This window comes from Pogona vitticeps, chromosome 2 (genome assembly GCF_051106095.1).
Source record: "Pogona vitticeps strain Pit_001003342236 chromosome 2, PviZW2.1, whole genome shotgun sequence".
NCBI lineage: Eukaryota > Metazoa > Chordata > Lepidosauria > Squamata > Agamidae > Pogona > Pogona vitticeps.
Window position 1 is genome coordinate 297422518 of NC_135784.1, and position 72089 is coordinate 297494606.

A 72089-nucleotide genomic window follows, 5' to 3' on the forward strand; every position below is an offset into this window, starting at 1 on the left:
TTTACTTTGCTAATCAAAGGCCATGACTGTTTGAAAAGAAACATCCCTGATCACTACAGAAGTTGGAAAATGGTTTTAACACAGAATCAGAATTTGCAAATGTTTTCGATTTTGGGATTCAACTTCCGGAAAACTAGGTGACTCTGCTTCCTTGGAGATTCTGGGAACTTTAGTTCTAGTAGATGGTCTTTGGTTATTAAAGTCCCACCTCCTCTATCCCAAGGCTCCCAAAGGCTTCCCCTAGGCAAAAAGGTCTTCAACCCCAAAAATCGGGGGGACAGTAGCTTTTGATTCATTTAAATTAAATATTAATCATACTGGATGATAACATTGTTTGGCTCCATGGCGTAATTTTATGCCAAGAGGATTTTAGCCATTGAATCGACTAGAATTTGTTAAATCAGAACTTGTGTAATTATCATTGATTCATTTGGTCTACTCTAGTTGGGATTAAAAGTTGGGTTTGGGATGAGGGAATCAGTGCAGGAAGTGGAAGTTTGGAAAAAGTTACTCATCTGGACAATAGCTCTCAGACTTTGCTAACCCACATAGCCCGCAAACTATTTTTTCTAAGTTATGCACAAATTCATTGTGCACCTACCTGTATCATTGCACATATGTTATTGCCCAAGAAAAACTTCTGGTGTTTTTTCAGAGGCACTCCTTCCAGAACCCATGTGGAGAGGTTTGGGATAATCCAAAAAGCATATGACTAATGTATGTGAATAAACATTTAAATGGATAAGCATGTGAACCATGTATGTTATTGTTTCTTTAAGAAGATAAACAAGCAGGGGGGAAAGGCCTAAATTCACATTGGTTTTGCAGCTAGGTTTGAATGTTATTATGAGATAACAAAGGGGGAGGGCAGCAATGATTCCTGTACAGGAAGGAGTGCAGGCCCTACCGTCGGGCATAGTAAAGCAGCAGGTTCCGGTGTCATGAAAAGACAGCAGATACATTGGTGTGTTTTTTCCTCAATATTTTTACTTTCAGAGAATTAGCTGTGGTGATTTTTGCCTCATCTACTAAAAATCCTAGCTGACTTTAGGTACTACTCATGCATGCTGTCTTATGTGGAAAAAGATTGCTGTTTCTTCTTGCACCGCAGAACAGAAACTGAGTTGTAAGCTGGCTGGATAGATGGGTCCGTTATCTCCATCTTTTATGGCATTAGAGTTTTGCAGAGTTGGTTTTTTAGAAACAAGAGATCAGAATCCTATTGGGGGGGGTTATGCTTCCTGGCGTAAGTATAATTATGTGAATCATTTGCTATAATTGTGTAAATCAGTGGTTCTTAACCTTTGTTACTCGGATGTTTTTGAACTGCAACTCCCAGAAACCCCAGCCAGCACAGTTGGTGGTGAAGGCTTCTGGGAGTTGTAGTCCAAAACTCCTGAGTAACCCAAGGTTAAGAACCAGTGGTGTAAATCATTATGCTCTCATGTAAAACTGATTTACATGGTAGAATAACTCCTGCTAATTAACCATTTGTCCTTCATGGCTAGTCTTACAATTTGGTATGTGATGAGGAATGTGTGCAGCAGCTCATTAATTGGCGATCAATTTATGCAGTTGTATATATCCTGGTATAAATCTCCAAATGGATTCTGGCCAGAGTTTCAAACACTGCAACATTTTTGGCTCACCTCCTGCAATGCAGAAAGGAAAATGAAGGCTCTAGCTTTTCACAGGTCTTGATCCCTTCAAAAAGTGAGGTGGAACATTGTGACCATGGAGTCTTGCAGAGTTCTGGGAATTGTAGTCTCCAAAAGAAATTTTACCAGGAGCAGGCATGATGTCATTTTACAGATGGCCAACACTGGGGGAAGTGCTCAAAGAAACCAGTTCTGCTATTGCTGAAGAGAAATGTTTTTCATCTAAAGCTAGCCTGTATATGAGGCAGACAATCCAAAATGCATTCTCTGTGCCCAGAGAGAGAGAGAGAGAGAGAGAGAGAGAGTGCACCTAGTAAAATGATATCTATCGACAAGAACTGGCAGCTTGTTGTTGAGATACTAAATAAGATTGTACAAGAGAGACCTGGATGGTTGGCTTAAATTCCAGGATCTGCAAATGAAGGAACATTCTTTGCTAGAAATTACCCAGAGCTCTGCTCTTTGGAGAGAACCTTTCACCATGCAATAGAGAATCTGTGCTACAATCAATAGGTTTGCCATGATCGCTGCATGTCCACTGGCTCTCCTTTTGCTAGTCTTATTTTGCTTAACAGTTTTGGCAACACCAACACTTTCAAACTGCTTCTGGGCCTAACTGTAGTAACGGTAATTGCTCTTCCCCCTCTCTCAATCACTCTTTTTTCTTCCTGAGAGGTCTGCTACTTTTGTAGGCAAGGTTTCAGCATCCTATGTCATAGCAAGAGGGGTTTGCTGTCATGAACCACTTCAGTCTGATAGCATATTACTCTTTTCAGCGCAACACCCATGCGTGCAAACCTGCTCACACCCCCTGCTCCTGAACATAAAGACAGAGGTGTGCACATGGGGGAGGACTTGATCGGCTTATATTATTACCGTGGGATTCAGAGGGTGCATTTAGTCACAGTTAAGCATAAGGCACAAAGCGAGAGAAAGAAAAGAAATGCCAATAATTTGTACCCACTCACTTTTGGGCAGTTCCAAACTATTCTGTTTTAAAGGGCATGGGAAGCAGACATATACCGAGCACTGTAGGGTGGCATGAGGTGAAAAGAGAGACCCCAGGTGGGAGATTCTACCCACGGATGCAGAGATTTGTCAGCAACTCCCCACACACGGAAAGCTAGCATATATGGAAGAACCCTTTCATACTTACCTTTTGCTCTTTCTTTCTGGCTACAGAAAATTTGTAACATCTGGAGCTACTGTGTAGATCCTAGGATTGGGGTTGTTATTTTGGTAGCCCTTGGCAGCAGTTGTGTGATTTCTGAATAGATTTCAGCCTTTCTTTCTTTCTTTCTTTTTTCTTCTCTCAGCGAGATTGCTTTAGGCAAGTTTTTTTTTCTCCTGAGGAACTTCATGGGAAAGCTTGTAGGATTTTTTGGGGGAAGAAATGCCAAGTGGTGCAAATGTTACAAATCCTACACAGGAATTGTAAAAGCCTTTGCATCTGTCCTGCACAGGATTCATCTGGGATGGTCAGGAGAGATGGGAAACTGCTCTGGTTTGTTACACTTTTGCACAGAGTGGCATCTTTATTGTGCAGCATTCCCCAAAAATGGTGTTAAACTACACAGAACAAGTTTGGTCAAATTCATGTTGGTCACTTCAATGACACTGTCCAACCGTCTCATCCTCTGTTGTCCCCTTCTCCTCTTTACTTTCATACTTTCCCAACATCAGGGTCTTTTCCAGGGAGTCTTCTCTTCTCATGAGATGGCCAAAGTACTGGAGCCTCAGCTTCAGGATCTGTCCTTCCAGTGAGCACTCAGGGTTGATTTCCTTCAGAATGGATACGTTTGATCTCCTTGCAGTCCAGGGGACTCTCAAGAGTCTCCTCCAGCACCACAATTCAAAAGCATCAATTCTTCGGGGGTCAGCCTTCTTTGTGGTCCAGCTCTCACTTCCATACATTGCTACTGGAAAAACCATAGCTTTCACTATGCAGACCTTTCTCGGCAAGGTGCTGTCTCTGGTTTGTAATATGCTGTCTAGGTTTGTCATCACTTTCCTCCCAAGAAGCAGGCATCTTTTAATTTCCTGACTGGTATCACCATCTGCAGTGATCATGGAGCCCAAGAAAATAAAATCTGTCACTGCCTCCATATCTTCCCCTTCTGTTTCCCAGGAGGTGATGGGACCAGTGGCCATGATCTTGGTTTGTTTTTTTTATGTTGAGTTTCAGACCGTTTTTTGCACTCTCCTCTTTCACTCTCATTACAAGGTTCTTTAATTCCTCCTCACTTTCTGCCATCAGAGTGGCATCATGTGCATATCAGAGGTTGTTGATATTTCTTCCGGCAATCTTAATTCCGGCTTGGGATTCCTCCAGTCCAGCCTTCCGCATGATGTATTCTGTATATAAGTTAAATAAGCCAGGGGACAATATACAGCCTTGTCGTACTCGTTTTCCAATTTTGAACCAATCAGTTGTTCCATATCGAGTTCTAACTGTTGCTTCTTGTCCCACGTATAGATTTCTCAGGAGATAGATAAGGTGGTCAGGCACTCCCATTTCTTTAAGAACTTGCCATAGTTTGCTGTGGTCCACACCGTCAAAGGCTTTTGTGTAGTCAATGAAGCAGAAGTAGATGTTTTTCCAGTGAAAAAGAGAAGAAGGTGCTGTACTCTGCAGAGCCCCTGCAAGAGAAAACAAAACTCAAGCCTCTTTTGACATCTTTAACACAGAATGAGGTTGGAGAATCCTGAAAAATATTAGCATGGATTGTATACCAGTTCAGAGTACTATTATGGAATATTTAAGAATGATTCCCCTTTATTTTTTTTCTTTAAAGCAAAAACAAAACAAAACTCTCTAAAAGTAGGAAGTTAGTAAATAGAATGGGATAAGGTGGCACAATGGGTTATATTGTATATTCCTGTTTTACAAAAGGATGCAAACATATAAACACCATTGCTTTTTTATTGAGATTTAACCCAGGGAGGCCTAGGGTCAAATCTACATCCCTGATGTTATGGTGGACTATGTGATTCTGGGAGCTGTAGTCCAACACCCCCATCTGTGGTGGGGGCAGCACTGAAAAATGTGACACTTTTGCTGAAGTAGTTCAGTCCATTATACCCACAGAGCTTCAGACTATAACTCCCAGAATGCCCCAGCCAGTATGTTTATGGCCCATGATGCCTAAGGAATTCTGGGAGTTGTAGTCTAAAACCATACATCCGCACTCCTCTGCCCAAAATGTATGCCCTGTTGTTCTGTTGGCAAAAGTAAGGGGTGAAGGGGTGGGGAGGCAAAGTATTGTGGAACTTTAAAACCTATTTCACTGTGAGTTTGGAGACGTTAAAAGCTACTTCTTCAAATGCAAGAAGTGCAAAAGAATTAGTAGTGTAGCACACGCTGAAGTAAATCACAATATTTTGCCTCTTTCTCTTTTCCTCCTTCAGTTTTGCTACACACTGAGACAGACTAAGATGGCTACTTCTTTGGAAACAGTCCCATTGTTCAGCTGCTCTGTTGAGGGAAGGGCTCACAGCTGGATTTGCATGCTAAAATGTTCTAGACCTGACGAGAGTTGAGAAAATGGCTGAAGTGCAACAGCACAACCCCACAGATTAGCCTGCTCTACTGAAAAGGCAGCCACTGTTTAGAAAGAACACTCCCATGGCACTGCAGAAACATGCAGCTGAAGGACTCTCTGTTCTTGGAAGCTAAGTGTAGAGCTTGAAAGGCTAGGTATGTGGAGGAAGGAAAGAGGGAGGGAGAGAAAGGCAGGGAGGACAAGCACCATGTGTTCAAAGCTGACTGAAACGGCTTGGAAAGAAAAGGCAAGTGAGGATAAAAGCATTACTTGGGCAGAGATATTAGGTAGCAAGGAGAGACACAAGGCTGTAAGGCTTAGAAAAGACAGGGCGGTAGCAGTAAGGGCATGAGACAATGAGTGGATTGGGGAAGTCTTAGGGAAATACAGTACAAGAGATTGTGTTGACGAGGGTTGCAAGGGAATCAGCATTCAATCACCTGAGATGCTTGGCCCCAAATCCGAAGGGCGTAGCCCCTTGTAATGTCACGAGGGTGGGTCCTTGTGATGCCAGACAGGCAAGGTGGGTGAGTATGGTATATATAGAGATGCGGAAAAAAGAAGGAAAGAGTTAATGGGTTTGGTTAATTGTTAGTGAGCCCCCAAATCTAATTCTGTGCAGTTGAAGTTGGAGGGGTTATATTTTTAACTGTTGTTGCTAAATTGTCCTTTGAGTTTAAATTGGGTGCCCACAATAAAGCCTTCTTGGAAAAAAGGAAAAGCCCGTTTATTCTTTTACTCCTCTGCCTTGTCATCCTTGTTTTGACCTTTCAAGAGCAGAAACCAGTGTCATGAATTCATGAAAAAACCAATCGCCACCCTCCAAACCTTTCTTTTGTTTTCCTTCTCCTCTTTGCCTTCCCTGCTCGATACTAAATGCTTCTGGATAACAGCAATAGCCCCAGAACATCAGTATTCAGTTTTATGGGACCGAAGAGGTGCATCTATATGATGTCTAGCAGAGAACACAAAAGGGCAGCTCTTTGATTTAAAGAATACCACTACCTTTGCATAAGGTTCAGACAGGTGCAGATTGACTCAGAAATAAATCCTGCTGTGTTCTTACTCCTAGGTATAGATTTGTTTAATAAGTACCATATTTGCTGCACCCCCACATGCAAATCATTAATAAAAATGTTAGGGTTAACACACACACACACACACACACACACACACACACACACACACACACACACACACACACACACACACACACACACACACCGATGAGGGGGGCAAAAACAGAGAGGGTGCGATGTGACTTCCTCCTCCACTTCTCCCTCTTCCAAGGGACAAAATGTTTTGGAAAGAGAGGGAAGGGAGAGTCTGCCTGTAACCTTTCCCACCCTGACCAGAGAGCTGCTTCAGTGCTGTTTCTTGTATCTTTCTTCAATACAATAAAGTTATATGATGAAGTTCCAACTTCTTTCTAACAGTTAACACATAGTTTCAGTTTAAATAATATTTACAATGAGTTACCCTTTCGTTAACCAAAAACTCTGAACTTGCCCCAGTTTGTTGGCACCCTTCTTCAAGTTCTCTGTCCAGAACTGATAGAGTTCTGGACAGGGACAACTGATAGAGGGGGGGTCACAGAGTGTCTGTGTGCCCTCAGAAGCCATATGGTTCTCCTGGTCATTTGGAGCCTGGTGCTGGGGCTCAATGCTAAAGCCTTCTTTCTGGGTGTAGAAGGTCTTTCTGGGAGGCAGAACAATAAGGCTATTCAGCAGGAAAGGGCAAAGGGAAATTCTGGCCCAAGAAACATAAGCTGGTCTCCAGAATAGAACAGAGAGTCACGTAAAGAAAATGCCATATGGAAAAACAGTAGAAGAAAATCAGAGCACAGTTGACTCTCAGAGCTGAGACACATTAGCATGGAAGGCAGTTAAAATAAAGATCAATATAAAGGAAGCAAAAGTGTAGTTCTAGCTCTTGGAAAGACAGTAGAAAGATAGTTTGCTAGCTACTCTGAGTAATGCAGCACAATAAAAAAAACAAATGGTATTGTCAGAGGATACCTAGGTGAGCTGGGCTAGCATTTGATGTCACTGATTTGGCTCGTGATGGCCAAAACACTTCACCTCCTAAAGACTTATGAATGACTAATTCAAAAGTACATTTACTGATGGCTGGTTGGGTAGTAGCATATTAAGTAAGCAGTAATTTCTATTTTCTGTCAATCACAGGAAAACTTCCTTTAATTTAATCAAGGTAAAAAGGCGGGCAAAGTATATGGCAGGTACACTTTTACAGCTTTCTACAGCATTTTCTGGTGGCTAGGCCATCTTGAAACAAAATAGATCCTTGATCCTGGGTGTCAAGGCAACCAGCACAATACACAGGGCTAGATAAACAGCACATCTAAACTCTGCTTTAGCGGAATCTCAACACAATCACTACCACTATTTTGTGTGCAGCATTTCAGCCAAAATAGACATTACAGATAGCTTGTCATTAGAAGAGAAATTTCTTCAACCACAGAAAACATCTGATTGCCACCGCTGGAATTTATCTTAGCTGTAAGTTTCAGGTTAACTTGCTTCGTGTTCTGATTGGTTGTCTCGACATAAAGACAGGCTTCATTTGCAAGTCTTATTTCTCAGTCAAGAAGGTCTTCCTGAAATGGGTCTTTAGACCATTAATAGAGTTCATCCCTCTGGACTGTATATTTTGGCCCCTTAACAGAATGGAAAAATCCAGCTCGCTTTTGCCTCTGAAAATATCAGAGCTGAAAGACCTTGAATTACTGGGTATGTGTGTGGCTTTTTTATTGCTAATTAGTGACAAGCAGGGAAAGAAAATCAGGTCAACAGCACTTGAAGAGAGAAGCTAATCTTCCCACCTCCTGGTGGGGGGCAAAATAAAAGAGTCTGTTTGTTTTTGTGACAGAGACTTGGGTTAATTCTTGTATAGACAGAATACTCCTGATATTCTTTGGCTCTCGCTGTGAAGTAAATGACTCGCTGCTTAAGTGGGGAGAGGTGTGTCTGTCTGTCTGTGTGTTGCACTAGTTAAAACCTCCTCCCTTGGTTTGCACTGAGAGTAACCCAAGTCTCAGCTGAAGTTAATGGGGTTCATGTTGGATATATATCAGCCAAAAAAAAAAAAAAACAATCATCCCCCCCCCCAGCAAGAACAGAAAGAGCTTTGACTTGATGCACCAGCTCAGGGTGAAAGCTGTTGTTGGTCCCAATTAGTGCAGCCAGCTTGCATCCCTTTAATAAGGGTATCCTGGCAAATAATAAATGTTTAATACAGTCTTTCTTATCTTCCCTCCCTGTTGCAATGTCCACTCTTCTGCTCTGTTTTAAAGAGGATGAACCAGAGGCAGAATCTACAAACCTGAACCGAAGCACTTTTGCATGGATGTACATTGCATTACTTCTCCTTTCCAGAGACAAAGAATCATCTCCCACCTCCCAGAAGTGAGTTAAAGAGTTGTGGAGCACTTTTCCTGCAGGGTTTGTCTCCCCCCCCCCCCACTCCTCAAGATCTTTCTCTAACTATCAGATGGCTAGCAGTGAAAATCAATGCGCCTCCAGGAAATTTTATTTATTCTCTCCTTGTTCTCCCTCCCCTCCCTTCCACCCCAAATACAAAGGGACACTGTAGCCAATATCTCTTGCAATAAATTTAATTCAGCCCTGTTTTGCAGGGGTTGACAGCAAGCCGGGGAAAGAGGCGCTCCCTGCATGAGACCCAGAGGCCTTTTCTTTCCACTTGATCTGTGTTACACCGGATTACGTCGAGGTGTGTTATTTTACATCACAGCATGCTGGAAATCGGCGTGAAGCGAGGCAGGGGGACCAAAGAGAGCACGGGGGCACGCAAAACCCTCAAATAAAGGAAAGATTTGCCAGAACTGCCATCTGCTCGACACTTTCTGGTGCTCCTTTTTCTCTGTTTCTTACTCCTCCATATGTGTAAAGAGTAACCACCTGGCTATGGGGTTTTCCCCTCCCTTTCTTTTTCTGTTAAGTGACAACAGAAGAAAGTTCAGTCAAGTGGGTAACAAAATTCTTTTAATCAAAACTATCAACTCCTGATGTGTTTCCAGCTGGGCACTCTTCCTCAGAGTATATAATTTAAAAAGGAGTTTGGAGTGAGGGGGAGAGGGAAGGGGTGGGGAAGAAAGAGGAAGTTTTTCCTCTTCAATACACTTGCTTCTGTCCTAAGTTTTTTTTTTTTTTAAAGCCTGATCAGGGTTTTTTGTAAGCTCAGCTGTTGCTTGCTTTGGGCCCAAATGAGACAATACACTTTACATGTCAAGGAACTGACAGAGTTTACCTCACAGATGTAGGCTGCCTCAATTCAATGACACTTTGACTGGAAAATGTCCTGTCTCTATAAGATTTCTCATCTCTGAGCAAGAATGAGACTAGGAGAACTCCTTTTTCTTGTGAAGGTTTCCCTAAATTGTTCAAAGTGCCTCTGATCCCGCCTGTAGCAGGCCACTCTCAAGCCTCTACCCATCCAGGCCTATAAGAGTGCCCACTACTTCTCCTCAAAAACTTGCTGCCACCAACCTATCCTTAGAATCAAAAGGACAAGGGTTTCTTTTAGACAAAATAAAGTGTTTATTGATTACACAAAATAAAAAGGGTGAATCACTGTTATAAAATTAAGTTGACAATCACTGTTTCTCAGACACTAGCTCACACAGACTTTTCCCTCACTGACAAGCTCTTTCTCACTCTCTCACTCAAATCGCTCATCTCTCCAAAACTGATCCCTCCAAACTCCTCACACACCCCTTATATAACCCAGCTCCTCCCACTTCTGCACTACCGTCCGTCCTCTCATTGGCTGAGGTTCCCCTGCCCAGCTGTGATGGACAGGTGAGAGCAGAGCTGAACGCCACACCGCCCGTGCCTCAGGACACCCTCTGGACCTGGTTTTGTTTTTGTTTTACTGGGTGGGATGATGGTGACCTATGTACGTGAGGAGCTCTCTGCAATTCTGTTGTCAAGAACTCATCACTGCTTTTAAAGACAGGGGGGATTTAGACTCCATGGAACTCAGAGTCTCTGAAGGGCTGAGAGGCTGATTAAGATTGATTGCCCTTGGAGGCTGGTGGATCCAAATGGATTCTTGAGGGCTCTTGGGGAGTTTTTTTTTTTTTGTCCCTTTTGAAGGTTGACCTCTCAGAGTGAGAAGCTGACCAGGGAAGTCCTTATGATTGGTCCTAAGCATCCCTTCCCATGGACTGAAGTCAGCCTAGCTCCTCATGGTGATGAAACAAGAGGAGGGGCATAGACTGGAGGGACGATGGCAGAAAACTCAGAGTGATTCTGATGAAACGCAATGGAAGGGGCCACTGGAAGGCCTATTCCATTGCAGTGGTGGAGGCAAAAAAAGTCATTCTTCTCTGCCACCGTTGCATCTGCACAGTCACCTGGCAGAGCTCTTTTCAGTATTCAAGGTCCTATTACATCATGGCTCAAAGGAAAATAATGCAAACCCCACAGTAGCTTGCTGTGAAGAATTTCTACAACAATTTGGAGACAAAATTACTCGGGTCCACTTTGATTTGGATGCTGTCATTGATTCAGATTCTGTGAATGTAACTATGACTCCTTTTGCCCTGTGTTAATGGAGGAGTTTTCAGTTTCTGCAGCCTGACGATGTGGACAAGACTCTTGGAGAAGTGAAGGCTACCACATGTCTGTTGAACCCTTGCTCTTCCTGGCTTATAAAAGCTGCCAGAAAGGGGCTGTTCGATTGTCTTCTTTCAACAGGGCAGGATGCCAGCATGTTTAAAGGAGGCAATAGTAGAACCATTGCTGAAAAAGCCTTCCTTAGATTCCACAATACTGAATCATCACCAACCTGTCTCTAATATTCCATTCTTGGGCAAGGTGTTGGAGTTGGTTGTGGCTTCTCAGCTCCAGGGGTTCCTGGATGAGACAGATTATCTAGATCCATTTCAATCAGGCTTCAGGACTGGTTATGAAATGGAGACCACACTGGTCACCTTGGTGGATGACCTACACCGGAAACTCAACTGGACAAGAGAAGTGTCCCTGTTGGTTCTGCTGGATCTCTCAGTGGCTGTCAGTACCATTGACCACGGTATCCTCCTGGCCCATCTTTCTGGAATGGGAGTAGGAGGCACTGTTTTACAGTGGCTCCGGTTCTTTCTGGAGGAGACAACTTAGAAGGTGGTGCTGGGGGACTCCTTTTTGACACCCTGGCTTCTGGCCTGCAGGTCCCTCAGGGTTCAGTTTTGTCTCCTATGTTATTTAACATCTATGTGAAACTGCTGGGAAAGATTGTCCAGAGTTTTGAGGTTTGGTGTCACCACTATGCAGATGACACCCAACTCTATCTCTCCTTGCCATCTAAATCCGAGGACGCTATTACGGCTGTAGATCAGCGTCTAATGTCAGTAATGGACATCAGTAATGGGTGAATACACTGAAACTTAATCCAGACAAGATAGAGGTGCTCCTGGTCAGTCGAAAGGCAGATCAAGGAATGGGAATACAGCCTGTGCTGGATGGAATTACACTCCCTCTGAAAACACAAGTGCTTCTCTAGGGGTTGCTCCCAGATCTATCTCTGAACCTGGATGCCTAGTTTTCAGAAGTGGCCACAAGTGATTTTGCACAGTTAAAACTGGTGCAGCAGCATTAACAAAGCATGTATTAATATATTAAGGTAGCAATTTATTATCTTTGAACTGTCCAAATAGTTTGCTTTTTAATTATTTTTCAATATTTTCAAAGCCATCTTGTGCCCTTTTATTGGGAGAAAGGAAGGTTATAAATAAATAAAACAAATGAACAAAGAAACAAATGAATGAAAGGAAGAAAAAGTAAGGAACTGTCTGTCCATTTACCTGTTCTGATCCTACCTCTTCTTCCTTTTCATGATGATGAGTCTGGCCTCATTTTTCTTCTCTTCTTTTAGATTTAAGGTTTCCTTCCAAATTCCTTCCTGAGTTGCGAACATTACCTAGATTAATGTCAACTTTCATATTAACTGTGAGCCATTTTAATTACACCAGGCGCTGAATTATTTCTCTAAATTAAATACCCCTCCATACAGTTTGACTTTATGCCTGTAAGAAATGATAGTACTCAAGTTGTTTTATATGGTTTTGCCCCAAAGGGTAATTAGGATGTTCACGTGGATCCTGAAGCATCCGGCAGAGGGGAGCTGCAATTTGACCTGATTTTGCTAACATCCTTGCAGCTGCCTTCATCCTCCTATACATTCTGTGTTCTTCTCAGAACCTCAGGTGTCTCTGGTGTTAAGATGCGATTTTCCTGCTTTCCAATCACTGTTCTTGGGGTCTTCTAGCATTAGCTGACATTCCTTCTTCGGCCTCCTTGGGCGTAGATTTATTATTCTACAGTGATTGCGTCGAATTGCACTTGAAATCAATTAGCACAGGTGCTCAAAGATGAATGTTCAGGCCGGGAAAAAAGGTGATGAAAACATACTATTTAAATAGAAATCAATTTTCCTTTCATGCTTTTCTTCCTAGCTGCTGCCCCCAAATTAATAGTTTTTAGATATTTGTGTGTAAAGAGGAGACTTCTCACAAAGCGCCGCTCTGGCCTCCTCCTGCCTCATTCATCTCTACATCTTTGTGGGAACCGTCACAGAAACTGGGCATGGCTTTAAAATTCACTCCACCATCTTAGCTCCAACCCCAAAACGCCTCTAGCAACCATGAGGTTAGGAGATGCAAAAGGCCAGCTACGTGACTTCCTTTTCTTAAAAGCCCGGTAAATTTAAACCCTTGTGGATAAAAGTGTCTGAAGATGCTCTCCTAAACCCACTTATGCTTCGGCAATGACATGCTAAGCTCTCCATAGGTGTGTTTTTCTGTTTAGGGTGAGCAGCTGGGGTGGGTGGGAGAGATTCCCAGTCTGAATATGGACCATAATGCACGGGGGTGTGTGTGTGCTCACACATCACTCCCCTATTGTTTGTTTGTTCCTTTTAATATTTCCATGCTTAATGTTTTTAGCTTTAAATATTGCCTTTTAATGTTGTATGCCCCCCTTTGTATATTCATTGTTTTGTTCTTAAATGTCGTCTTTAAAAGCTGTAATCCACCTTGGGTCCTTTTCTAAGGAGAAAGGTGGTGAAAATATTTTAAATTTTTGTTTATTATTGTCTTATTGAATATCTCCCCACTCCACTGACCACAAAGTGCCATTCAGAGCTTGGAAATGTTCCTTCTTTCAGCTACAGTTCCCAGAATCTCCCAGTCAGCCTGTCTACCTGTCATGCTGGGTGGGTGATTCTGGGTTTATAAATCCAGAAAAGTAACTTTTCCAAGGACTGGTAGTGCCCTGAGAAGCCATGTTGGCCCCTTTCCTCTTGTCCCCACTATCATCAGGCAAAAACCTTTCTCTTCAGGCAGACTTTTAAGCAGTAAGTTACCTCAGGAATCCCTTCGTGAATACATTACCTCAGGAATGCTGGTTTTTAATTCACAGATTTCTAAATATTTTTGAATTGCTTTTAATCTTAATATAGGATTACCATAATTGCTTTTAAATATGATAGTTATATAGTATTTTAAATTACATTTATCTTATAGCGTTTTCTGTTGTAAGCCACCTTGGGTCTCCTATGGGGAGAAAGGTGGCATGTAAATGATATAAATAAATAAAATAAAAAAAAATTTCATTCCCAACCATGTTAGGAAAATGGCATGGGGAGCCCCCATTTATGCTCAGTTTGGATCACTGCCTCCTGAAGATTTTTTTTCCTAAACAAAAAAACCCAACCCTTTCCACAAATAACAACAACAGGCTCTGGGAGTCAATCACATATTAGACAAAAACAAAAGAAAAATACAAAATAAAGAAGATCAAAACATTGTGGCACTTTAAAGACTGACTGCTATATGTTAATGTGAGCTTTCGTGGACAAATCCACTCCCTCAGAATCCATATTAGATGTAGCCCTATCATTACACACAGTGAGGCGGCTGCATCGACCAGCCAGTACTGGGTGTCCTGAAAGGAGAGCAATTGTTAGTAACTCAATTGAAGGCTGACATGGTTTATAATAATGATCTTAGAACTGCAGAAATGGAAAGGGACCCAGTCTGGATCATCAAGTCCTGTCCTTGTCAAGGAGGCACAGTGGGGAATCGAACTCCCAACCTCTGGCTCCACAGCCAGAGACCTAAACCGTTTAGCTATCCAGGAGCCATTTCTGGAATAATCTACTTGTGGGAGTTTTTTCTTTGTCTTCCCTCCCAAATGTGTCCAGTTTCAGCACTATGTATTTTGATTTTGGGCTGGGGGCCATGTTCTGCTGTACCAGAATCTACTAAATGGCTCATGTCAGCTGTTGTATCAGTACTTTCAGGGCCCTACTCAAGTCACAGTCCTGGCCCACAGGATTCTTTCAGGTAAATGTTTGTTGTTCAGCCTCTTTTGACATACAGCAACCATTTGAATATCTGACCTCCAAAAGGTCCTGTTATTAACAGCCCTTCACAGGTCTTGCAAATTAAGCCCACGGTTTCCTTTATTTAGTCAGTCTATTTCATGTTAAGTTTTCCTCTTTTGTGTTCTTGAAGGCTTTCATGGCTGGGATCCAATGGTTGTTTGGCCATGTTCTGGAGTTTTTTCTTCCTAATGTTTCACCAGTCTCTGTGGCCAGCATCTTCAGAGGACAGGAGCTAGAACTCTGTCTGTGTTCTGGTGTAGTGTGTGGGGGAAATCGGCAGTAGCTGAACATGCCCTGAAACAAGCTGGACATGAAATCCTATTTCAAAATACAGAAGTACTGGACAACACCAGCAATCATGTTAGAATACACAGGGAAGCCATTGAAATCCACAAACACCAGCAGAGCTTCAACAAAAAAAGAAGAAAGTCTAAAAATCAACAAAGTCTAGTTCCCAGCATGGAAAAATACAGCCTGCAAAAAGGTCAATGAACTCTACCCAGCCACAAGGACTGGTGATCACTGCACACAAAAGATTAGCTAACAACTCATATCAATCACAGTGATAGATCATCTCCCCCCTTATCACAACAAAATACTCATAACAAAAAACACTGTGATCACAGGAAACACCCAACCTCCTGAAAAGAACAAGAATCTGATCCTACAGTTACAAATACTAAACTATCCCACACACTACACCGGAACACAGAGTTCTAATTCCTGTCGGTCACGGAGACTGGCAAAACATTAGGAAGAAAAAACCCCGGAACATGGCCAAACAGCCCGAAAAACCTATAACAACCATCTTCCCCTTTTCCTACAGCCCTCAACTTTCCCTAGCATTATTGTCCTTGCCAAGGAGTGAGCATTACTTCTGAATAATGATGGCATATTACAGGTCGAGTTGAATTCAGGACCCCACCATATCTTCTGCTAGTGGTAATTTACATCACATTTTTGTTATGCAAATGGTAGTGAGGGAGAAAACACATTTTTTAAATATTCTGTATTATGTGCTAAAACATGCAAAATTGGATAATACAAAATTAGTGTGTGTGTTTTTTTAAAAAAAATTAAACAGGATTACACTACATCATCACAGGTATGGGGTAAGAATGTCAGCTGATCCAGAAACCATTCTGTTCCCACTTCTAGTCCTTGCCTCTGCTCCACTGCAAGGATCAAAAGTAATGAAATGACAAAGGCCCATGTCTTGTGGCCATGGGATGCTGCTGACCTGGCAACACTGAGGAGAGTGTGTGTTGGGGATTGTTTGTTTTGCCCTGGTAGCAAAGCACTTTTGTCATGGACTCTATGCTGGCTTTCCTCACAGAATCCTGAGAACTGAAATTTGCAGAGGCTGCTGGAACCTCACCACTATAGATTTCCTATAGGCTCCTGGCATCCTCAGAACTATGCTGGCTGGAGTCCCCTGCATCTACCTTCTAGGGAGAGATGACGACTACCAAACTGTGTAGAGATGCATCCTCTGGGCTGCTCAGCAAAGCGCACACCTACAGCTTTTTCTGGGCAATGCCCCATGTTTCCAATGGTAATCTGTTCCCCTTGTTGTTGCTGCTGCTGGTCTGTCACAGCGATGAGCATTTCAATAATCGTTTGGAATATTTGTGATTGTTCTTCTGAGCTGAGATTCCTAATCCTTCGATTGAAGCCTGTGTTTGCCTCCAAAGTAAAATAATTATCCTGACCCATTCAGGGTTTTACCACTCCCTCCTTATGATGATGATGATGATTAATCTTTTCCAATCATTTCCCCTCTTCATGATCAGGGAGCCCGAATTACAGCCATTAGCTTTGCAAACCACTAAGAATAATCATAGAGCCCTAGATTCTAATCCCAGCCATGTCCAGGGAGTGACTCAAAGCTAACAGCTGACAACCTTGTAACTGCTCAAACCCAGATAAAGCCAGCCTAAAAGTAGGACATCCTTGAAAACAGGATATGGCATTTTCCCCTAAGCTCTCTTGGAATGAGAAATGGCAAAGCAATACTCTGAGCTGATTTCAGGAGAATGTGGGTCTCTCTGTGCAGGTATGTGCATACCCTTGTGCAAAGAGTCACCCACTGAGCTTCCAGGGCTTACAGATAAAATTCCTCGAGTTAGTTTATCTGCAAGCTCTCTTGAAGATTTTTAATGATTACTATTGTTTATTTCTATAGTGCTGTACAGGTGGTGTGCAATGATGTCTCAGGAGCAGCAGGCCCCTGCCCCGATGAGCTTGCATTTTGTACTTTGGTAGCATGGGAGCCAACAAAGGCAGGGAAAGAGAGGGGAAAGGGTCAGGGTTAGAGATGGGCAAAAAATGAACCAGAAAGTTTGCAGAAAAAAAAATATGTTGGTTCGTTGCTTCAGTCTGTTCAGGTTTGTCAAAACTGACGAACCAAAATGAACTGAACCAACAAACTTTTAAAAATGATTTAACAAAATTTCTGGTTCATTTGTGCCCCCCCTGCCACCTTCACAGCCTGCCCCCTCCTTTCCACTGCTCCTGTCGCCTCCCTACCTTGTGATGCATCCGCCTCCTCTTCCTCCTTCTCCTCCTCCACTACCATCTTCAGAGAAAGCAGCCTAGCTTCCTTTCTGGAAGCTAGGCCTGCTGTCTCTGCACAGCTGTCAGCTGGCAGGCATGGGCAGGAGCAGAGACAGCAACCTGGTTTCCGTGAAGTGGCGCAGTCTGGAACCTTGACTCTCCATGGTTTCTAACTCATGCGGACAGGCCCCATACACAGAGAAAAGGCTCTCCTCTTCCCATCTCTTCATAAGAAGAGAATAAAAATATAGGATCTGTTTATTGTTCTTCTGGGAAGGATGAAACCTTAGTTCATTGTTGACCAGCACTTTCAAAATTATTCGCAGATTGATTCATTAACAGGATGGAAAGAATTGAGATTTGAGGGCAGGGAGGAGAATACAAGAGAAAGCTGAACTGTCAGATTCGCCTAACAAGGCTTTGCACTTTGGTTCCTTAACACTTAGACGTTTATAGCTAGAATCCTCTTGGAATATTTGTATGTCCAATATTAATTGCTCATCAAGATATTTGCATTCTTTATGGCAGTGTCGGTCTTGGGGCTGGTCATATACTGGTGGCAAAACTGGTCATCTGATGGGCAATGTAGCAAAAAAGACTTCCTTGATTCCTGTTCTAAAAACAACAAAAACATAGAGAGCTGTGTGGTCCTTTACACCAGCAGTCCCCAACTTTTTTGGAACTGCGGACCAGTTGGGGGCTCATGGGCGGGCGTGTTGTGCTCACGGTGGGCATGTCGCAGTCATGGGTGGATGTGTTGTGTGACATGACCCCCATGAGTGCAACACACACCCCATGAGCGCGGGAGTGCCCCCATCCCCTGCACATGGAGCCCACCGCCCCCAACCGGGCACACGGAGCCTGCCACCCCCAACAAGTACGACACGCCCACTGTGCGTCCGGGGGGGGCAGAGATCCATCTCTGCGGCTCGGTCCCAGGAAGCCCACGGTCCGGCACCAGGCCATGGACCAGGGATGGGGACCCCTGCTTTACACAATAGAAATGTAGAAGAAATTATGCCTTTATTTAGACCACTAAAAACAAAACATTAAAAACAAGCTTTCATGAACAAATTCCCTTCCTCCAACATAATGTAGAAAACTTATAAATAAGTGTCACAAAAATTGTCATGGCCAAAGTCTGCCAGCCATATTTCTTAGTTAAGGTCAGAGCTGGTTTCAGTCTCTCTCTTTCTCCTCTCTCTATCTCTCTCTCTGTATGTGTGCGTGTGTGCGTGTGTGTGTGCATGTGCGCATGTGTGTTTAAATGTTTCAACCCTGGCACCATATTGTTAGAATTTTCCACTCAGCTTCCATGATAGGCAGTAGCCCCTGGATGCACTCCCCCATTCATATCACCTGTAATTATATTGACTACTGTTGTGCATATGGATATTTCCGCAGGATTCTAGCCAAGGTGTTAAAGGATATGTGTAGTCCTGAGCAAGGACACTTCTTTTATGTGAAGGGTGTGTTGTCTTTAACAACTACATGGCAGGCAGCTCTTCATCTTTTCTGGTAATAGCCATACCACCTCAATTTGACCTTGGCTGAAAATGTCAGGAAGTTCATTTTGGATGAGAACTTACCAAAAGTATGAACTTCATTAATAATTGGATGAAGGGATTGTGAGACTTTAAAAAGTGAAAGTGGCAGAAAGCAAATGTAACAGCTCCATCCATCCTTCCTCGCTGTACAACCACCATTTTGTAAAACGGTAACCTTAATTGATCTTTACACTGGCAATAGACTAGAAATTAGGATTCCTGTTTTTTCTTCTTCTTCTGTTTTCTAGTTCTTCAGTCTCCAAGGTGACTTTAGAGTACATGTGGAAAGTTAAAGTTTTGTTTGGGGTGGAAGTTTTCTTTTGCTGAGGGTTCCATATATTTGTTTCATCAGCACAGAGCAAAAAAAATCATGATGATACTAGTAAAGATGTTCAGAAAGCCCCAGATGGACAAAAAATAAGACAGAGGCAAGCTGTTCTCAGCTGTAGTGGCTGGTGCATTAAAAGGAATGTGAATGGGGAAGAGTGACTTGTTTGCTTCTTTTTGCATGCTGACTTTACAAAAGGAAGCAGAAGTGTAGACCCATCATCAAAACAGGATACAGAAAGTTTGGGAGATTTTATATCTTGGATCAGAGCTTGTGTTTAAGGGGAAAAAACCTTGATGGCAATTGTGTAAATTCACCACTGCCTTACTCAACATAGACTGTGACCACGCCAACAAATACTTTGGAATTTACTAAAATGGGTGAATTTGAATTATTTTTTCCTGCCCGCATGACACAGAGGCTATATCTAATCCGTCCAGCCCTTTTGCTTTGCAAACTGCATTTTTTGTTTTTTCCCCCTCCTGGGAAGAGGTTAGCGCTTTTTTCCTGCCAGAAAGATTTGAAAGGTTTTTTATTTTCCTGTGTGGATTTGGGGATAGTCACTGACACATTTTTGTTGGTTTACTGTGTGCAAAGGGGCAGGTGCTTCTAAGACAATTTGGAGTTATGGCTGCCTGGATGATGTCTACAGGATGCAGACTCTGGGAGCAGGCTTTGGTCATAGATTTATTGGACTACCATGGAAATATCATGGAAATATGATCTTTTAAGCCTGTCAGAGCACTTTATGAGGCTGCCCATTGCAAAGCTTTCCCCGAAGGGGAACAGAGAAGTCCAAAAGTCATTCTCGTTGTATGTTGATTCAGTTCTTCAAAACACCTTCAGTTTTTGAATGTGGGATGTTGTGCTTCTGTACCCACGATTCAAAATGCCAGGAAATGGCCTCATATTGCTGTTCAACATGGTGCCCACATTGCCAGCAGGAAAAAGGATATCAAGCTTTACATAGCAAAGGGCAGCCTGAATGTTGACAACACCAATTGACAACATGATGATCTACAGGATACCATGTTCTGGTCGCTACCATTCACAAAGTAACACCACACAAGGGAAAATCTGAGAAACTGACTCCTTTTTCATCAGTTCATCACTTCTCACTCAGAACCAAAAAACATGGCAATCCCCTCATTAGAAAAGCTGTAGATCTTTTTTTTTTTTCATTTTTAGAAGGGGTAGCCATGTTAGTCTGTGTGAGCACTATTGATGAAAACAAAATAAAAATATATAGAGAAAAAAGACAAAACTGTGGTGGGAAATCAAACACTAACTTTTATAGTCTTTAATGTGAGGTTTCATGGACAAGTCCACTTCGTCAGACAAGAGAGAGAAGGTTATATGATTTATGTCATGAATTCAAAACCAGTTTCTTATGTCTGATGAAGTGGATTTGCCCATGAAAGCTCACATTAAATAATGTAAGAGTTAGTTGTCAACGTGTCAACACATTTTTCTCTTTTTAAAGTGTTGTTAAAGATTTTTTATTTTGTTTTCACCTTTAATTTTTTTCAGTGACACAGTAGGCAAAAACCAGTCAACTGAAGCCATGTGCAGTGTATTACCCTGGGATCAGAGGCAGATGGAATGCTTAAGTACCACAGTTCCTCTTGAGTTGTGGTAGATGTGGCATTAGATCTTTCCCTGGGAGGTTATTCTTAGCATTGGCATGGTAAAGTAAACGAGAAAGAAAGTTGTATGAATTATGTGAAGAATCCAAAACCAGGGATTCTCTGGGCACTACAGATCTCAATCAATCAATCAATCAATCAATCAATCAATCAATCAATCAAATCCTGGCTCAGTATTTCAGGATCTTTTTTTAACTTCTAGGATGTCGAATGTACTTAATCCAGCTGAAAATCTGGGCTGATACCAACAAAATTCTCAGCCACAATTTGCCAAAAGATGAGAAGTCAGCATAGGGATTTTGTGTCATGTGACAGGTCCAGCAAATTGTGTGTGGCAGCAAATACCTCCACTGACTTCTTCACTTACTCCACTTTGCTGGCAAGATTTATACTAGTGGACTTTCTTTGGTGAGCCTAAGTAATGGGATTAAAAATTCACCACTAGTGCTTTTAGATACCTCTTGCTTGCTTACTTTTTATAAATCATACAGACAATAATGTCATTGCTTCCCATATTCTACTTTCTTTTTTTATGAAGAACCAGAAAATTACACTATGAAAAATAATAAACACATAAATAAATATGGGCAATCTATAACTGAAAGCTCAGTGATGAGGGGAGTTTGAGTGAGTCACAATACCCCAGTTATGTGACCTGTCCATTCAAAGCCCATAAACAATCATCTTTCTACAACCACACACACAAGTCAATCCTAATACTGTTGTAACATTTCAGCAAAGCTCACTAAATTAAGCCAAGTGAGCGAACAAAGACAAAGAATAATATGCTGAGATGCAAAAAAAGAGGAGAAAAAGGCTATCTATGGTAAATGGCCAAAGTCTCTCTTTTCACCCTATAGCTCTGAGAAATGGCTGACAGAACAGCTTGAAAGGGGTATTTTATATAAATACCAGGTAGTCACCTCCATCTGAGCCCTCCCTAGTACCTCAATAGTAGGACTGCCCTGGGGAGATCTTTGGCTATATCGGGGGGTGGGAGAGGTTCAGCGGTCACTTCTTTGGTATCAGCAGCTCAGTCTACAGTATTACTTTGGAATTCTTTATAGACCATTTGTATTTTGTTTTGCTTGGACCACAAAGCTACCCTTGACTTCTTTTGAATTCTTGTTTCTGCAATTCAGATCACCGACCATCTTTTTAGCCCCATGAATGTTGGATGAGATATGAAGGGTTGCTCCACTTTGGGGGGGGGTGCACTGAGGTTCCTTGCTCAGTCCCATAGCCGGCCCAGAACCATGCAAATATTGCACATTTGTCTATAGACACCGTTGAAGACCAACCAGGATCATACTGGTGCATTTCCATAAATTCTTTTGGTTATCCGTGGAATGCTGATATCCAAGGTCCAAACAGAACATAGAATATTGCAAGAAAAGCAGTCTTTTCTTCTGCTACCACTACATTTCTGCCACATAAAATCTTTTTGCTCTTCATTCGTCCTGTAGCAAAAACTGCAAGGCACCTTAAAAATGAAGTGTTCTGCTCTCTTTCTTCAGGTTATCGATCACCTTCAACCATTCCCATTACCACCACCACTACCCCAGCAATAGTCCCCTGTTTTTCTCCTTTATTCCCATTTATTTTTGGCATATGTTACTTGGAAGCAGCTTGTCCTGAAGCTTTTTTTTTTTTTTTGCAGTTTTGTGTCGCGCCCCCCCCTCCAGCACAGTATGGTATATAATAACTCTCTTACAGCAGTTCTTTGTTTGCTTGTATACTGTACAACCTCCCTGTTTTGACCTATTCCCCCCAAACTATGCCAATTACCCTCGAACAATACAATTGCATGCTGACCAACAATTCTCTTGACAATTCTCCGAGAGTCAATTCTCCCTGTCTCAGCAAAGCAGAAAACCCTTTCTGTGCCTCCCCCTGCACAGAGATGTAATATTTTGAGATTTCTCTCTCTCTCTCTCTCTCTGAGTGTTTGTAAATCTCAGTTTCTTTCTATAAGACAGTCTACTCTGCTTTGTCCCTTTATTTTGTAAATGGTACTTTGTAGTACATCTTAACTCTACCTGTCTGTTTTGAGAACAGAAGTTGGATACACCAGCAAGAAGCAGCACTCAAAAATAAGTTGTCTGTGGAGTTTAAAGGCAAAGGTTCCCCTTGACAATTTGTCCAGTCGTGTCCGACTCTAGGCGGCAGTGCTCGTCTCTGTCTCCAACCCAGAGAGCTAGCGTTTTGTCCACAGACAATCCTCTGTGGTCATGTGGCCAGCGTGGCTAGACACAGAACGCCATTTACCTTCCCACCGAGGTGGTACCTATTTATCTACTCGCATTTTTGCATTTTGCATGCTTTCGAACCGCTAGGTTGGCGGGAGCTGGGACAAGCGATGGGGGCTCACTCCATCGCGTGGATTCGATCTTATGACTGCAGGTCTTCTGACCTTGAAGCACAGATGCTTCAGCAGTTTAACCCACAGCACCACCACGTCCCTTTGTGGAGTTTAAGCTATGATTCTTTCAGGGTGAGAGACATGTTCAGTGTTTTAAGATGAGAACTCTGGGAGTGTGCCATCTTTTGGACACCTTAGCAGCATCCTTCTGATGTTCCTACAGTATAGGGTTACTACCATGGATAGTCAGAGGGTGGATGACTGCTTTCAGCCCACTGGAGATCACATAACTGGAAGAGCCAATAGAATCAGGCTGGCCTGACTACATACAGAATGGCATCTACAGTACATTATGCCTGCCTCCATAGAGAGGTGATCAGTGATTGTGGCCTAGCTTTTCAGCCTGACCAACTCATTGCCCAACCAAAGGCTGATCTAATTCTATTGAATAAGTGGTCTGCCATTCCAGAGAAGGATGACCAACGGTAGAGTGTTTAGGAAGATTGCTGAGCAAGCCGTAGTCCTTCCCTCCTCTGCCAAGATGGGAAATGTTGCCCCAACTCCTAGAAACCCCCAGCTAGCATGGCCATGGATTCTAGCAGTTATTGCCCCAAAAGGCAACACAGCCTCCAACACCTCCAATACCAATGGCCAATGTGACTGAGACAGAAGACAGAGAATGGACACCAAAGCCAATGTGATTTAACACTTAGAGGGGTAGATGAGAACTGTTGGAAGACATATGATCTAATTTCTTCATTCATCTGTGAAACTCACTAAGTGAGTTTGCTCAACAGGAGAACTAGTGTGGAATCAAACCTATAATGGGGTGTAAATCAAGAAACCCATCTGACAGAGTCTTGAATCACAGTGCGGAAACATTATTTTTTAAAGAATCCAGTTCCAAGCATCCCATCAGCTACACTGGCTGAGGGATTCTGGGGAGTGTAGTCGGAAAAAGTAACATACTGCTATTAAGCAGTAAGTTGCCTCAGGAAAGCTGGTTTTAAAATGTTTTTAATGTTTTTTTTTATTTTTTAAAATCTTAATATGTGTTTAACTATTTTAAAAATATGGTATTTATATAATGTTTTTAAAATGTGTTGTTTTCTCTGTTGTGAGCCACCTTGAGTCCCCTATGGGGAGAAAAGTGGCAAATAAATAAATAAATACTGTATTCTAAAAGCTCTGACTGGAACCTGCGGTCAAATAAACAGGGCAAGGAGCCAGGTGGCCGGAAGGGAAAGCTGGCAGGGAGGAAAAGCAAAGAACAGCCTAGCAAACAATGATGCTATTGGAGGAGGAGGAACCATATGTTCAAGGTCAGAGATTTAGCTGTTGCAAAGCTGGGAAGAGTCGCCCTTGGCCATGCTGGCCAGGGGATTCTGGAAACTGTAGTCCAAGAAAGTAACTTTTCTAAAGCTCTGGGCCAGCCAGCTGCAAGGTTCCAGGTGTGAGATTATTTCTTGCGGGCCTTCATCCAACTTCTTAGGTGAGGTCTAGAAAGCCACCCAATATTCAAATTTCTCACAGTGCTCCAAAATGACAATATGTCATCACATACTACTCCGGGGCTTTGTATGCAGGGCCAAATCTACTATAAAACTGATGAAGCTTAAACTTCAGGGCCCCTAATTCTGGAGGGGCCCCAAAGGTGACTTTAGTCCACATTTTAAAAAAAAATAATTCTGGTGATTTGTCACGCAAAACCCCACTGAAGAAGATAACAGTTAGATAACAGAAGATAAATTGAATAAATCAATAAATAAAACAGTTGCTGTTATCCTTCATTGGTAGTCAGGAGGGCCCCCCTCCATTATAGTTGAAGCTTCAGGATCCCCAAATGTGGGTCTGCCACTGCTTAAATGCCATTGTAAAGAGGATATATCTTTCGGTTATCTTGGTTCTGCTGCCTGTGGCTGTCCTGACTGGGGAGATCTTAAGAACTGGAGTCAAGAAATTAAAAATTCCAATTCTTGGGGCTATGACTGGTGTCAGCAGCATCAATCGGCCCTACCAAAGAAAATATTTCCACTTGACTCTGGAATTCCCAGTAGTTTTTTTTTTTTAAAAAAAAAACCTCTCCACGAGCACTGCAAAGTATGTTGTATATCCTTTTGTGCAAGTATAAGGACTCATTCACACAGGCATTTCTATCTTTCCCAGAGCGGAACATCAAGCATTAAATTGAAGGTGTATATAATGCCACCTGAAGCCCCACAGGCAGAACTTTTTCATCACCTCAACCACATAAGGAACTGGTGGGTACATGCTAAATTGTGAGCTATATGTGTTCTAGACCTCTTTGAACATACCAAAAATGAGAGAAAATGTTCACTGAAAAAAGAGAGGGAGGCCTCAGGGGTTTTGATTTCACATTATTGCAGAGTTTTGAAGTTCTGGTAAAAATTCCTTTTGCTCTGTAGGCATATAGAGACCCACAGAGAAGAACAGCTTCAAAGTCCACCACTTTCTCCTTAACTGGCACTTAAGGTCTCAAAAACTAACTCTGTAGGAAAAAGAATATAAACATTTCTTTACTTGCTGTTGCTTGAAATTACAGACTTTTGCATGGTACTTTCTTTGCTAGTGCGCATATATTCAGCAGCCAACTGAACAAATCAACAGCAAACAAACAGCTGACATCAACAGACCAAAGAGAGGGGGGAAAGCATTCAGCAGAGAAGCAGGGCTCTCTTTGAAATCAAAGGCTGGAAGGAATGATCAGTTAGTGCTGGATAAACAGACAATCAATCCCAGTCCAAAAAAAAATCCCTCCCAGTCACAGAAACTACAGATAGCAATGCAGATTGCAAATAAAACTCCAACACACACTTGAAGGTTATCAAGAGGATTCCCCTGCTCAGGAGAACTTGGAACTTGAGAACCAGGCTGGGGGGGGGGGCGTTGAAATAGCATTTAAATTGTCCCTCAAGGCTCAGAGACCATAATTCACAATTCATAAATTTTCTTTCAGGGTTCAGTGGCTCAGGATTTTACCAATGGGATGCAGTCAAGCAACATCTGGCACAGGGCAAAGATTTGTCCAATGGAGTTTTTCAGGGGTGTGAATTTACACACCCCAGTTGCCAGTCAAGCATTGCATCATCAGTAAATTAATATCAAATGTTGAGCCTGCGTTTGCGAACAAATAATGAATGAAACTGCCTGTTTCATTTTCTCATACACTTACTTTTTCAAGTTCCTTCCCCAAGCCCCGACTCTATGAAGAAATTTGCAAATTTTTGTCAGCTATTATGCATGGAAACACACATTTTTACTGGTGTTGTTTGTGAGATGAACAAAAAAAAATCCTCATTTGTGAGAAGGCAAGGTATTTCCTAATGCTCTTGATGAGAGTTCTTGTGTTCCTGAGAAGAGTTTTTGTGCAAACTTCACAGGTAGTGCAAAATGCACAAAATTAAAACAGATGTTACTGCCTCGTTGTACAGACTTTTCAAAAGAGTGGTTAGGTTTAATCCATCAGCCAACTTTTCTGCATTTGCAATTTCTGGACAACGTGTTGAGAATGAGTGGCTTCCTGAGTATACTTCACACTCCTTCTTATTAACAAATCCGGCCCGCCCCAATTCTTATCTATCCGCCTGGTATAAATTCACCAAGTAAAATCATTCCCTGCAGGGAGATGACCGTGATCTATTTTTCTGTCATTTTAATACAGTATTAAAAAACCAGACTTCTAAGAGCTAAGCATTCTGTCAGATGGACAGATCTTCCAGTATTTCTTTCACCCACATTAAGCCAAAATCCTTTTGCTTCCCTTCTAGCTGGGATGGTGGTGGTCATGAGCCCAGTCATGCAACTGGTCAAAAAAATCAATTTCTGTGAGTGTTTCCAAATCTTCCATTGTCAGGGGAACATCAACGAGCCCCTGAGGATTGACATAGGAAAATGCTCACCCATGGACAACCATCTTTGCCACTGACAGGTACAATCATGGTGTTACTTTTGTGGATCCCAGCCTTATGACCCACCCACCCACTCCGGTCCTCAGTTGACAAGCTTCTTTGCATCCAGTCTGAGAGCGGTTAACTTCATGCTTTCACAACCGTGTCCTCAGCTCATCTTCACTTAGCACAAGGTTTGGGACCTGGCTCCTCAGGGTTTTCCTTGCGGGACCCAGGAGTCAAAGATATTGCCTCCTGGTTGACAGAGCTGCTGAGATGGTCCCTTCCTCCTCCACTGCCTCTTCTGGGTCAGTAAAAGTCTGGGCAGAAGTCCTTCAGGTTGGGAGCTGCCAGGGGTCAAGAGTGGTTTGGCTAGAGCATACTGGAGTCAGCCTTGAATGGCTTCTGCTCCTGGCGGGGGCACCCTGAGTCCTCTTCTTTCTTTTCCTCCTTGTCCACTTTGTTGCCTGGGTACAACATAGCTATTGTCGATTGATTTTTATGCAACTTTTCATGATACGTGCCACTGCTATCATAAAACATTACATAAAATCAACTACAACCTTAGGTTCTTTTCTTTTTAACCTCTGGACCCCATCCTCCCTGCCATACTAAGGTGCCTCTCATAAATGCTGCCTGTGCAGCTGGCCCTCCCTACTGCCATGAATCTTGCTCAGTTGACCCTTGTCACTTGTGGTGAACAGCCTCTCTTCCAGAGAACCTGAGGCTAGGGAGTACGTGTGCTAAGGATGGAGAAGGGCATGGTCACAAGAGAATCAGGCCCTTCTTCCCCAGTCAGCAATCCTGGATGCCAATCATTGGGTGATATAGATAAGAATGGTTTACAGGTGTACATCACCTGCTTCTGTCAGATAATAGGATAGATATGTAGAAAGCCAATGGGGTATGGTGGTTTGGATGGTGAACTGGGATCTGGGAGATCATGCCTCAAGTCCCCACTGAGCCATGGGTGGGGTGAGCCATGGGCCCAGTATCACAGAATAAAACTTGGAGGAATAGGGTGAGAGGAGAGACAGGAAATACCTGCAACTAATAATTAGTCCTAATAAATAAACTGAAATTTTCAGAGCAGTGCACAACCATCATAAAACACAAAACGCTGCATAAAATTGATCTACAGTATCTATGTAATCCACAAAATATGTGGTAGACTCCCTAGATCACACTGGGATATTATGTTAAGTTGCATCATGTTGCATCTGACTCGTGGTGACCCTGGTAAGTTTTTTGTTTGTTTGTTTGTTTTAAGATATGGGAGATATTTAAGGAGTGGTTTTACTAGCACCACCTGCCAATGAATTTCCATGCCTGGTGGTGATTTTAATCCAGGTCTTCTGAATTGTAGTCTAGCACTCTATCCACTACACCATCTGTAAAAATAGGCAAGCTTTCAGCTTCTGCTGAAGAGAAATTATCAGAGGATGCCTAATCATAAATGGAAAGGATTCTAGATGATGGGTGCTACCAGGTTCTACACCAGTGGTTCCCAACCTAGGGTGACCCAGGTGCTTCTGGACTGCAACTCCCAGAAACCCAAGCCAGCCAGCACAGCTGGGGGTGAAGGCTTCTGGGAACTGCAGTCCAAAAACACTCTGGGTCACCCAAGGTTGCAAACTATTGGTCTACCCAATCCAGATCAGTGTTTGGAAAATAAATATATTTTTTTTGGACCATGGCTCTCAAAACTGCCCCCATGCCCAGTGCCCAGGGTACTTGAATGTATGGGGTTGTGGATAGGGTCACGGGTGTGTGACCCTAATTCTCCTCCAAGCACTTGTTCCTACCTTTTCCACCTGCCTAGGTAGGGCTGATGTATTGACAAACAAGGCAAATGACGGCATGTAAGCTCCCGCATTAAACACACTGAGCTCAGAAGAAAGCAATGTGTAGCTTCCACATTCCTTAAATAAATGTGCCTGGAGGGGTGCATGAGAGGTATGCTTTATGTCAATTATGCAGTGTACACCCCCGGCCATGTTCATTTTTGCCATATTAATGACTCCCTTTATGTATTTCCAACTGCCCCAGTAATGTTGGCCACTCTTTGCCTTGTGGCTCTTTTAGTTATTGGCTGCTATTTTTCAGCTATTGATGTGCTCAGTCCAGAATGCAGCATTCCAGTTATAGTCTCCCAAGAGCAGGCTAGGCTGGAACTGCCACTTCCCCAACACGGCGTATGACAGCATATAAATCACCCTGCCCATGTTTTTCCTCCTCCTCCCTCCCCCCGACCAACATACCGTATTTCAAGCTCATACCCCAGCTAGAGCACCCTCATCTCTGGGTTTCCTATCACATCTCTGCTATCTCCTTTACAACTACCTGTGATTTATATCCCCAGGAACTGACACCCATTGTGCTTTTTCTAATCCTCTCTTGTATAATTTCTCTTTGGTGCATTTCCTTAATTACCCTTGTTCTGACCTTCTCTTTTTGCCTCTCTGTCCTTCCCATCACCTTGCTTTTGGGTTTTCTGTCCACCACAGCCCCATTTTCTTTATTTATGGCGAAGTACATATATATATTTTTTCTTCCCTTACCTTCCAGGCTTCGATTCAACAAGACAATTAAGCATAAGTGCTAAGCTGAATTCGGCTCCAAATAGCTCCATTCCCCATCTCCCAAATAATGAATGGGCAATTGGGAAATATCCTGTATCTCCTACATAGGAATGAATAGCAAATTCATTCCTTGGCACGGATTCTTATATAGCTAAATAGAACACATGGATCCCATATGCAAGAGGAAGCAGCAGTCAACTTGGGGTACCCTTAGGGCTTTCAGAGGTCTAAAAGAAAAATGGTAGAAGCAAACAACAATAACAAGAGATCGACCTAAAGAAGACTGAGAATGATCAAGGTGGGCAATATGCTGATTCAAAGCAGTTGTATTTTCTCCTATGATCTCAGTGCAAAGAGGAAACTCCTACATTTTCCTATACAGCTGTCCTTCTAATGGGATCTCAAGATTCTTTTGTGTGGTGGAAATGTGAAAGTTATATTCAGACAAAATAAGGTGCAGGGGGAAGCTCAACATGTAGAGGAGCAACAAGAAAGAGGATACAAGTTAACTGATAATATTAATTTGATTCCCTCCCCCTCCCCCCCGTGCCTCCTGTGAATAGAGTCAGCCTATGTGACCTTGGGGAAGCTGTGCAGTCCCAGGGCACCTCCAGAAAAATGGAATAGTAAACCACTTCTGAATACCTGGGAAACTCTGTAAAGGGTCGCCATAAGTCAGAAGTGACTTGACAGCACATGAGGATGAGAATTTATGTTCAAAGCTACTCCTTGCAGGCTTAAATATGAATCAGTTACTAATGATGATGATTGTGTGCCACCAAGTTAATTCTGACTTATGGCAACTATTTACTGTTTTTTTTTAAATTGGATCAAGTAGTCAGAAGCTGTTTACCATTTCCTTCTTCCTGGGGTTCTCTGAGGTTGTGTAGCTCAAGGTTACATAGGCTGCTTTTTTCTAAGGAGGAGGAATGGTGGGGAACCAAGCTCCTAGCCTCTGACAGCTAGATAACTAAGCCATTGGTGTATCTGGACAGCTGTCAATCTGTATGGGTACCTAAAGTAGCACAGATGGTAAGTACTGTAAGACTAATGGCAGAGATGAAAGATCAGCTGATAGAACAGAGAGGATAGAACAGCCAATTTTCCATTGCCTTAGGGAAATGGAAGCAATGTAAAAGGCACAGTGCATGCTCCATACAAAGCTGCATTGTCTCAGTTCATCTACAATACACTGAGCAGACTTATAGTCCAAAGGTTACTTTATATTTTTACCAAAATCTCATGGCCCATGAGTCAGAGCTTAATGCAAAATAGAAGCATCTAGAACTGAAAAATTCTGAGTGCAGGAGTTTGTTCTAATTATCAGAAGAAGTAAACTGACTCTTGATTGACCTAGAACTTTAATCATTTCATCACCATGAACTTTTGATGGCATTATTTTTTAACAACTGGGTGTCCAAAACATTGCACATCACTCAGAGACCTAGCAGTACTGAAAATACAACCTCTATTTTTTTCTTCTAAAATAAAAGTCATGCTCTCTCTCTCTGTCTCTCTATCTCTCTGTATATGTATGTATACATACATGTAATGTCAAAACATGAATGCTGCAGACTTTTCACCTTGTGATTGTTTTCATGGATCAAAGACAAAGATGTTGGCTGTCAAACATTGTTGAATACTAAGTCCCATTGCATGCCAGCTAGAGATATGAGGAATTCACACAAATTATTTGCTGTCAACATGACAGGCTGTCTTAAGGTGCCGAGACAGTCTGTCAAGAAACTGCTGACCTCAGTGTGATTTTTCACCTCTAACATTAGAACAAGACAAGGAGCACTCTTTGCAACCCATTGAGATTTCCCCAGCTTGCAAAATTTGTGCGAAATGTCTCTATGCAAATAAAAACTGTTTTCCATTTGGGAAGCAAAGCATACCCTAGGCTGGTTGCTAAAATGATGCAAAGAACCCATCCCATCCTCTGCATTTCAGAAGTCTGCGCAATTGGGTAAGAGCTATCATACTTCTGCACAACTTGTACAAAACTGTTACACACATGTGAGAGCTCTCACGGATGCTGACAGAAAATATTTCACCAGCTGAGGAGGGACAATGCAGGCATCTCATTGTTGCACATGAGAATGAGATGAGCAAGGCTTCCTGTCCCTAATTCCTCCTGTTGGATGCTGACAGATATTAAATAATATTGCACGCCAGCTCCCAAACATGGTCAACAATATATACTTTCCAACATCAGCTATCAGATGCAATCAGATATTAAATACTACACATTTCCTTCTTGAAAGCTGGAATTTCAGCACCATGATCAGCTCCACCACAGAGCAGCAGAGTGGCTTTTGTTAGCTGCCAGCCAGGCCCCTCCGGGAATGATGCTGGCTATTTTTTATAAGGTTTTTCATCTCCTCTTAACAAAGAGAAAAAGAAAGAGGCCAAAATGAGGTGGGTACTTCTCCCACTCTGGGGAGTCCATTTAACAGGAACAGTTTCTTCAGCTATAGTGTAGGTTGGGGAAGTCTACTTCATTCATCATCCACAGCTGGGTACCTTCTTCTCAGCAACATGAAGCCCAAAGTTTATCCCAATTTACTGCCTCTCTCACCTTAAGTGAAGCTCACAGATTCTATTTGCAACAGGGAAGAGAAGTACAACACCTTACCAAAGCCAGAGACCTAGGAACCACCTTGGTGTCCTGTCTTTAGAAATGAAAGGTCAGCCAATGTGTCCTTCTTCCAGAATTGTTGATCTTGTAAAAGTTATATTTGGGGTTTCATCTCCCAGAGTTCTCCAGCTAGCATGGCTCTTTGTATGATGGGAGGTTCTGAATCCCCCCCAAAAGTAACATTTCCAATTTTTGCCCTAGCAGAATCTAGCAGGAGTGAATTAATTCAGTCTGCAATCTTCATCTTAACAATGGGCCTAAAGTCATACATGGCATCTAGATTTTTAGTTCTGTGCTTTTATTTACTTTCATTTCTTTCTCACCACCTGATTTGTATAGTGTCTAGCATCATGAAGAGTTCTGGAGAACTGAACAGTTTGTTCACTCTTGTGACATTGTCAGTGAAATAGTGACGCACTGAGGAAAATATCATAACATGGCTAATCCATGGTACTTTGTTTTAAAAAATGCACACACACTATAAGGGCATGTTGTATAGGATAGGGGGAAAGGCAGGACACTTAGATTATCTCCTCCCTTGATCTTATCCTTCCACTTCACTATCAGCAAGCCATGCTCTCTAGTAGGGTCAACTCAAGACATTTTGTTGCCTGAGGCAAAGAATGAGAATATTCCATGTAGAGAAGCTAAGGGGGTTGATAGCTAAATGTTACTTCAATCCTGGCTATGATGTGTGATCTTTTGACATACTTAAAGGTTGTGGGCAACTTCAGGGGTTGAGGGCAGTCCCTGTGACACACACACAGCTTTGTCTTTTAATAAACTAAGAACTATTAGGTGCTTAGGAGGAACAACTGGGTGTTTATCATTTTTGCTCCCAACATCTACTGCCTGAGGTAGCTGCTTCACTGTTGCTAATAGTAGGACTAACCCTAAACTCTGTACCTCTCGTTACTTATTCTCCTCTCCTCCTTATGAGCCTATGCAAGCCTAAGCAGCTTGCATAGGCTCATAGCACCAAAAGCTTATGCATGTGGGGGCTGAGTCGGCGGTGTCAGTGGCCCTGATGGCTGAGGATACTGGGAACCACAATGCATACAGAAGACATTACATTAGGGAATGCATACCCAGATCCTCTCCCACGTCCTCTATTGCCCCCAATGTACTGCTTGCAGAAAAGAAGCACCATATGATGGACGTCAGGCACTCCTGAGAACTAGGTTTCCCAGGCTCCATGGGAAATGAGATGCTACTATGCCAGGAAGAGACGGAGATACACCTTTATAACCAGAGGTGATTTAGAGAGGAATTGCCATCATCTCATGACACAGTTGAGCATGATGAACTGAACTAATTCATACTATATGAGTCTCAGCAAGATCATGAAGAAATGCTGAAATCACGGCTAGTATATTCTGTAGGTCAATTCATTCCAAATCTTTCGTGCATGCGTTTGTGTGCACACATGCGTGCATGCGCCTTCATAAAGTTTGTGCTCCCTGGCATCTTTCAATAAATGGCCGGTATACTGAGGACTGATTATCTGGTGCCTTGTTTGGACTGCATTGAGGTTGCCAGCAGAATCCAGAGAAAGCATAGCAACACACCCAAAGGATGAAAAATGAAGGGAAAAGAATGAAATAAGGGGAAAAAACATTTCAAAGCAACATCAATACATGGTGGGGGTCTTCCACTGAGATTTGATTGCCTTCAAATGGAATTGGCTACGAACAGTCTAAGAGAAAACCTCAATATGCTGTAATAAATTTTTGAGGAGATGGATGGCTCCAGTGCAAGTTATTGCAGAGAGAAGGGAGTTGCTAATGATTTGCTGAAATCGCTGCAGCCTGTGCAGCCACACCAGAGGGCTGGGAGAATGAGAGAGAGAGAGAGAGAGAGAGAGGCAGGCGGCAGCAGCAATGACAACAATGGGTCTAACAACAATAACAACAACAAAATGAGATTTTCATTTATACATGGCATTTAGCAATGCAATGAGCTTCAGAAATGTGGAGGGAAGGTGCATTAGGATTAGTCCAGTGAGGAAATATACAAAGGAGATTCGAGGGAGGGAGGGAGGGAGGGAGGGAGGGAGAGAGAGGATCTTTCTCACTGCAGATTTTCCACACTATTCCTCCACCTGAGAAAATCAATTTGGCTCATTCCCTTTCACCCAGATCCTGCTAAGGGCTAGACGTGCACAGAATCAGGTTTCCAACTGAGCATCCTTAGCTGCTAGTGGAATCTTCTGTGCATATCCAGTTGGCTGATGCATATGGTCCCCCAGTCCATTCCAGCAGTTGGGGTTGAGCATGCATTGTACAGCCCTATAAAAAGGGCTGAAATAGCCACAGACACAGAACAGGGGCCTAGTTCAGTACCCTGCTCCTTCTTCCCCACTGCCAAATCACTCAGAGGCATGATTCTAAGTACGAATCTACCTTCCTATATAAACTGTGCATAGGTTAGAAGAAATGCCTTTCAGGTGCGTACATTAGTAGAAGCTCACATAAGATGTATACATCAGGGATTAGTGGAAGTGTCTACAGATACACTTATTTTGTATGCAGCCTCTCCCAGTGCGCACAATTTTCCATACATTTCTCCTAGAGTACTTGTTAATGCCCTCAAATGCCCTCAGTGCACAAATATTTTGATCAGAGAACTGCCTCGAAAAATTTGGAGAAGTGCAAAAATGGACAGATAATTGCATTCTAGTTCATGAATTAGTTTGGGAAATGAGAAATAGGTCAGTTTCTATTAAAATGCAAACCACCTGGTTTTCTCTCCCATCCCTATTTACAGTGCGAAGCCACAGCTGCTGCCTGAATCTTCTGCTCCCTTGTGGCTTTTGACTTTCTTGACAACATGTATGGTGGTGGTAGCATGGCTTAAAGGTGATTTGGAAATACATGTTAATCCCAGTGTTTTGTCATTTACCGAAATTAAACGAAGTACTCTACAAAGTTTAAGGGGGCAAGGACCTAATATCGTTTCTAATAGGTTTGGAATCTAAGATTCAAACTATACATAGAGAAAGAGCATCATTAGACAAGTGATTTCCTTAACTGACTATCGCAAGCGGAGTTTTCCACACCTCGCATAGTTTGCAAAACTAGCTTCCTTTGTTTTAAGACAAGTCATTGAAAGATAACCAAGGTTTTATTTTCAACTCTCATGTTTCAGTTGCGAACATCTGCCAGAATCATGTATCTGGAACATGAATACAAGTTCAACAATGTGTTATCTGTAACGTATAGCTTGGCCCTGAACAGAAGAAGAAACAAAACTAGACAATAATTCTTCTTAAAGTTTTGCGGACATTCAATGACTTGGAGGAACAGCCATGGTGAACGTGAGTTTTGGGAAGAGAGTCTGATGGTATGGGTGATATTGTCTTTCTTCTCCCTCTGCTGCAGCCAAGTGGAACACTTCTGAAGGAGGAGGAGTTGAGTGCCAATTTGTCCTAACTGACCTGAAAGAGCAGTGGTCCCCTATCTAGGGTAACCCAGGTGTTCTTGGACTGCAACTTTGAGAAGCCTTCATCACTAGCTGTGCTGGCTGGGTGCAGGGTGGGTGGGTTGAGAGTTGCAGTCCAAGAACACCTGGGTTACCCAAGGTTGGAAACCACTGTGACAGAGCCAGTGGGATGACTTCTGTCCTTATTTAGACTATTTCCCATTTTATAGTATTGTGTGCCACAATTGCATCCTTTTGCTCTTGAAGGGGAGGTTTGAGCTTATCTATGGTCTTAAGCAAATAGCCCAGGATGGTAGAATGGGCTGCCTCAGAAGCTGGTGGGCTCTCCATCTTTGGATTTTTTTTTCCAAAGGAAGCTATTAGATGCCCACCTGTCAGGGATGTTTTAATTGTAGATTTCTTGCATTGGTAGGGAAGATCATCTTTCCAAATCTAAAATTCTGCAGTTCTGTTTGGGCTGTGCACCAAGATCAGCTGAACCCAAATTACTAACTGAACCAGCCTGATTTCAGCCTATTTGTATTGTGTCCAAATTGAAGAGGAATGGCCAAATTAGGTTCTGGAGCGAAATGAACTGAATGGACATATCAATTCAGATCTTGGAGCCCAAATCGATTTGGCTCCAAGGCACAAATGGCTTTGGTTTGGTTTTTCCCCAAAGCTAATTTAAAAGTGTTCGTACACAAACCCCTGAAGCCAGCTGTCTGATACTTGGCATGATTACTCATCTCTTTAAGGTCCATCGTGTAACAAAATTTCACATATATCAGTGCAAAAACAAAATGGTTGCATCCAATAAAAGCCAATGGGAGCTGAAGATCTGGATTTATAAATCAATTCAGATATAGGATACAAGTCAAATTGGTTGGGACATAGCTATCCCTAGACTAAATCAGGATCACTTCTGTAGGGACAAATTGGTCTCTGAATGAAAATGGGGCATATGTAGGCAAGTTCTAGATTCTATGAGCCCTAAATTCACTGTGTCAGGCTTTTAGTTTTCAGATGGAGGTGTGAACTAGTGGTTTCAGGGTGGATTTGAACAGAAGGTTCTCATTATGTCAGTCCTAATAGCCACATTCTCATATGGAATTCAAAAGCTTCAGACCACTGTGCTGTTCCATAGTGACAAGCCAATTCTGGCTCGATTCAGCTCAACTGGAAGCTGGTTTTTGTAAATATATTAGGTTTTAATTAATGTTTCAGAGTCATTCCCACCTCAAAATACTTTTCATGGCCACAGACATAGCTGAGAATGATATAATGTTTCTTTAAAAAATCATCTCCCCTCTCTAACCCCATCACCTCTATTGTGAGGATTGCAGCAAAACTCAGAGAGAACAGGAAAGCTGAGGGTGGTGGTGGGTCAGATCATCATCATCTTAGAACTGCAGTGCTGGAAGGAACCTTTTGGATCATTGAGTTCAGTAGGTACAGTGAGGAATCAAACTCAAAAATGTTGTCAACCCAATTGTGAAGTCCTAGGTATTTGACCCTACTATGAACCCAAGGTCTACAACACTGCTGTGGGAAGCATATGGTTGTTATGATCTCAAAAGAGAGTGATCATGAACACCAAGAACAGTGCATATATGAGAGTATGAGAAGCAATACACCTGCATGAATACTGTCACACTCCACTTTGAAGTCCACCAAACTTCATGGTATCTTTTATTTGCTCTATTGGAGAAATATAGAAAAGTTACTCATGATGCTAGATGTAAGTCCACATCTTGTTACAATATATCTATGGAACTTGGAATGGATCCAGTAGATCCAGAAATGTTCAGCTCAGCTTGGGAAGGTCCCTAGGTCCCAGCAATCTTCTCTGCTTTGTTTCTGAATGGACATGTAACTTTCCAGAATGTGTAGGGCCTGGATCTATCAAAAATGTAATTTAACCTCAACCGGAACTTGGGCTTTTTGTTTCTGATCATGGGGCATTCTTGGCAAAGATACTGGAGTGGCTTGTCAATTCCTACTCCAGGTGGATTGCATTTAGTCAGAACTCTACACTATGACCTGTCCGTCTTGGGTGTCCCTGCACGGCATAGCCCATAGCTTCCCTGAGTTACTCAAGCCCCTTCACCATGACAAGGCAGCAATCCGTGAAGAGCAGAGACATCACCTTGCCAACAAAAGTCCGCATAGTCAAAGCTTTGGTTTTTCCGGTCATGATGTATGGAAGTGAGAGCTGGACCATAAAGAAAGCTGACCGCCAAAGAATTGATGCTTTTGAACTGTGGTGCTGGAGGAAGATCTTGAGAGTCCCCTGGACTGCAAGGAGAACAAACCTATCAATTCTAAAGGAAATCAACCCTGAGTGCTCACTGGAAGGACAGATCCTGAAGCTGAGGCTCCAATACTTTGGCCATCTCATGAGAAGACTCCTTGGAAAAGACCTTGATGTTAGGAAAGTGTGACGGCAAGAGGAGAAGGGGATGACAGAGGATGAGATGGCTGGACAGTGTCATTGAAGCTACCAATATGAATTTGACACAACTCTGGGAGGCAGTGGAAGATAGGAAGGCCTGGTGTGCTCTGGTCCATGGGGTTACGAAGAGTCGGACACGACTGAACAACTAAATGAAAGAACGGAACTTGGGCTTATGCTCTGATTCCATACTTCAGTCATTTGTTTGATGACAATGCTTGCTGATTCATTTGATGGCAAATCAAGAGTTGCCATGATGTCATAACTACCCACATGAATAGGAACCGAAATGGGTTCGGAGTGAACTCTGACTTTGGGTAGTCATGGGAGTAGGGAGTGCAAGATAAAACCCCATGAAAGCATTTCTGAGATTTCTTGGTTGGTGTGAAGCAGGTGTGGGACCTGTACGATGTATCTCATGCATTTGATGTTGCTTTGAGTGATAGTACTAAGTACTTACCTGTCTACTTGATTCCCACCTGTTCTGCTTTTTAGTAGTAGCAGTAGTAGTAGTTAAGTGCCATCAAGTGGTCACTGACTTATGAATGAGACATCTCCATAACATTCTGTCCTCAGCTGTCCTGCTCAGTTCTTGTAAACCCAAGCCTGTGGTTTCCTTTAGGCAGTCCATCCATCTTGTATTTGTTCTTTAACTGATGCCTTCCACCTTGATCGTCTTTTCCAGAGAATCCTGGCTTCTGATGATGCGCCCAAAGTAGGACAGCTTCTGTTTCAACCTTTGTGCCTCCAGAGATAGTACAGGCTTGATTTGATCCAGGACCTACTTTCTTGTCTTTCTAGTAGTCCAGGCTATCTGCAAAGCTCTCCTCCAGCGCTGCACAGCATTTTGTTATGATTGAGAAACAGATGTTATAAAAGTAACACACATCTTCTATACTCCCAAGCAGTCCTGTCAGTTTCTTCCAAGGCAGGAAGTGTAGAGGATGGAAAAGTATTCATCCAGAAACCATCTGCATTAGAGATGGGCATGAACCAGAAAAAATAACAAAATTGGGGTGGTTTGTGGTTCATGTCCACCCACAAACTGAACTACAAACCGAACCACAAACAACCCCCAATTTGTGAGGGGGTTGTTTTGGTTTGCAGTTTGGTTCATGCCCATCTTTAATCTGTGTTGCTTTCCATCTTCAGCAAAACCCCTTGTTTTCCTGCTTCACACTGTTTTCCAACAAATTTACCTCCACCAGTCACATTATTATGTATATAATTCGCAACACCTTGGCATTCGAGCAAGTGGCTTTATGTGGGTACTGAAAATCAGGGAGTTTCATTTCCTGATGAGAATGATACATGGATACACTTGAAACAGGAGAATGCAATCGCTGTTTGAGTGTATCATCACAACAAAATAGTAAGAAACTTACGAATATATGATGTGTGAGGATTATTAAACAATTTTCAGCTCATGGTGGTGGCCTATTCGGATATACAACAGCTATTTTATAAACATCTATAAAAGGAAGGAAGGAAGGAAGGAAGGAAGGAAGGAAGGAAGGAAGGAAGGAAGGAAGGAAGGAAGGAAGGAAGGAACTCAAAGCTGCATACTAGGTCTTATAAACTTCATTTATAACACTGACTTCTATCTTAGGAGTTATTCATGGCAGCTTTGAAAGGTATTCTCATCAGAGATTTTACCAGCATTCTACCTTTGACCTATGATCTTGATATTTATTCCCTAGTATGAGTTTCAACCAGGGTGTGACCCATTTAGAAACATTTTGCACATACTTCCTTATTCGTTCTTTCCATTTCCATAACAGCAGCCACCACATTGCAGAAGGTCAGTGAATAATCTGGCACTTTAGAGCTGAGCTGCCACCCATCATTGGAATATGAGATATTTAGCATACCTATTCATTCATAATGAAAATTCATTTCAACCAAAGTAACTTCGGAGTCAACCTCTGCTGTCGTCTCTTGGGCAGTGTTCTCCTATGTATTAACAACAACAACAACAGCAACGACAACAACGATAACGTCAACAACAACGACAACAACGACAACAACAAATGATGATGATGATGATGATGATGATGATGATGATGATGATGATGATGATGATGATGTGCCATCAAGTCAATTCTTATTTATGGTGACCGTCATCAGGTTGTTTCAGGTACAAAATACTAGAAGTTGTTCACAATTCCCTTCTTCTGGGGGCGCTCTGAGACTGTGCAGCCAGCCCAAGGCCACACAGGCTGGCTTTCCTTCACAGGAGGCACAAACTCTCAATCTCGAAACCACTGAGCTACCCAGCCTATATAGCCAAATATGGTACTACATAAGAATTCCAAGATCTGTTCTGAGTGACAGAAATAAAGTGATAGCATTTTGATATTTCACTTTGTCTGCATAACATTGTGGGGGGCACGCTACCAGCTCCCTCCTGTAGATAGGTTTATTTTATTGGCAGGTTTTGTATTGCATTGGGTTTTGTTTTCTTATATTCTATCGTCTATCTGCTGGATAGCTCAGCGATTTAGGCGTTGGGAGTTTGATTCCTCACTGTGCCTCCTTGACAGGAGCTGAACCTGATGGATCCATAAGGTCCCTTCCAGCTCTGGAGTTCTGAGATATTATTAATATTATGTGGCAGCTACTTTCCTGTTAAAAAAAATTAAAATCTTTTTCCATTTCAAGAATTCCTCTCTCTCTCTCTCCCTCTGTCTGTGTGTGTGTGTGTGTGCATGCGCGCACACATGCGCAGAAAGAGAGGGAATGAGAATCTTTCAATCATTTTTGCTGTTTACTTACTTACATTTTGTTTTTAATGGATCAATTTTTATCTTGCCAGAGTCTAAAGTCTCTGTCCTAGCTCTTGAAGTAGTGGCTGCCAGTGGAAGCTTCAGTCTTCAAAGTCACAGCCAGACAAGCAAGGATTGGGCAAAGAAAGATGAAGAAGAATGAATGCAGGAGAGCAGAAGTTATTTGGCTTTAAGGTCTGAGGTCCCATCAGGAGAATCTTGAGAGCTTGCTTCACAAATGTGTAGAGAAAGGTCTCCTGTTACAAAATGCATGAATGTGTACCAGAAAGATGTACCACTTAGCATTCCTTCTCATCTTCCTGTCTTCCATTTTTACAAATCCTTGTGTGTTTTTGAGTGTGAGGCATAAGACAGACAATAGCTAAGAAGCAAAAAGATTAACTACCTCCGTTGCTATCACTTAGTCTCTGCATAGACCGTCTGGCTAAATGGTTGTTGTGGGTTTTTCAGACTCTTTGGCCACATTCTGGAGATTTTTCTTCCTAACGTTTCACCAATCTCTGTGGCCGGCATTTTCAGAGGACAGGCGCTAGAACTCTGTCTGTGTTCTGGTGTAGTGTGGGGGATTGTTGAGTGCCCCTCTACAATCCCACCTACTACACCAGAACACAGACAGAGTTCTAGCACCTGTCCTCTGAAAATGCCGACCACAGAGATTGGTGAAACGTTAGGAAGAAAAACCTCCAGAACACAACCAAACCACTCGAAAAATCCACGACAACCATGAGTACCCAGCCGTTGAAAGCCTTCGAGAACACATTGTATGGTTAGAGTTTGGCAGACATAGTTGATATTTGGGGTGTTACTGCTAGGGCTAGTGAGAAATTAGTGTGTGAAATGAACAAGATAGTACCTATTGAATAGCACCTACTGAAGAGAACCAGCGGATGGCTAGTTCTGTTGTATTGTTCTACTGCAGGGTTGCATGATCTCAGTGGGACTAAGAGCCATTTCTCAGATTTGTCATTAGCCCCAGTCTGCTTTCTCTGAAGACAGGTGCAAAAGGGTATGACTGAAGAAGATAATTTGCATATTTAATATTTTTAATATGACCCTGAGGGACACATCTGGTCCATTGGCTACAGGTTGCCCACCCATTATTTTGACCAAGCCTCTGGAGATACTCGTGGAAAAATTTGTTAAAATGAGGGCCAAACAATACTATTGTTGCATGGATTTGTAAGTGGTTGAACACCATATCAAAAGAGTGTTTGCTCATGTTCCCTTGTTATTTGGGGGAAAAGTGATAAGTAGGGTGTTGCATGGTTCTGTTCTGGGGCTGGTGTTGTTCAATATGTTCTTTATAAATGACTTGAATGAAGGAGCAGAGGGGCTGGTCATCAGATCTGTAGCTCACACCATACTGCGAGGGGTAGTATTTCAAAAGACAGAATTATGATTCAAGGTAACTTTAATAGTACTAAAGAACTGGGTGAAAAGAAACAAAATGAGCATCGAGAGGGATAAGTGTAAAGTTTTACCTTTTGTAAAGTTTTACATGTTTGCAGGAAAAAAAACCCTGATGCATAAATATAGAATTGGTGGTGTTTTGCTTGGCCATAACATGCATTAAAAAGATCTAGGAATTTTAGTTGACCAAGGTAAAGATGAATCAGAGAAAAAAGAAAAACGAGGAAAGGAAAGGAAAATTTTGGCAGCATTTACAGAAATGTCATGTCCAGACTAAGTGAAGCAATGGTACCACTTCATTCTACTCTAGTCAGATCTTACCTGAAAACCATGCCCAGTTCTGATAACCATATTTTTAAGGAAGATATCAGCAAGCTGACATGTGTCCAGAAAAGAGTTACAAAGATGATAAAGAGTTTGGAAAGCCTGAGGCAATTGACTATGTTCCGCTTGGAGAACTAAAGATTAATAAGTGATACAACAGCTTTCTTTAAATATACACTAAGGGACAGTAGGGTGGGGGTTACCCGGTGTGGTGTAGTGGTCAGAGTACTGAACTAGAACTCAGGAGACCTGGGTTCAAATTGCCACTCACCTAGGAGATTCACTGAGAGGGTGAGGTTTGAACTTGAACAACCACTCGTTAAATATTTCACTTACTTTGAAAGCCCTATTAGGGTCATAGTAAGTCAGCTGCGACTTGACAGACCAAAACACAAAAGAAGAAAATGCAAGCTTGTTTTCTGCTGCTTTGGAGGGTTGGGTCTCAAGCACTTGATTCTAATTAAATGAAAGGAGATTGCAATTAAATATCAGGAAGTATTTTCTAATGGTCGGAGTATTAGAGAGTGGAATCAACTGACCTGAAGGGTAGTGGAGTCTCCTTCATCGTAGGTTTTTAAACAAATGTTGGAAGGCCATCTGTCAAAGTTGATGATTTAGCTGTGGATTTCCTCTATCAGCAAGGTCAATTTCATGACCTCTGGGTCTCTTCTAACTCTATAATTCTGTGTCTCTACAATGAATTCCCTACAATATTGTATGTAATGTAGCAGGGATTTCTCAGATACAAATCTTATATATGATTTTTAAAAAGGTACAACCCCCCCCCTCGAGTTTCAACACACAACTGGAGAATTACCCCAGTATCCTCTGAAACATCACAAAGAATCATAGAACTTAAAAATTTGGCCTTTTTCCCCTAATTTCCTCTGCCACCTAGTGTTGCCTGAAGCAACCACTTGGAATTCCAGAGTTATGAACAGAATGCTCTCTTAACATCCTCTGTTCTTTGAAATTTAATTGAAGTACCAACATCTGGTCAGTGAAGGAAAAATTATTCAGAGGTTTGCATGCGGAAAATCTCAGTCATCTTCTGTGGAAAGATTTCACTTCCTACTTGTGTTAAAAGTCTTTCAGTAGCAGGCTGCTTGAGGCTTGGGGAAACATCTGTCACATCTCACCTTGTTCAGTTAGGCTTCAGAAGGGGAGAGAAACCTCATGCAGCCATAGAAGGCTAGCGTGGAAGGGGGATTTGGTGCCCCAAAGTTTAGTGTTTATCCAGAAGCATCCAGAAGCAGTAAAGTCAACAAGCAAGAATCAGAAGGTGAAGATAATGCAGCAGATGTGAGGCCCTTTTGTCCCAGGGAGAGACACAGGGTGAAAAGATTAGAGCAAATGTACATTCAGTATTTCAAAACTGTTTGAGTACTAACTGGAAACAGCTGGACACCACAAAGAACCTGGCTGGGAGGTATAAATTCTTTGTGTGCTGCCAGCTTTTGTTGAAGACAACATGGAATTTCATCTCTCATGTTGCTTGTCCAGATTCCTTGAGGCATTGATGAGCTGAATACTGAAAATCCTATTTCTGCCTGCTCCCTCTTGTGTAGGTGACAGGTCTAGTTAGACTGAGCTACTGGCTGGACCAAGGGACAATAGTGATCTCTTGCTTTATGAATAAGAACAAAAATCAAATGATGCAGCCCTGGCCACCATAACTGCCAGAGTCATTATCAACCAGATGGGCCAGGATAAAGCAACATCATATGTTCAGAGCAGAATCTGGAATAGTTGCTTTTCTGGATAAGAGCTCCTAGACTGCCCCAGCTACAATTCATATTGACTGGGGATTCTTGGAATTGGAGTCAAAAAAGTAGCATTTTAAAGTTCTGGCTAAGAGAAAGGATAATAGATGGACCCCCAGTGTAACTCAACAGCATTTTTAACCCTATGTCCTTAGGCAAATTTGAAACATTTGTTCATTCTGGAATAATTTCTATTCGAAATATGAAGTTATGCCATATCATCTGACTTGAACTGGTGGGTGGCCAATCCTGCAGGGACTTTGGACCTCACATCCTCTTGGTATGTTCCAACTCTTTAAGAGATCCATATGCCTCCATTATGTCAAGATGCATTTGTATTGTGCCAGCAAGTTCGAAAACAACCAGGAAGATAGGAAGTTTGTGCAAATGACTTTTACACCCTCCTCCACAAAAATACAGATCAGTCATAAGATTTGCTAAGTTCCCATCTGTAGTTCCTTGTCACACAGAAGTCATTCCGATTTGTCTCTTTGAGTAGGTGGCTTAAGAGATCTTTGCTGTGCCTACCCAGTGTCTCTTGCATGAATCATATATTCTCATTTACATGAATATCTCCAGCTATGACCTTTATCCTGATTGGCTCATAGTGATGCCTTCCCACACTTGGTCTGGTTCCTTACTCAATACATTTGTTTTTTAATTAAACATACAGCCTGCCTTTTCAACCTAGTCCTCAAGATGGCAACATCTCAAAGAACACAACTGTTTACCCAACAGTCTAGCATTAATCTTGTCTAATTTCTGAAGCTAAGTAAGGTTGGGCTTGATTAGAGATGAGGAAGCTGCCAGAGGATCTTGTACCGCCATCCATCGCTCAGTGGCAGAGTATCTTGTTTCCATGCAGAAGGTCCCACCTTTAATCTGCCACATTTCCAATTAGAGCTAGGCAAGAATCTTGCCTTGCACACTGGAGAACACCTGCCATTCAGAGCTGACATTTGACAGTAATGCACAAGATGGACGAATAGTCTAAAACAACATGAAGCAGCTTCTTATGTGTCCTTTCTTGGAAACTGGTCTCTGCCAGTCAGCTTTATAAGGAAATCTCCTCTCCCAGGCTGCAAGTGTGATAGGTTACAGATAAGATTGAGGGTCTAATTAAAAGAACCTGGGAAGCAATGTAGTGTTAGTAGCTGTGCATATGGGCACCTTTGGTGTGTAGAACTGTATTTATAGATCTCCCCTTCCTTCCCCTTTATAGATAATAATCAAGAGGGAGAAAAATCTATTGAAATCCCCTTCTCTAAGGAGAGGAAAGGGATGGCTGTGTGTGTACATGAATGCAACCCTGAGCAAGAGCAATCTCCGACTTCGATGGCAATTAACTCAAAGTACAAGAGAGGGGACTTTTTTCACAATACCCCCATCATCTCTGGAGTGGGTTGCCGTATTGGGCATATTGGGTCTTTTAGGAACATTTAGAAGTTTCCTGAAGACCTTTCTACTGTATTTGTTTTGGTCTCTCCCTGATCCGGTTTTTAATTTTTTTAAAAAAGTAATGTTGATTTTGGCTTTTAGCTGCAATTGTGCTTTAGTTCTTAGTACTGGCTGAGTCAGATCTCTTTGCCGGGCATGTTAGTTTATTTTTATTAATATTTGCAGTTTTATTATTGCACGGGTTTTCAGGACGTAAGCTACTTTGGAAAAGTGTTTGCTAGTATACAGCCCTGCCATTGAATTTGGCTTGATTAAGAATTAAACCAACCTTTGCCTGCGGATCCCCATGGCTTCAATCATGAGCTCCCTACCTGGGCTTTTCCTTCTAATTCCTGCTCACAGTCATAATTGGGTCATCTGCTGAAGACCCTGGACAGTTCCTACCAGTCAGAGCAGAATAGAGCAGAATGGACACAGTAGCAGAGCAGAATGAACACTGATCTGACACCCGGAGACCTCTGGCAGTTTCCAGAAGCCATGTGCCTCTGTGACAATAAAATTTTATTAATGCATTTATATAGAACATTGTTATTCTATATTGCAAGATATCAGAACCAGGTACAAGAAAGACAACACAGAACCATTAAACAGTTCACAACTCTTGAAAAAGAACTTAAAACAATTTGAAATAAAACAACAATTAAAACAATTTGCAAGCACATGCTGTTCAAAACAAAAACACCTCTACAAGGTACCCAAGCCAAGTTCCTTAAACCTGAAAGGCTGTGATGAACAGCCATGATTGAACTCAGCACCAATATGAAACCAATGTCAGTACCAACTGAGATCCAGGGTAGAACATTCTATAGCTGAAGTGTTCCAGCCAAGGAAGTCCTCTCCAGGACCTCCGTGCAGTGTATTGCTTTCAATGGTAGGTCAAAAAAAGAGGATGAGTCTCAATTATTTGGCAGATATACACACAGAGAGGTGCTCCCTCATCTATATAGGTCCCTAGCCATTCAGGGTCTTGGAAGTCATGATCAGGACTCAGACTGGAATCATGATTGGCAGCCTGCGTAATTCTTTCTGAACCAATGCCACATGGCTTCAGAAAGGTGGTCCCCCAGCACTCTAGCTGTATCATATTATATTTGCTATAGTGTTTGAGTCATCTCTAAGGGCGGCCCCATGCAGCAGTCTAGCTGCAAGGTTACCAGCACTTAGACCTACTGTGGCCACATAAGATGTTCATCTTCATCTTCATCATCTTAGAAATTCAGAGGTGGCAGGGACCCTATGAATCACTGAGTCCAGCCCCAACAAGGAGGCACAGTGGGGAATCCAGCATCCAATCTCTGTCTCTGCAACCACAGACCTAAACCACTGATCTAGCCAACAGTTCTTATCCTTCTATCCTTTCAGCAGATTGCTTAATATACAATACAATTCACAAATTTTACTCTCTCTCTCTCTTTCTTTCTGAAGACAGCGCTACTGTAGCCCATCCTATAGAACGATGTTCAGCAATGTTGGATGTTGGAAGGGAACTACTGCAGCAGTTCTAATACTCACTGCTCAGTGGTTGGTGTGCAAACAGCATTTGGACATGAAAGATATTGAGTACTTTGGTCCAAGGTCATATTTTGTTCCCTTCCAGTTTTTGATAGCTGAATAAAGAGCATAAGACAAGTGTTCTGGAATCAAATCAAATGTCCATCTAATCCAGCATCCTATTTCACACAGTGGACAACAGTCTTGCATGCGGATGACAGTCATCTCCTGCTGTTCTTTCTCAGCAGCTGATAGTCAATGGCATACTTCCTCTGAATTTTGAGATTGCATACCATCATCATGACTAGTAGATGCAGATTGACTGATGTCCTGCAGATCCTATCAGTAGCTTCTAATGATATGGATCTTGATGGTGTTAAGTTGCACCTACCAAACCAGCATGAAGATGCAGAGGTTCTTAATTTTATTTATTTAATATACTTTTTACCCTATCTAGTGTCCTCACCAGTCCTCAGAACAAGCATTTAGCTGGTTTCACTCCTTCCATCTGGAAAACATGCTAAATGATTCCATTCTGAAAAAAAAAAATCAAACATACAGTACCTTATTTCCCCTAAAATAAGACCTAACCTGAAAATGAGCCCTAGTATGATTTTTCAGGATGCCTACCCCAAAAATAAGCCCCAGTTAAGTGAAACCCTGCCCTCCACGACCGTGCAGCAACCAGAAGAAAATGACATGACTGTATTTGAATAAAAGTAGATTGTTGTACATGAAGAAAAATAAAACATCCCCTGAAAATAAGCCCTATTGCATTTTTGGAGCAAAAATTAATATAAGACCCTGTCTTATTTTCAGGGGACCAAGGTAATTGAATGTGTTTTGAATTGTTGCCAATAGATTGCAATGTTTTCGAAGCTCTGTTTGTATCCCTGTGCAGGCTGCATTCCAGACAAGCACCCCCGTTCAGACCATAGAAAGTTGACATTAATACAATATCAGACCCTTGATTCCTATAGTCCAGTCGTGTCTGTACTAACACACAATAGCTGTCCAGGCTTTCAGGCTGGGATTTTTTCTTAGCTTTAAACTGGAAATTCTAGAGATTTGAAACTGGGATCATTTGCATGCAAAGCACATGCTCTGCCAGAGATCTGCATGTGCTCCACACAGGAGAGATGGAGAACCTTATTGGAGTGTGGGGAGAAACGACCCATCAGCTGGATGACTCTGACTGAAGCTAACAGGATGATTTCCTTATCTGTTTCCTGCCCTCTGCATTTGAGAAGATCCACATGGGGCAACTTCCTCACAAGGAGCGACAGCTTGGGAAAGAGAGGATAAGGTGGGTTAAGGTGCCCCTCCCCGGTCCTCTCTTACAGAAGACAGCCCTCTGTTTGTAGGGCTAACCATGTCCATTTTCCTTTGAAGCTAAAGAATGATAAGAAACAAGGACTTTGAAGCTGCCCATTTATAGTAAGTAGCCCCTGGCATCAGCCTCAGCAGCCACACAGGTCACTGGCTTCCCAGGGAGGAGCACTGTAATTTGATTTAAACTAGAAAAATCATATCTAATTTTGCATCTCTCTCTCTCTTGTAATTGTATGCAAATCAGTGTCCTCTTTTTAGTGACATAAAAGTGGCCAGTCTCCGGAAGAGGTTTCCCCAAGAATCCTGATGGGCTGGATGAGGATGTAAAGACTCCCACCCCCCCCTAAAACTGCATTATACATGTACAACATGCATGGATGACATGCACATATATGAGCACATACCCACTGAGATAGAGAGAGTGCAAACAAAAGCATACTATACCATCTATTTACTGGTTTATGCAAGTAAAACACCTACAGTAAGTTAATGTGTTCAGCTTCCTTTTTTTTAAAAAAAAAAAGAATTTTTAAAGGGAAAAAACACACACACACAATGGAAAATGTTTCCAGCCAAACACACATGCTCCTATCAGAGGGCGTTCAAGCCAATAAAGTGCTTTTATTTTTACTTCTCTGCCAGTGTTCGGCGTGCAAGCGGTAGGTGACCTACTGCGAGCATGAAATTAGATATTTCGAGGGCTATTATAAACTGTGGAGTTTCTTGGTGGCTCGGCTCAAAGTTCTGTAGCACAGGTGTTCCTGTAATTGTAATACACTTGGAAAATTAATAGCACTCAGCAACCCAGAGCATCACACTGCTCTCGCCATGGCGTGCTGGTTTAGCATTAAACTGTAATATCTAACTCATCAGAATACTTGCTGGCTTCATGTAGGCTGTTCTTTTATAAATTTATACCCCCTCGGTGCCCCTTTGGCTTCCTTGTTTACTAAGGAAGAACTTTTGTTCTTACGTGGGCAGAAAATTGTCTTCGTAAAGTTGAGGAGCAGCAAACTTGGAAAAGGCTGGGAGGGGGCAACCGGTGGAGTCGGCTTCTCCCCCTCTTTTATTTCCTTTTACAGCAGCTCAATTGACTTTTCCAACTTGCAAAGCTTGGAGGTATTATTTCTGGGCACTACAACTTCCAGAATTCCTTCCGGGAGTTGCAACCCCAAAAGTAATGTTTTCCAAGCTGCTTGTCATGAAACGGACAGCCCAGAAATGAAAACATGCTAGAAATGCCTGGGCCAAGAGATGGATACGTCACATTTATTTTGATGGAATAAATAAACCATTAAAACAAGGGGGGAAAACCACACTGGTGGTTTTGTTCAGACTTGAGCAGGGGAGAAGCACACAAAACTTCCCATCTTTTCAATATAATTACAGTGTTAAAGAAACCAGCCAAATAATAAAATGATAAGCCCAGTCTGGAAGCTAAGTGTCTCCCACAAGGTCTACTATTGCTCTCTTGGTGTGACTTAGATTTATACTGCAAGAAGAAGGAAAAAGATAAGCTCATAATGAGGCTGAAATGAAGGGGAGTTTTGTTATCAACTCGACAGGGAGTAAGGGCTGGGACTCTATATTTATCTCAGGGCAGAGCCCATATATTTATCTCTGTGTGCATCTGTATTTACCCCAGGGATGAGCAAACTAGTTGAGGTTAACTACATGCCAACCTGATCCTTTGAACAAACAAGGGAGGAGGGGAGGAACCCCTGAGCCCCAAATTGAACCTTCCTTTCAAGAACCTTCTAAGCATTTACTCCTGGTCGCCTTCCATTTGTGGAGGTGGAGGGGGAACCTTCCTGGGTGTGCAGAAGAAGATGGAGGCTGCAAGTGGGGCCGGAGAGGAAAGGAGGGAGGGCGTTTTTCTCTTCTCCCAGATAATAGTGGCAAGCAACAGTTTGGAACAAAGCTCCTGAGGAGCTACAGGTCTTATATTGAAAGATGCACTCCTGATTTGATCCCACAGGTAATTAATATGAGGGGGGACCCAAGAAAACAAGAGATGCTTTGCTGGGTGAAACTACCAGAGAAACTGAACATGCTTTGCTGGGTCCTTTTTGTTGAGCTCACAGTGGGAGGGAGACCCACCCTTGCAGAAACACCTACATTTTGCATGCTTCGAGAAGGGCCAAGTTTCAGCCTAGAGGGCTGTTAAAACCGGAAGCTACCCTGGTGCTCCCTGGGAGTCCTAGAGCTCCCTGGGAGATGTAGTTCTTTAGGAGGCACCCAAAGAGCCTAAATAGGCAGGGTGGTTCAAGAACTGAAGTCTGATGGTTCAGGTGAGGGCTTAGCTGAGACCAAGCTGTAAGTGTTGAAGGGAATCAGCCAGGGAGTGCAGCTGGAAGTGATGACAAATCACCACAGCTCCATATTGGTTTTCTCTCCTGTGCTTATTATTATTATTATTATTATTATTATTATTATTATTATTATTATTATTATTATTATTATTATTATTATTATTATTATTATTATTATTATTATTATTATTATTATTATTATTATTATTATTATTATTATTATTATTATTATCCCACCTCTCTGGTCGGATCAGGACCACTCTAGGCGGCTAACAACATAACATAGTACAATAAAATTGATACATAAATCAATTTTAAATTTAAATCAGCGTAGGAAGCAATTGTTGTTTTTGGAGGCTGTTGTTTGTGGACTGTTTGGTGAAACCTTCTAGATGTCTCTTGACCATCGGACCTGACCTTCATGGGAGTGATTCATGACATTAAGGGAGTGAGCAAGATAAATCATTTTAAGCCTTTTTAAATATGCATATGCAAATCAGCCTCTTGGCTTCATCCTCCACACCTTCAGTTCCACATCCTTGACAGGGCGACCCACAAAATGCTAGCAAGTCTGAAAAATGATCCTTAACCTCACTGAGGTTGTCCACTCTTGCTTTCCACAAACAGTACTCAAGATGGTCCAGATCTCATTTATAAGGCCTTATATCAACTCTTAATTCTGATGTCACAAACTGGCTTCATGCTAGCCCTCCCCCCCTCTCTCCTTTGTTTTCCCAGCTCCCTTCTTTATTTCACAGTTTTCAGTAATTATACTTTGCTGGGAGATGTCAAGATCAGGAAAAATTATTATTAACACGCACTGTGGAAGTGAGGAGAAGAACAGAGGCAGAGAAGATGGGGAAGGAAAGTATATGGAGTTGAAGCCTGTCTGGAGAGATTGGTAGTGATGTCCAAACAATGCTATTATTTCTAAATTGAATTTCCACAATCTTTCTTACTGGGAAGACAAATAAGGCTCTTGATCCCTTTTCTTCATTTCCTTCCTCATATAGTTTCTTATCAGCAGAATCCTATTAGCAATTTGTCCTTGTGTAAGGGAAACTGTAGTTCATTAACAAGGTGCTGGCTGAGTTCCCGGTCATGTGCACAACTGGGTATGCTCCCAGGACTGGAACCAGCACATGGTTAATGAGCATTTAAACATGGGCACTTTGTATTCATGTCCCCAGGGTTACGAATACGAAGTCCCTGTGTCTAATGAGCATCATTTGCCACCACGACACATTATATTTTCTTTACACAAGTGTAAATTGCCAGTATGATTCTGGCTATCCAAAGGCAAAATAATTCGAAGAACAAATTATTCAGACTTTACTCCGTTGAGCATGCTCTTGGGATGGGGAGTGTAAATTTCCAGCTGTAATGGCTCCTAAAGGTTACACTGCTTGGTGGTGATTCTGTTGGGAAGCAGCATGGAGTTATTTGATAAAAATTCTGCTACCCAGCCAAATTTTCTGCTGAATAATCTAGAAGACTAAGGTAAGGAGCAAGTTTCATGACCTTGAATGGATGCCCACACTACGAGCAGCCACTGTATTTTTTTTTAAGTTAGTGTTATTATTATTTTATTCTGCTGAATAGGGAGCCTGATTTCAGCCACTCCTTGTTCCAAAGGCCCAATATTCTCTTCACTAAAAATAAATATCCTTGCCTTTCAAACTAAGCTACAAAGTCCTCTTCCACCATTATTTCAACTCACTTTTACAAATATCAAAAGCCAGGGCCAGGTGATCATCATCACAGGAATTTAATAAACTATTTGGATACCCATTTTTAAAAAAGCACAGTGTAATTCCTGGTTATCAAACACATAATCCCTTGTGTGACCCTCCCTCCAAAAAACCATTGCGTCACATTGGACTTTGACACCTAAGAAGGCTAGATGAGAACAAGATCTTATCATTTCAGAAGCAAGTGAGAGAGAAATTTGTGGTTTAAAACCAGAACAATGACATGCAGTTGGAAAAAGGAAGAAAAACTGGAAATATGCATTAGGGATCAGATACTTGGAAAGCGGTTTCTGGTGGAAACTAACAATATTCATGGAGTCTTATGAAAAAGTTGTGTTTGAGAGACATTACCTCTGGCACTGTGTGATCTTTCTCTCTTAATATTGATAATATTGGATAGAGCATTTGGGCAGTTGGAAAATCTGTTTTTGAAAACTTGTTCTGATTGGAAGAAGGTGCCCTGAAAACCATTGTATCCCTCAATCTGATCAGAACCTAGAACTCATATGTGGAGGACAGCACATGAATCAAATATGTTTTACTCTGTCAGTGAGAGGTAGAAGCCTCAGTTCCTGACACAGAGCTTCAGAACCATGGCCGAAGACCCTCTCCCTCCATATCAGGCCTTTTGAGATAGATCCTCTGGAGCCTAATTTCCTTCAGCTCCACTATGCCAGATACCATCTGCTCTTTAACACCCATTCTTCAGTGCTCAGGAAACTCCAGGATGGAAGTAATAGCAAAGCAAATGTGCCAAGTCCCTGCCTTCAAAGCTGTTCTCTTCAAGACCTCTTCATTTCTCTTCCTTAGCCTTAAATTACAGCAGGTTTGGACTACAATGCCTAGAATCCCACCACCAGCATCCTTAAAGTACAGTAACTTCTTAACTTTTGGACAATCATATTGGGGTGTGGAGGCTGGGAACTGTGGTGGAGGAATAGAAAAGGCGAGTCATCAGATGAGACTGTGCTATGAAGCATCTTTTTTTGAATCTTCGTGGTCTACAAATCTCTTTTCTGACTTATGCTTCTTGAGAACTCTGGAGTGGTACAAACTGTTGGGAGTTTTTACAGCTTTGCATGATGGCTCTAGTAGGTGTGGCTCAGAGGGACATTTCTGGGCTGGGGTGACTGTCAATCTTTTTTCCCCCTCTTAGTAGTCTGTTGTGTCCTCTTACTGAAAGCAGCCATGTTTGTCAATTGGCTGTTTAATCTGTTCACAACTATAAGTAAAGAACATGTTTTTTTTTTAATTCTTTCTTCTCCTAATGTCTCAGGGAGAGTTATTGAGGTTGTAAGCGTCAGTTAAACAGAAAAAGGGATGGACTAATCTCAGGAACTTGAAGGCATTCTGCTCTGTAAATCTCTGTACTTCTACTTCGTAGCTAGAGGAATTTAGCCAAAACTTCAAAACTCTGTAACTTCCTGTCTCTGCCTGTATATTATGCTGGATTGTTACCAGTTTGCCTACATAATGTGATCATACAGGGAAATAGACCACTTGTAGGGCAGTCTAGTGTGATCTGTTTCCCAGCAGTTGCGTGATGTATGGGGAACTGTGCAGCAGTCCAACCCATGTTCAAGCAGGACCTTTTTTGTCCAGCTGTAGGGATACTTTGAATTGTGGTGCTGGAGGAGGCTCTTGAGAGTCCCCTGGACTGCAAGGAGAACAAACCTATCCATTCTAAAGGAAATCAACCCCGAGTGCTCACTGGAAGGACAGATCCTGAAGCTGAGGCTCCAGTACTTTGGCCATCTCATGAGAAGAGAAGACTCCCTGGAAAAGACCCTGATGTTGGGAAAGTGTGAAGACAAGAGGAGAAGGGGACGACAGAGGACGAGATGGTTGGACAGGGTCATCGAAGCGACCAACATGAATTTGACACAACTCCGGGAGGCAGTGGAAGATATGAGGGCTTGGTGTGCTCTGGTCCATGGGGTCACAAAGAGTTGGAAACAACTAAACAACTAAACAACAAACAACAACAGGGATACTTTTGGGGGAGGGGTGGGTTGGAGCAATTCCCTGACAGAGAGATGGATCACTCTAAGGGACATTGCTCCTTGCTAAGTGATCATTTCCAGTGAAACTGTATATGCACCTCATTAGTAGCCTTTTTATATGACCCACAAACAACACATTTTTATTTTCAATAAGAGAAAATGCATACCAAGCAAATGTAAACAAAAAAGAAAACCAAAACAAAACAAAGAGGCCAAATCAAATACTAAAAACATGTGAAGACAGCCTCAGAATAAAATCAGTGACACTAGTATACAAAGCCTTAAAAAGCACCAAAACATGTTTTCAAAACTGAAGAGCCTGGAAATTATTTTAAATTATTTCTTCACGCCGTGGTGAAAAATGTATTGACATAAGAGTTTACGTTCTGTTGAATAATTGGCTGAAGGCCAAACTCTGTTACAGGCAGAACATCATTAGAAGGTGATGTTATGGCAGCATTTCAGAGATGTGACTCCAGCAGGCCTTTGTATCTGAGCAGACATACTTGGCAGTGGACCATGTTAAATTTTCTGGACTACAAACACCATACTTTTCCATTCTGGAGAGTTCTGTCTACCTTGCTGGCACCTTTCAGATGCCTTAGTGTGATGATGCTGAGAGAAAGGCCTAAGTTAGACATATTTGAAGCTTAGCTAGGCCCACCTCTGTCCAAGGGTCTGAAAAAAAATCCACATTAGCACAGAGACAGAAACAGGAAGCTTGGCCTCACTACGACTCAAAGTATGGCCTTTCTCATAGGTATATCACTCTGAAGTACCTGAAAGGTATTTGCTCCTAAAATGAAGAATTTGCACTCCAGATATTTTTTTTAAAAAAATATTTAAATGTTTGCTCTGTCCATCTAGTGGCCAGGCCACTACTCTGAGCAGTTTACGGTATCGTAACATAAACATGGAATAAAAGAACAACAATAATCCAATAAAAGATCAACTAAAGAAAACCACACCTCTAAATATAAAATAACTGATACCGAAGATTTTTAAAAGACAGCAATACACCAGATGGTGGCGAAACGCAATTATTCCCAATTTAACAAAATATCAATGACCAAAACAAAATTAAGGTGGGCAAAGGCTGTGGAAAGCCTGTGTAAACAGCCATATTTTCACTTGTTTTCTAAAACCAAGGGGGGTAGGGGGCCTGTCACACCTCTGTCTGGAGGGAAGTCCATAATGATGCAGCCACCATAGAGAAGGCCTGGTTCTGAGTTGTTGATTTCCAGGTCTTCCTCGAGGTGGCCAGATGTAGCATCCTAGAATATGAGGTGTGCGTGAGATGGGCAGTCATTTTGAGGAAGAGGCTCTCAAACCGGTAGCCAGGTCCTAAGCCATTTTGGGCATTGAATGTGGATATAAGCACCTTGAACGTGGCCTGGAAGCAAAATCCAAAAAGCTTATCCCTAACACCCAATCACAAAACAAACTAATTCGTGAACTGCTGGGAAGCTGAAAAGCTTGTACAGTAACAGTCACATTTCTGTTAGAAATTCTCTTGCCCAATGATGTTCTATCTGTAATGTCTAATTTGTCCCTTATTCACATGCTTTGGAAACAGACTATCAAGGTCCCAGAGCACTGGCATAGATAGCTTGCTTTGAAGTCACTGATGCAATTAATTAATGAGCAAATTAATCTTGCTTCCCTGAGCTTATAGTTGGGGAATTTGTGTCATCAAGGGAATATAGAATGATATTTTCACATGGAAATAATTAACAGAGTGGGGGAGGGGGACACACACCAAGCTGTATATTTTCACAGGCAGTCAATTAATCAGCTTATTTTTTAAAATGTGCATCTGTAAAAGGTTCTCCCACTACCCAAGTTTAAAATAGTGAAACTTTAATAGGTCTTCTATGAATTAACAATAGTAACTTCCCTTAGAACAGGAGCTTCCTGGTAATAAAGACAGAGAAGGGTGGGCAGGCAGGGTTCAGGGCTCTCAGGATAGTTAACTTAAAGAAACCCCCCAGAACATCTTCTTCATAATTAATAAATGAAAAATGTTGCTGCAGCTAATCAATAAAGTTGTTAGAGAGAATTGATCGGATGAGGAAACTCTTTTTGTGGGTTCAATTTTTCACCTCTTTGGAACAAAAGACTCCCTCGGGTGCTATCAAACTGATAGACACTTAGGCGTCTGACCCAAACAAGGATAAAAATAGAACATCAATTAATTAAAAGATGGGGAAAAATATATCTGCTTGACGTTCTAGGCTAAGGAAGCAGGATCAGGCACAGAGGGGGTTAACAACCCTACTCTTGGTCTGCAGAATAACGCAGGAAAAGTAGAGTTGGCTCTGGAACCTTCTTCTCTCTGCTGGGACTGGCTAGCCAGCAAATGCTGCTATACCAAACAGTTCTCAAAAATCACAGGTTTACTCACATTTGGGGAAGAAGCAAAAACAGGTGAAATAGGCAAAACTATTCCTTTCTTCCTAATTATAAGCAAAAACAGGAAACCACCTTTAAAAAACAAGACAACCGCCACAATTCTCTTCAGAACAACGCTGCAAACTATCCCACATACTACGCCAGAACACAGACAGAGTTCTAACTCCTGTCCTCTGAAGATGCCAGCCACAGAGACTGGCGAAACGTTAGGAAGAAAAACCTCCAGAACATGGCCAAAGAGCCTGAAAAACCTACAACAACCATTCGGTCCCGGCTGTGAAAGCCTTCAAGAATACAATGGTGCAAAAGTTGATGCACCACTGTTTCTGGGACACTGTCTGTCACTGCCCTACTGGATGAACCAGTTTTCCCACTACCACCACCATTCACCCAATCAGATATAGGGGAGGAAGTACCAAAGCATGTAGATCTTGGACTACAGTAGACCTTACCTTGTTCTGGAGGCTCAAAACCCCTAAAACAAGGCAATAATAATTCTGATCTTAGAACTGCAGAGCTGGAAGGGACCTTATGGATCACTGAGGCTAGCCCCTGTCAAGGAAGAGCAGGAGGCGAATCAGATTCCCAGGCTCTGCCTAAGCTACTGAACTATCCAGCAGTTCCATGTTGTGCCTCAACCAGAAAATGTGGCCGGATCACGTCCCAGTCCTTGAACAAAAAACAAACAAACAAACAAAAAGCAATGGACCTGGCTAAAAGCCCACATGTGAGGTACTCAACTGCAGGGAAAGATTCCCCAGGAGAAATGGCCTCCTCAAGAGTAGGATGTCTCCTTGAGGAAAAGTTTCCCTGCACTGAGAGCAGTACACCATGCCTTTTCCCAGCTGGCTATGTGCCTATCGCTGACCGGGGGGGGGGGGGCAGATTTTGAACTATATAAAACTGGACCAGGAGTTTAGCTAGAGACAATATCTCTGCTGTTGTCGATTGTCTGGTAGTGTATGATTTCCTCAATTGTCTAGAACACACTTAGACTCTGTTTTGTTTTGCAGACTACTGGACTGGCTTTACCTTAGACTCTGACTTTGGACCTCCTTCACTATCATTTTCCCAACTCTCTGCTAAACCACTCTTTGTTGGTTCCCTGGGAACCTCTGGGGTAGAAGACACTATGGGAAAAAGAATGGAAGTCTGTTGTGTGACTTTTGAGAGAACCAGGCCCACTGCCACAGTTAATTTCTGCCTCCCCTCCCCTGGCTCTGTGGCCAGGCTCTCCAACTCATGGATGTATACCAGCCCCTTATCAATCAATAGGAAAACTAGTTACTGATAAGTATGTACTTTGCTCTTAGGTAGCAAACCTATGGCAGTACTTTACCACTGCAAACTATCCATGAGGGTTCATCTGACAAAATGTCCCCCTTGGACATTTATTTAAAAGATTCTTGCAAAAGAAAAATGTCACTCTATAAAGCAGGAGTGGGGAGCTAGATTTACACCTTACCTTCTCTTCATTTATTGTAAAAAGTTGGCTGTATCTGTATTTCAACATGAGCTTTTGTGGGCAAGTCTGAGGAAGTGCGCTTTTCCAAGAAAGCTAATATTAAAATATAGCAGTTAGCCTTTAAGGTGCCACAATGTATTTGTTTATTTATTTTTATTTTGTTTTTGTCTGATATATCTTTCTCCCTGACACCTTGTTTATCACTGGCGGTCGAGAGTGCTATTAGGCCTCAGAATATACTGTACCTGGGTGGGTGCAGCCTTTTAACAAAACACTCTTTCTCCACAGAGCTTACAGCCTACAAAAAGGAAGTGAAGCAAAAGGGATGAGGCAAAGAGAAAATATTGGATTTGCACAAGCATGAATTATAAGTATAATGAATTATCTGAATATCTGCTCACTTGGACATAATAATGAGGTGATATTTTCATACTAAAGGTGTTGCTGAATAAAAAGAACAGCCTATATTTTTCCAGACAGTCAATTAATCAGGGCTATTTTAATATGGCTCAGAATGAAGACTTTCACGTGCTGAACTTAAAACAGAGAAATTTTTAATAGACCACCTATAAATTATTAATGCTGCAGATGCTTTCTCTCTCGCCAGACTTCATTAGGCAAAGATTTTTATTTTTCAGAAGAATAAAGGTTTTTACAAATACAGTTTGCTTCATATTGGGGGAGGGGCAACACAGTGCTGAAAATAATAATAGGTGAGTCATGGCAACCAGGCATTGCAGATAGCGCATCATTAAAACAGAGAATTCCGTAACTGGCAGAAGACATCTGATTGCCACAGCACGAATTTTTCACACTTTCTACAGTTTGCGGAATAGCTTGCTTTGTTGCATGACTGGTCATAAAAAGATAAACACAGACTTTGCTCCCAGGTGTGATTGCTTGGTCATGTAGGTCTAGCAAAATCATGTCTCTGGAATGCTGATGTGATATATTATGAGTGCATCCTTTGAGAACCTCACGTTAGCTTCTGCAGTCCACTTCCGAACTGCCCCATGGCACTGGCAATGCCGTAACAGGTAAGATCCCCCAGTTAGATCTCCCAAGCATTGGCTGATGGTCAGTAATTAACAGACGTCATCCATAGATCATTCTTCTGTACATCCCACCTGAGTAGGCGGGCATGGGTCTGCTACAGTCTGGGATGGTGTCCCAGATAAAGCAGACATTCCATGTTAGTTACCCTTTACAGACAATAACTGCAAATGCTCATTCTATGAACAGACTGATTATATAAGCAAATTGGACCCACGTGCTGATGGTGCAGGTGGCAACCTATGGCGTTCTGTTTTTCCCACCATGGTGAGTTTGCATTGTGAGAATTGCCCACATCCACTAGCTGTTGTACACAAAACAAGATAGAGTGTTCATTTTTTTGTATCTTACTTCTACAAAAGGTGTCCCTTGAAGTAGCTTGCCATTATAATACAAACAATAACTTAAAATGTAAATGATATCATGATCTGTCTCTTTGTCCCCCTCTCTTGCAAGTTTGCACTGTTTTTTTTTTATTTTTAATTAAGATTACTTCCAATGGAAGACAGTTTTCTGTTTTCCTGTCAGGTGTTTGCATGTGATTTGTGTAACCTGCCACAGCTTAATTGCAGCTAATTGATGAGGTGCCGGGGCGCATTTCACAAATGTTCATGTGCTACAGCCCCTTGTCGGTTAACTGCCATTAACTATAGAAAGCCATGTTGCAGAATTGAAATTTTTAGTTAACCTCCCTGTAGAAGTTCAGGTATTCACACAGCAGAATAGTTTCAAGTTCCCCAGAATTGACCACCCCTTTTCCCCATCAAGCTGGCACTTACAGTCTCAGTAACTCACTATGAAACATTAGTAATAGAAAGAATAAAAACTTCATCATTACAGATTAACAGTAAACTGACAAATATGACTGCTTTCAGCAACAGACTTCAGCAGACACAAAGGGGGGGGGAAGGACTGAGCTGAGAGACAGGGCTCTCTTTAAATTAAGAGGCAAGACGGAACTATGGGTCAGTGCTGGACAGATTGACAGTCATCCCAGCCCAGAAAGCTCCCTCCCAGCCAAACCTGCTAAAGGCGGCATGCGTGGTTGCAAAAACTCAAACAATTTATGGAAACCTTACGAGAACAGTAATGCTGCTCACATGGTGAGGTCAGGCTATCAGTCCATCTAGCCCAGACTGTTAGCTCTGACTGGCAGCCGTTCTCCAGGCAGGGTCTGAATTTGGTATCTTCTGCATATGAAGCATCTAACCCACCACAGTGTTTTCCCAGCCCCCGTACAAATACATGCAGACCCTTTGCAACCCATTGGGTGTGAAAACCCACCATCCAACTTTGTAAAATGGTCATCATAATGCAGATTTCAACAAGAGGAAAACCAGCCAGAGCCAAAAAAACAAAACAAAACAAAACAAACAAACAAACAAAAAACCCACCACATGTGAAAGAAATAGGTCATCCATGTTGGCGTGTCTCTTTCGGTATAAGTGCAGCCAAAATAGAACTACACATTACAATTCAGTGTGAAAGCACCCTCAGCATCAGAGTCCCTTGATGACAGCAAAAAACAAGGAGTTAATTTTCACTGGCAGGCTTTCTTGAAGCAAGGATGGTTTGGTTTCTCCCCTCCCCCCTCACCGTGTTGACTTTTGCAGGCTTTTGACAAATGCCACTGATGACTAAGCTTGCAAGTTTTCACATTAGCAGACGTGCTTTTAGAAGTTCCTGCACAACCCTTTGTCAGACGTGACCTACATCCCGCCACACTAAAAACTTCATCTCTTGAACACGAAAAGTCCATCAGACATAGAAGCCGTATAGTGGAGGCAAAATGAGAGAATATATATATATGCATGTGTGTCTTCTTGTTGCAACAAGAAGACATACATGCAAGCACCCTTAAACTGAGCCAGTTCATCCCACTGCTAGTTGGGAGTGTCGGAGGCATTAAAACCACCCTACCCATTTTTTTCTCCCCACTTGGAAAAAAAAATCCTAAACGGAGAAGAAAGCAGGGTTGACCAATTTTTGCTTGGCTCCCTTGTTGCAATACATATAGGGAAGGTTTCAAGCTGACGGGTAGTACCTGAGATCCCCCATTCGTACAGATATTTTTCCTTCCATCTACTTGATATAAGACTTGTCTCAGTTCAAATAGTGATAAAATGGTCCAGTACCATAGAAGCCCTGTATCCATGGGAGATCAATTCCATGATCGTCCATGGATATCGGAAACAACGGATAGTAGTGAACGCTATATACAACATACAGTGGGGGGCAGGAAAAAGGCCACAAGGGTGCATCCTTCCATCTTTCATATAGAGCTCCAGCAAATTGTGCATAAAAGAAATTACAGACACTGATCCCATGGATACGGGGGTCCTAATGTGTAACTTTTTCCCCGGTACCTTTCCTCCTGAGACGTGATTTAATTTTTAGCCAAGTCTGTGGGCATGGCATCTAAAGCTGAGCTGCTTCTTAGAGGAAATTCATTTCTATATTCACAGGCTCTAGGTGGAAACTTTTGGTTAAGCTGGTTGTTTAAAAAAGGGAATCCCAGAAGGTCTGGCAAGGAGGTTGAAAATTTCTTATTTCCTGGGGGGGGGGGTGGAATTGGTTCTATGAGCAAAGGCTTTTAAAAAGTAGGTTTGGACACAACCCCTGGTGAGATCTGCTACCCTTTATTACCAAGTATTACTAAGCAGTAAGTGACAGTGGCAGATTTGGAAATTTCTCCTTCCTTGGAAGAACTCTTATGAGGTCGAAGAGGTGCAGAAGTGTAAGGCTACTGTCAAAAGCAGACTCCATGGGTCTACTTAGCACACTCTGTGACATGGTATGTCAGACATCCTGCATTTTTCCCCATGGCTACAGCTGGACACTTCTAGCAGGAGACCTAGGAAAAGTTACTGTCCCTGCAGGCTGGGACTTCTGAAACCTGTAGTAACTTTTCTGAGCTCTTCCCTGTGGTTGTGAACCTGAAGCACAGAGTGGAGCAGAGGCACCACCAGACATAGGTCCACGAATCTATTCTTCATGGACTTATTTATTTCATTTCATTTCTATCCTACCTGTCACTCATTTTATAAACAACCAACATAACTGGCAACAGGGCCCGGTTGAAACTCAAGGCACTGAGAAATAGATTCAGGGGTCAGTCCCCATGGGTTGGTAATGTCTCTTGCCCCACGCTGTGCCTGAGGGCTACTAGAAAGAACTTGGAAAAGATTTATGAGGCCCAATTAAGGATGTGTGCACCACACCCCCACATCTGTGAGATGAAGTGCCCCAGCCCATTGTCCCAACCCCATCAGACCACTTGTCATCATAAGGTCTTTGCAGCAAAACCCTCTCTTTGGCTTTCGCCATTTTGTAAATCACTGTGTATGTTAATAGCTATATAAAGAAAGCGCCAGAAACATGCATAAACAAATTGTTTTCCTATATATTTTCTCCACAATGGAGAGAAAACAAAATTCTCCAGACCATAAACAAAAAGGGAGGATCGACTTCCGACGAGTTGCTTGTCAGCTCCCACCTTTAAAGATGTTTCGCTTTCTTTCTGTTTTCCCAATTCTTCCAGTGTTTGCTCCTGCTTATAACCTCCTCAACTGCCAAGAAGCAAGAAAATGACACAAGGATTGCTGAAACTACAGCAATCATAGAAGATGGTTTAAGACCTCGGTTTCCGTGACTTCCATGACAATGCAGTTTAGCTACAGCCCTGCCTTCATGGTATCTCAAAGGTCGCCTCTTTAGATTTTCTTATATGTTCCCTCACTTAATTACTGGTACCGGGTAACAAAGCATATTAAAAATAATGTTGGGGAAAGGGGCGATCCTTTTTTTTTAAGAAGTATTTTTCTTTAAATTATTTTGGGCTGCACAGTAAGTCTGATTCAGTGACACAAGCATGCCTTCTGTTGGTATCTAAAAGATAAGCAATTGCTAGGGAGGAGAAGGGGGGAGAGAAGGCAGGGAAGGTGGTAGTGGTGGGAGGCCTGGAAGAAAGAAACGTGTTCATTTTCCATGACAAAGAAATGAAATTGCCACTCCAACTCCATTCCCCCCCCCTTCGTCTTTCAGCTGATCTGGTGAAATACAATATTGCCCCAAGCATATCTTGATGAAAAACTGAAGTGACACCAAGAAGATTTTTGTGGGTTTGTATATATCCATGTGCCTCCCCTCCTTCTTGGCTTACTTTTTTTTAAAAGAAAATTTAAAGCAAAAGTTACCACAGGAGTGAGTGAATTGATGAAACTGTATTCGTGTCAGCTTAAAGCCAGCCATGAATAGGGCTCTGATTCCCAAGAATGGCAAAATTAGGCATCTGTAAGACAACAGACTTAAGAAAGGACTCCCAGCAATCTGTCCTGCTCCCCATCCCTAAATGGCAGGACTACCTATTCATCAGACTCCTTCATAGACAGTGTGGTGCTATGGTGAGAGCAGAGGTCTTCCACAGAGGGTCCAGGGACTGTTTTAACCCTCTGTCAGATCTCTGAGTCACTTCCATTTTTATATATATACTCTTCCATCAAGCTCTGGGTGCTGTGTGTGGATGTGACTTCCTTATTCTGCAGGGCCCTTTAGATGGAGAAATATACCTGGACCAGCATCGTCATCTATGAACTCTGACCTCCCAGACCAAAGTCCATGATCATACCAAGGAGCTCTCGCAGAGTTCTGTATTCAAGATCTTGTGATATGGTCGTGGCTTTATGAATATTAAGTGGAAACTGCAGTTTAGAAAAGTGGAAAGAGAATGTTTAAAAAATTAAAAATTGAAGGTATACCCATTTCTTTATTTAAGCATTTATCTCCCTTCTTTCCATGGCACAATTGTCATATGTGTTATGTGCTATCAAGTCAGAACCAATCCATAGTGGCCTTAATAAGATTTTAAGGGAAAGTATGACATTTAAAGAGAGGTTTCACCTGTTTTACACCCCCACTCCCCAGTGGGTTTTCATGCTGATCAGGGATTCAAATCCAGGTCTTCTGATTCCTGGTCCTACTCTCTCATAATGGCACACAATTCAAAGTAAGTCAATGTGAAGCAAAGCCCCCATGTGCATCTAATGGTAACTGAAGCAGCATTTTTTTTGTGATTCTCTCTCTCTCTCTCTCTCTCTCTCTCTCTCTCTCTCTCTCTCTCTGCTTTTAATTAAATCCTAAGAGTGTTTACTGAGGAGTTTTTTTGTGGGGAGGACTGATTATCAAAACCACCATCTTTCCAAATCTGTATTGTACCCCCAAATGTAGCCTTATCTTAATAATCTAGAATTGCAAATGTTTGAAAAGGGAATAGGCTGAGCTGCTGATTTCCTCACTGGGGCTTACAATGCATTGTCCTCTTGGAGGTATTCTTTTGACAGAAAGTACCCCAGGGACAGTGGCAGAATAGTAGAAACAGATGTCTTGTCCTTCACATTTAAGCTTGCTTAATGAACTGGAGGGACGAGGAGAAGGAAGTCCATGTGGGTAGCTTGGGCGAACTTTATCATCACTCCTCTCTCCCCCACCCCTTATATCTGGCACTTCTGCAGCAGGATAAGGAGGGCTTATCAACTTAGGTTGTGAATATTCAAGAAAACTTGAGCACAGAACCCTTAGAAGGTATCAACAGCATCTCACCCTTATAACATTTTAACCACAAAGATGCCAAATATATCTATGGGTAGCTGCTGTGTAGAATATTTGCACATGCTAGTTCAGAGTTAGAAGACTACGCGGTTCTGGCCATGTGCCTCCTTATGCAGAATGCTTAGCCTAGATCAAGCTGGAATTTTTAGCATGTATACATTACTGAGACAGTGACGTCTACATTGGCTTGGGCATGTTGTAAGAATGGCTGATGGTCGGATTCCAAAAGATCTCCTATATGGAGAATTAGCGCAGGGAAATCGCCCCAGAGGGAGACCACAGCTTCAATACAAGGACATCTGCAAGCGGGATCTGAAGGCCTTAGGAATGGATCTCAACAGATGGGAAACCCTGACATCTGAGCATTCAGCCTGGAGGCAGGCGGTGCATCATGGCCTCTCCCAATTTGAAGAGACCCTTGTCCAGCAGGCTGAGGCAAAGAGGTAGTCCCGAAAGCAGCAAAATCAGGGAGCTAGACAGGCTACAGATTGTATTTGTCTTCAGTGTGGGAGAGATTGTCACTCTCGAATTGGCCTTCTCAGCCACACTAAACGCTGTTCCAAGTCCTCCATACAGAGCACGATACCATGGTCTCTCAAGACTGTGGGATGCCTAATCTAATCTAACCTAAAGCCTTTGGCAGCCGACACTCAAAAATATCTTGTTCCTTACTATGGTCATGCTTGCTGGTTCACCATGGGAATGGACTTGAAACCCAACATGTAAAGAAAGTTCTGATCATGGTCTAGAGGGGTGGGGTATAAATTGAATAAATAAATAAATATATAAATCACTGTCATTGGCCTGGAAGTGCTGTCGGCCCGCAAACAGATAACTCTTCTGGAACAGTTCATGTTCACACACCAGTGTTAGCCTGCTGATCCCATGCTCCGTCTTCTTAGTAGTATTGCTATTGGGCTAGTCATTTTGCTTTTGGTGCTCTCGTTGGTCTGAAACACTGCAACTGGAACTTTCCACTTGGGAGCAAAGAGGTCTTTAACCTTGACCAGTGCTGTGCAGGACAGGAGAACTTTGTCACTCTAGTGAAATTGCTGCTGCTCAGGATGAAGGCAAATAAGCTAGCTGTCTGTTTTCACTGCAGTATCGCCACTGTTCTGACTCATTCTCTTTTGTATACGGGACACAGTTCTGCTCCTTTCTAGAGTCTCCACAGACTTGCAGAATATCCTTTATATCATAGCTTCTTTGAAATTTCTCAGTAGTTTTGCTTGCTTCAGAGCTTTCAAATGCACCTCAAAATGTTATTGGTTACAGTTTAGAACTATCCAAGCAGTCTATCCTTATTTCTTTTTCCTGAAAAACTGAATTGTTTTTTTTAAATGTATAGGAAAAATATATACTTGCTTCTGTCAACATTTCTGAGGTGCTGCTTCACAAGCAGGAAGTTGTATTTAGCTTTGAGTGGTATTCTGTCATGCCTTCCCCAGCAGCCTAAGAGTAAGCATTGACTAATAGACAACCATGGCTGTATCAATGTATATATGGCCATCCTTAATTCAATTCATATATGGGCATTGCTAGTTTCACATGTGGGCAGGCACACGTCTGTTTTGCCCAGCATCTACATCAGTCAGCCGGCACAAAATTCTGATTTGCACAACATTCTGTACCAGACACATCTGATACCTATTGCAATGAATCCGATGCTAGCCCCAGCTAATAAACCCAGAGAAATAAATGGGGCCCATTCGTCATATACCCTCCATTGATTTCAATAGGTCTAGCCTAGTTGGGGTTAGAATTGGACTAGTCCTTCATTCGCGTCTAAGAGACTTTCCGTAAAGTATGCTTTTTTTTCTATACGACTTTCTTTAGTTGAAACATTTTTGTACAGAATTTTTCAAAGACTGGAAATTTTCTGTTTTGGAGCTGCAACTCCAAGAATATCCCAGGCCACCTGGTCCCATTGTTGCTGTTGCTGTTGCTGTTGTTGTTGTTGTTGTTGTTGTTGTTAGTTTAATGCCACATTTTTCCCAACAAGGAATCCAGAATGGCTCACAACATTAAAAATTCACATAATTTAAAAACACAGTAAGTTAAATATTAAAAAATATATTAAACAATATATGATTTTAAATTAAAAGATTAAAACATGAAAACATCTAAAGATCTAAATTATCTCCTGAAATGGGGTTCAGGGATTCAGTTGTAACTGTTAAAAGCCTGCCTAAAGAGATGGGTCTTTACCTTTCTTCAAGAGGATAACAGGGAAGGGGCCATCCTGATCTCCTAAGGGAGAGCGTTCCATAGCCTGGGAGCTGCCACCGAGAAGGCCCTCTCCTGTGTCCCCATCAGCTGTGCTTTTGATGGCAATGGGACCAAGAGGAGGGCCTCCTCTGCTGATCTTAATTGCTGGGAAAGCGCATATAGGGAGATACGGTCCTTCAGGTAGCCTGAACCCAAGCTGTATAAGGCTTTATAGGTAATGTCCAGCATTTTGAATTTGGCCCGGAACCAGACTGGTAGCCAGTGCAGTTCTTGTAACAGGTGCGGTATATGCTCCCTGTAGCTGGCCCCAGTCAGTAGTCTGGCTGCAGAGTTTTGCACCAGCTGAAATATCCGAACCGTCTTCAAAGGCAGCCCCACAAAGAGTGTGTCACAGTAATCCAAACAGGATGTAATTAAGGCATGTGTCACTGTAGCCAGATCCAACATCTCAAGGAACGGGCGCCGCTGGTGAACCACCTTTAGCTGTTCACATGCACTCCTGGCCACTACCGAAACCTGGGCATCCAAGCTTAGGGATGAATCCAGAAGTACATCCAAGCTGCGGACCTGAGTTTTCAGGGGGGAGTGTAACCCCATCCAGCAGAGGTAGTATCCCTATTCCCTCATCTGCCTTCCGACTAACCAGGAGCACCCCGTCTTGTCTGATTAATTTTCCCATATTCAGAGAAGTGAAAAATCCAAGGAATAGCTGGTTCTTCTCTTAGATAATAGCAGTCTTAGAACTGCAGAGCTGGAAGGGACCGTTCGGATCATCAAGTACAGTCCCTGTCAAGGAGACACAGTGGGGAATTAAGCTCCCAACTAGAGAGGGACACGAACTGAACTATGAACCGAAAACCATTTGTCATTCAGTTAGGATCCAGTTTTGCTCAAAAGAAACGAAGCACCATGTATTTTTTTTTTCAGTAGATAGATGTATTTGTGGGAAGGGAAATCAGGGTGGTGGTGGAGGAGGAGGAGGACAGAGAGAAGGTGGTGGCAGGACCAGGAAAGGAGGCGATGGGGGCAGTTGGGAATGGGGTGGGCGGGCAGCGTTAGGTTCCCCTCCCCCAGGCACAAACTGGGAAAAAAAATGAATCGTGAACCTGTTTGTTTTTCTGGGGTTTGTAGGTTGCTTGTGGATAGCCACAAACCATCCCAATGCATTGTTTTTCCAGTTTCTGCTCTCAGTCTCTGGTTCTGCCAGCCAGAAACCTAAATCACTGTGCTATCCAGCAGGTTCTTCTCTGTGTATTATTGCAAGAAGTATCAATTAGGCTGATATGTATAAAAATGTTGAGCCACATTTCTTAGCATAGCTGAGAGATGAACGTAATAGCGGTGACATACTCAGAATTTCAGGATATGCAAAGTTTTGCCTTCTCCTGGCGAATGTAGGGGAACATACTTCAGTCTCTTGGGAATTACTAGAGATTCACCAGTGCTCCACGGTGTTAGTATCATCCTCTCCAATTTTAACATTCCCTCCCTGTCCCAGCTGGTGAGAAGATTTATAGGCACCATAAATTGACTTTATTAAATTGACAGAGTAAGGCCTTTGACACTGTTTCACATGAGTTATTCCAATACAAGGAAAGGAAATGTGAGGTGGATTTTTTTTTAGCCACTGTAAGGCTGGTGCATAGCATAACTAGTTGGAAGCTATACACCAAGGATAGTTAGAAGTGGTTCTGTGTCTGCCTACCTACCGTGAGGTAATAAGTGAGGGATTGTGAGGTTCAGCCTTGCTGCCTCTATTCCTATTTAATTTCCTGATGGATGATTCCAGTAAAATAGTAGAAAAGATGCTTCTGAAAGGCACAGACGATGCCAAATTCGGGAGAATCAGAAGAACATTTCGGTTTTCAGAGGGACAGCTGTGTTGCAGCACATTAGGTACCTATGAATAATAATATAATAACCGCATGGGGTGAAGTCAATTCTCATTTATGGTGACCCTTTTCATGGTTTTCCAGGTGGAGAATACACAGAAGTGGCTTTACCATTCCCTTCCTCTAGGGGCACCCTGGGGCTGTGCAGCTTGCCCAAGGTCACACAGGCTGGCTCTTTGGGGGGATACACAGCAGGGAATCCTTAAAAAAACTGAGCTATCAACCCAGCTATCCCTATGAGTAACGACTTGTAAATAATCCTTTCCTCCAGTAATGAAAGTATATCTACATTACATTATTGATGCAACTTAGAATAAAGTAACTCCATTCTTTTTACTGTATAACTGTACTTTTTATAGTTAGGAGTGTGTGGCATCACTAATGGCGGAGAAGGGTTGCCCCATGGTTCAAAAGCTGGCTGGTACTGTGCCTCTTCCTACTGGTGAAGTGATGGCAAGGTGAGTGGGAGGGGACAGCTTTTGTACCCCAGGCAAGCAGCTTGAAGCATTCAGAGGTTTGTCTTTAAGTAATTTAAAAGTAACTCTTTGCACTACTTTAGGCAAGTGTTTTTTAGAACAGGGAACTATAGCACCCATTAACTACTAGAGGTGGTTGATTGTGGGAACTGGAGTCCAAAACCAAAAATCTGCACATCTTTAGCTACACTTCGGGGGGGCACATGCTCTGCAACTGATTCCTTTCAATCTAAGTAGTTTTAATCTGAGAGGAATTCATTGTCTAAGTGGGGTGTTTGTAACCTGAATTTTGTCGGTGAGGTGCCCCCTTGCATCAGCTCATGAGCCTCCTATACCTGAATGATTGCCAGTTATTATAATATTAAAAGAAACTCCTGTACATGCCATGCATGGGCAAGGCAAGTGTCCAGCTGACCTGTCTACCTGTTGTGTTTCCACGTGCTAATTAATGATAAGGAATTTCAAGGCTGCTGCTGCTACTCTCCTTTCTGGGCATTCTTTATTTTTATAGTGGACCTTGACTGGACCGCTGTTCAAAAGAGGATGCTTTCAAATAAGGGAACTCTCCTGAGACCATCTTTCAGACAGAGGACCCTCAAGTGCTAATGCATGTTGTCCCTCATTTGAATTCCAGCTGCAGCCAGAGAATAACTCAATTGACCAATCTACTCAACTTCCACACTGTCTCCTCCCATTCCTCCTGATGTTTTTAGACTGCAACTCCCAACAGACCTGTCCGGCATAGCCAAGGGAAAGCTGGGATCTGCGGTCCATCAGCCTTGAGGGAATGTGGCATTTTTGCCACCTTGACCCAAAACCGAACTATAACTCACTGATTTTGAGCCTGAGGCAAAAATTTAAAAACCCACTCCTTTTATGTATACTCTCTGCCTCAGAGACCCTGAAAAGAGTCACCATAAGTCAGAAATGACTTGAGGGCACACAGTTATTTATTAAGACATGTTAATAGTAGTCATTTTGATAAAGAGTCCGTTTAGGATCTGTGATGGAAGGTCTTGTTCTGATAGTATTAGACATAGGTGGTACATTAATGAAATTTGTCAAATATTAAATAAAATTAATGTTTATGAAGTCTGAGTACTGCCTGGGAAGCAGGAGCATTAACCCGATCCACTTAGCATTGATGAAAAATCTTAACGGTTTCCCCATTTCTACCTTTCTCCGATGCCGTAAAGCAAGTACTGTACAATTCTTGATTAAAGTCGGAAAAAGGAGAGCAGATGGCCAGGACCCAGTGAAGGCTGGTGAGTCCTGTGAATTCACTCTGGGTTTGTTATGTAAAATCTGAGAGCTCATCATGCCTGGTTGACTGCAGTACTGCAGTCAAGACTCTGCACATGACTTGAGTTTGATCTTAACAAGCTTAGGTAGCTAGCTGAAGGTTGACTCAGCCTTCCAAGGTCAGTAAAATGAGTTTACCTGTGGGGAGGCAAGCGGTTGTTTGCATAATTATGTCATAAACAGCACAGAGAGTGCTTTAAGTGCCACAGGATGCTAAATAAGCAGCACACTTTCAAAGGAGCTATCCAGGGTAGGGAACACTATTTTAGGGACAAAATTCAGCACTTTGGACAGTTTTTGTAAAATGTGGATTAAATCCTGAACCAGTTTCATTGACACAGCAAAACTGAAGTCATCAGCCTCCAGTGTGTGAAACTATGAACATGTGAATAAAATCCTGTTGTTTCATATAGTAAATCATATTAGAATAGGCCCATTAAATCAATGGCAATTTGATAAGTCAGCTCCTCCATAAGTAGTTCAAATGGGCCTATTCCAACTGTGACTTACTTACCCAGTTAAAGTAAGCCCATTTGAATCAATTAAACACAAAAATGAGCTGACATCATCAACTCCCATGCATTCAATTGGCCTACTCTAAGGCAATTTACTATGCTAAGTGACAGGATTTTGGACATTCACAACACTTGGCTGAATTTGAATGTATAACCCCTGTTCAGCCTTCCCTAAATAGGTGAAGTCACTGCACTTAAAGAGGAATGGCTACACTTTTGAGGCACCCCCTGTGCTATGGTTGCAGCAATGACCTAGAAAAGGTCTCTAATGAAAGCCTGTTTCAAGACGTTTCCTGGTAATAATATATAATAATGTACCATTTTGCATGTATTGTAATTTTTGTCTTTCTCCCCCTTGTGCTTCTAAATGACAGAATACAAAATAACTCAAATTGCCTGGGAAGAAGGATGATGATGATGATGATGATGATGATGATGAT

General features: G+C 42.3%; 1 long non-coding RNA gene across 1 annotated transcript; it reads left to right on the top strand.

Moving 5' to 3' along the window:
- The first annotated feature begins 7480 nt into the window (after positions 1-7480).
- On the top strand, positions 7481-15219 carry LOC110082628 (uncharacterized). The gene is made up of 3 exons (XR_002301164.3): positions 7481-7950; positions 8514-8625; positions 8856-15219. It is a non-coding gene; the product is annotated as an uncharacterized LOC110082628 (long non-coding RNA).
- Positions 15220-72089: the final 56870 nt, after the last annotated feature.